Source organism: Prionailurus viverrinus, chromosome X (genome assembly GCF_022837055.1).
Source record: "Prionailurus viverrinus isolate Anna chromosome X, UM_Priviv_1.0, whole genome shotgun sequence".
Taxonomy (NCBI): Eukaryota; Metazoa; Chordata; class Mammalia; order Carnivora; family Felidae; genus Prionailurus; species Prionailurus viverrinus.
The window spans coordinates 103,059,961-103,132,049 of record NC_062579.1 but is presented as its reverse complement, the minus strand read 5'-3'; the positions used below and the strand labels follow the sequence as shown (position 1 = coordinate 103,132,049).

Here is a 72,089-nt window from a genome sequence, read left to right as displayed (position 1 = left end):
CTGCTTAACATCTCACAAGACTGTAATCATGTTGTTAGCTGGGACTTCTGTTTTACCTGAGGTTTTACTGAGAAAGGATTTACCTCTAAGCTCATGTGGTTGTTGACAGGATTCAGTTCCTTGTAGGCTGCCAGACTGAGGGCCTCAGTTTGTTGTTGGTTGTCAGCCAGAGGTGACCCTCGGCTCCTTCTCCATAGGGCAGCTAACAACACCACAGCTTTCTTCTTCAAAGCCAGCAAGGGAGAGCACCTCTTTTAAAAACATGGGCATTATGGGGCGCCTGGGTGGCTTGGTCAGTTAAGCGTCCGACTTCGGCTCAGGTCATGATCTCGCAGTCTGTGAGTTCGAGCCCCGCGTCGGGCTCTGTGCTGACGGCTCAGAGCCTGGAGCCTGTTTCAGATTCTGTGTCTCCCTCTCTCTCCGCCCCTCCCCTGTTCATGCTCTGTCTCTCTCTGTCTCAAAAATAAATAAACGTTAAAAAAAATAATAAAAAAAATAAAAAATAAAAAACAAAAACATGGGCATTAATTGCTTATATAATGTAATCCTGGGTACATAATCACACACATTGTGTCACCTTTGCTGTATTCTATTGGTTAGGAGTAGTCACAGGTCCTGGCAACACTTGAGAGGAGGAGATCACACAATGGTGACCAGGAAGGGGGGTAATAGGGAGCACACTATCTCACCATCTAGATTTTGGGCTACCATATTGCACAACTTCCCCGAGTTGTACACTAGGAAAACACTTTACTAATTGCTCGGTTTATTATTTGCTGGCTGAAGGGACAAAAAAATGAGAGCTAGACCAATTGAGGTAGAGCATGATAGAAAGAGTTTTAACATGGGAATCCAGAGTTTCATTTGCCTGGGTCTCAGTTTCTGTATCTGTAAAATGAGGGCATGAGCCAGCTGATCTCTAAGGTCCTTTTCATCTTTACAAGTCTGAAATTCTAGATCATCCTATTTTTTCCAGCTTTATCATCCCAAATTTCTTCATGACATAGTAAAGCGAATGCCTGCATAGTATTTACTTGTGCCAGATATGGTTCTAAATGATTTACACGTTTTAGATTCTCACAACAACATTATGGGGTGGGTCCTGTTATTTTCTCCATTATATGGATGAGGCAGCTGTTAACCTTAGAAATAAAATGTACAGTTATTTCACCAGCAAAAATGGGTGTGTTTGGGAATAGCAGAGAATTGCAATTTGGGACAAGCAAGTTATTGCAAAAGCACAGGTAAGACTGGAGAACAAAGTACAGAGGAAGGCTTCTTTATAGAGGAAAGGTGGGAGGTGGGAGGGCTGTTGTAAGCAAGAAGTCCATTCGCGTAAACTGGAAGCTGGAAGTATAAACTGGCTTTTCATCAGCTGAGTTGTGATTGTCTCTCATTGGCTGGACTGTTGCCAGGGAAGGAGGAAAATCTTTCTTCTTCTAGCTGTGGTAGCAAAGCAGTAGCTAAGTGGTAAGACTTGCGGGGTACCTCTCTTCCTGTTGGGTCTGCAATTGATGACAAGTGGTAGGGTGTGAGAGTTCCCCCTTCTGGTCTCCAGACTTTATTTTAATGTTTATTTATTTTTGAGAGACAGAGACAGAGACAGAGACAGAAAGAGAGAGAGAGAGAGCACGCGAGTGAGTGAGCAGGGGAGGGACAGAGAGAGAGGGAGACACAGAATCCGAAGCAGGCTCCAGGCTCTGAGCTGTCAGCACTGAGCCCGTTGCAGGGCTTGAACTCACAAACCGTGAGATCATGACCTGAGGCGAGGTCAGACGCTTAACTGCGCCGCCCAGGCGCCCCTCCAGACTCCATTTTTAAATGGGGTTTCCTTCTGTCAATTTTCACACAGTACTGTGTTTCTAAAAGGCACAGGCAGATGAGGGAGTGAAGGAGAGGAAGCATTTTCAAGGCATGGCAGGTCGTATTTAGAATTTCCTTTTCTCTCAAGGTTCCCATTTGAGGTTTAAGCAATAAAGGAGGGAAAGGGAGAGACCAGACAATAATTGCAGCTCTTTCTCAAACCCGCCATCTCCCCAGAGCATGAAAGGCACATTGACAGAACCAAAGCTCCGCATAGCCAGCAAGGAGCATTGGGAGAGAGAATACTGAAAAGTTGTAACAGGGAATTAGAAGACTCAACGTGGAATCCCTCCTCCCTCCCTGCCCCACGCAGTGACAGGCAGGCACCCGTCTCCCTTAGGTCCTTTCTTTATCCGCCTTGGCTGAACAATGCCCCTTCCATGTTTGGAATTCCCAAGTAGAAAGACAAGTAGGTAGGGGTCATGCTGGTGTGGATGGTGGGAGGGAGTTGGGTGAAAAAGGCAGTGGAGCTGAACATACCCAAGAGTGACAGTTTCTTATTCATTAAATTATCAACTCCCTGACAGAACAGACCGAGTCGAAGTAAATCCTTATTAGGCCTGAGCTGGACTGGCTTAGTCCTGCCACTTTGCTCTATAAGTCATTCCTTTATTTCTCTACCAGGTATAATCCTATATCAAAGAGCAAGGTATATTCTGATTTTTTGTTGCTTTCCTGTGAAGTGGTGGTTTCTGGTGCAGGGAAAGATACAGGGCTAAATCACGCATTGTGATCTCTCAACCCCTTTCCATCTAAATTAAATGGAAAGTCAGAATCATGGCAAGCTGCCTACTTTGTTCCACACTTGGAGACTACATTTTAGCTTTTATGGAACAGAGTCAACAATTTAATGGGGAGAAATAAAAATTTATGTCCTTAATGATCACCTTGGAGAGAATGAAAACTCTGTCAACCTCCTTGACCCAGCCTGCAGACACAAAAAAGGACGTGTAGGCTGACGGTGCTTTCAGACCACACTCTGGGGTGTGGTGTGGGGGAGCAGAAAGTGGGCTCTGGGGCCCCATTTCCACTGAATTAGCGATGGTGCCTGGGCAAATTTTTCCTGGGAGTCCATGTAACTTGGTGCAGGGTCTACAAGCATGCCGTCTGCATTTTCTTTTCGCATCAAAATAACTTGCAAAGGTTTAAAATAAAGTGCAATGGAAAGTCCTTCTTTTCAGATGAATCAGAAGATTTTAATGATAGACAATTCAGAAATTCCAACCTAGCAGGGTGGTTAAGTAACATAACGTTTAGGAATGTGGACTGCCAAGCTAGACTATCTGGGTTCAAGTCTGGATGCTCACATTTACTGGCTGTGTGACCATGGGCAAGTTACTCAACCTCTCTGTGCCTCAGTTTTCTCATCTGTACCGCAAAGGCAATTATAATGTCTATACCCATGGGATTGTTATGAGGATTGAGTGAGTTAATATTTGTAAAGTGTTTAGAATAGTACCTGCATAGTAAGCATTATGTAAGTATAAAATGAATAAACTAATAATTATCTATTCACTGCCTGCTAGGTCTTATGACGTAGATTTTTCTCTTTTGTTTTACTTGACTACACTGAAACATAAGCATCGTTAATCTTCATTTATTGATATGGAAATTGAGCCTCAGACAGGTTACGGGATTTCACACAGGTCGTATGTTTCAGACCAAGGTTCAAAATCAAATGTGCCTCCTTGAAAAGTGAAGGCTCCTATCACACACGGATAACTTTCACTTTGTAGCTCCATGAGGTTTTGCTGCCCACCTTCTTGAAAGATGTGGACCTTGAACGAACTTCTGATACCAGCTTTTCTAGCTCCTCTGGAGCAGTGGCCACAGGGGCCTCTGGCTGCCACATAGCTAAGTATGGGTTTTCTCTGGTTTTGTTACTTCTCATTTTAGGAGCATGCTTCTGGAAAGCTCTGAGTTCTCAGAGTAGGCACACATGAATGAATTGACTGTATCTTCTTTCATTCCCTAAAAGAATTTGGATAGTTGTGTCTGGCCTGACTTCTCAGAGAAACCACGCTGTCCTCCTCAATCAGGTTACATTTCATTATCAGCTCATTATAGCTTTTCCGAATTTTGCCCGTCGGCTTTGCGTTCCGCAACCTATATAATCCCAGCTGCTATTCCTCCCTTTCCTTGTAGACCTCTGAATCCATACTTCCCTTCCATATCTTAGCAACTAAGACCCCTACTCTAGGCCTCGCACTTCAGGGAACCCCCTCCCTGACCACCCTCAGGTGCCATCTCTCCTAATGGGATAAAGGTTCTGCGGGGCCACTCTTTGCATAGCAAGAGTATAGTGGACATAGGGATTTTGGAGTCGGACATACCTGAACTTTAAGCCCCTGTCCACTGACTGAATAGCTGTGATCATTGGGCACATTCACCTAATCTTTCTGGACCTATATTTCTCCAACTGAGGAATGAAGACAATAAGACAGACCTCAGAGTGTTGTGAAAATTAAAGAAGCTAATGAATGGAAAATATTCAGAATGGTACCTGGTACTGAGACACTTCAGAAAACTTGAACTCCTTTTTGCATAATAACCTTCCAGAATCACAGACTATGCATTGTGACAAACATCACTCCAATTTCTCTCTTGATTTCCTTAAAATCCTCAGATGGCTATTGCCTGGTCCCGTTCCCCTTGATTGAACTACACTGGCATAGTTCATAAATTAAGATCAGAACATCCTGTGTATTTAGCACAGTCTAGTCTGGTACATCTATGTGATCCGATTCAAAATCCAGTATGTGAGGAAAACGAGAAGGAAAGCAGCAAAAGGGGGGAAAATGATACATTTCTTGACTGTGGTAGAATATGTTTCCAAAGCTGGCTGTAACATCATTTCCCATCCCACGTGCCCATTTGCACCGTGGTCTTACCATTCCTCCTCTTTTTTTTTTTTAAGTTTATTTATTTTTGAGAGAGAGACACACACACACACACACAGACAGACAGGGAGAGAGGGAGAGAGAGAGAGACAGAATGTGAGCAAGGGAGGGGCAGAGAGAGAGAGGGAGACACAGAATCGAAAGCAGTCTCCAGGCTTCGAAGTGTCAGCAAGCAGCCCAAGGCAGGACTTGAACCCATGAACTGTGAGATCATGACCTGAGCTGAAGTTGGACGCTTAAGTGACTGAGCCACCCAGGTGCCCCACCGTTCCTCCTCTTAACAGACAAATTTGGACAAGCCCCGTGACCTGTTTTGACCAACCGAATGTGGCAAGGGTAACAACTGAAACTTAAGAGATCTTTAGCTTCTGCCTTCTTTTAGCTTCTGGATTCTTCTTGTTGGAACCCAGCCATCATATTGTGAGATAGCCCAAGAAGGCTCACAGGGAGGCTCGCACAGAGGAACATCGGTCCCCAACCGATAGCTTCAGCTGAGCTCTTAGCTGGGATCCAGCACCAATTGTCAGCTTTGTGAATAAGGCCATTTTGGACCTTCCAGCCATCCCAGAGACCCAGCAAACACCCCCCAGGAAGTAGCAGAACCATCCAAACCATCCACATAAGAAATAATAAATTGATGTTGTTTTAAGCCATGAAATTTGTTGTTTGTTATACAGCAATAAGTAACTGAGGCTAGAACATTTTGTAATGATGGTGTATACTATTTACCTGAAAGCATCTTTCAGTGATTAAAACCACAGGGAGAAGGAAACATATCATATTACCTTGTAACAGATTTGAGAAGAGAGCCTCCTAGAAAAATTAATAGCACTTCTGTATTAGGAGTGCATAGACCTGTTCTTCACATCTATAGAAATGATTTTTTTTTTTACTATTTTACTGTAATGTTTTAAACAGATATGCATAGTGGTCAGTGTGAAGGACATATATCTGGTTCCTAATTGTGTTTCAAATTGTCAACCATCAAGAAAAAAGCCTGTTGCTGATATGAAGTGGCAATGATTGAGTTCCCATGTGACATTCATCTAGAGGCACAGAGACCTGCTGGGGGACAAGGTATGTTTTTTGCAATGACTTTGGATGCCATGATTTATTTTCTTTATTTTTGCATCACAATGTTATTTCCTGTTTATGTATCGCCTTCAACTGGTGCCAGGCATTGCCTGCTAATGCCAGACAGGTTCTTCTTCTCTCAGGGCTCAACTACTTTTTTAGTGCAAAAACCCTGAAACTTTAATATACTGCAGTAAGACCAAATATTTCTTGCTTCCACCATTATGGAGCCATTAATGGCTCCACCATTATGGGAGTCCTCAGTCCAAGGTCTTATTGTCTTGAATCTACAATTGTGCAAATGCAAGCCAGTATCTTGAACAATTAAGGTAAAGATGTTCCACAGTATGTTGAAGCTGAGATCATCATTTGGCACTGAACTCCGTGATGACCTAGGTAAGGGGGCTTCTCCTTAGCTATAGCATCTAGCCACCTAAACCTCTAATTCTGCATCCAGCAACTAAGATGCACAAAAGGAAATGGAAATAGTATGTTGTAGATCTACCCTAAATAAGAACCTTCTCTTGGAAAACACAATCCTAATCATGCCTTATTGTTCAGTTCATTATATTTGTATTGGGAAGGTACCTGATCAGAGGTAGCCAGAGTTTTCAATTGCTGTTAACAAATTCTGAATAAGAGTAAATTTGTTTTCAAGGCAAAGGAGCAAATGCTCACTTGATTCAATGTTGCAAATAAATAGAGTATTATACTGGAAAGTAAAGGATTCACAGTGAAAAGGCATTTAAATACTGACCGTGCTTGGTACAAGCCCTAGGCTGGACTCTTTCTTCACTTTGGCTTGTCTCTCTGGGCTACTTCTTTCTCTCTAAAGGACATTTTCCCCAAATGACAGTTCTCAAAGTGTAGATAAAGCAGGTCTGTGATGCAGGCCGTTGCATCCCAATTTCATTTAAACTACAATCCATTATTTTCTTCCTACACTTATTCAAGAACTCATTGTTCATTATTTTTCCACCACTGTGTGATTAGAACAATTTGTATGTGTCTCTTGTACATTGGCCAGATAATGAAATAATCATTTGTGCATCTACGCGGTATTTTATACTTATTGTTCAGTCTAATTCACTCTATAAAGCCATTTTATCATTCTCTAACAAGGATGGGAATCTCTGAGGCATCTGGTCAATGGGGACTGTTCATTTATTCATTCAACAAATACTTATTGGGTAGCTATTATGTGCTAGGCACCCTCTTCTTAGCACTGGAAAAAACAGACCAGAATCCTTGTCTTCATGGAACTCACATGCTAAAGAGGAGAGGCAGGCAATAAACAAATAAAGAAGTAAAGTACATGGTGTGTAGGAGGGTAAAATGTGCTATATAAAGATAAACGAAAAAGGAGGAAAGGCGTATGGCCACAGATGTGCGTAAGTTTCAACAGGGTTGTTGAGGAATGCCTAATAATAAGATGGCGTTTGAACAAAGACCTGAAGGATGTGAGGGAGCCAGTAAGCTTTGTGGCTACCCGGAAAGGAGCTCTCCTGGGAGGGAGAATAACAAATGTAAAGGCCCTCAGGCAGGAATATGCTTGGGTGTGTTTGAGGACGTCCTCTGTCTGTAATGGAGTGAGAGAAGGGAAGAATAGGAGGCAAGTTACAAAGATAATGGGCAAGGGTGCAGGCCTTTGTTTTTTAGATGAGTGAGGGAAAACCTTTAGATGATGAAAGCCTAGGGGTGATAGAATCTGACAATTTAGCTGTTTGCCTGTTGAGAATTGACTACAAGGTGGTAAAATCAGTAGCAGGGAGACTAATAAAGAAGTGACTGCAATAATCTAGGGACCAGTTGATGGTGTTTTGGACCAAGGTGGTGGCAGTGGGTGAGATGAGAAGGGATGGCATTCTGCATGTATTTTGTACGTAGGAACCACACGGTTTGCCAACAAATTGGCTGGAGGGCGTGAGAGAAAGAGCATTCGGGGATGACTCCAAAGTTTTGGTCTGAGCAACTGTAAGTATTGGGTGTACTAAGATGGGCAGACTGGTGAAGGAGTCAGTTTTGGTAAAAAGAGGAGGAGTTTCTTTTGGGACATATCAAGTATGAGGCACCTATCAGACTTTCAAGAAGAGATGTCTAGTAGGCGGTTGGGTATCTCTGACGCAGAGAGATCTGGCCTGGGGAGATCTATTATGGAGTCGTCATTGCACAGATGGCTTTTAAACTATGAAAACAGATGAGATCACTACAGGGGTAAAAGGCGGATGGAAAGACACAAGGTCTGAGCCCTGTGCCCTCCAAGCAAGAGAATCGGGAACCAGCAAGGAGTCCTAAAAAGTATAGCTAGTTGCAGCTGTTTGGATGTTAACACTTATGAATGGACAAAAGTATTTATGACTAGAATCTCTTGGTACATCTAACTGATGCTCTAGCAAAGACCCTCTAACATAAGGGAAATGAAAGAAAGGAAGCGACTGATTCTTTGTATTGAATGCTTCAACTCAAAGGAAGCTTAGAAATGATCTAGTTCAACTCTTTAAATGTGTACATGGGGAAACTGAGGTCAAAGTCATAGGGCTGACAGGTGCACAGCTGGAACGCAAACCAAAGGCTCATGGCATCCTTGCACACCCTCTTCAGTACATAGCTAGTCCTCTCCCCCCGCCCCCCAGAGCGAATGGGTGGGAATGTTCAAATAGATGCAAACTTGGGGGAAGCAACATATAAAAATTTCCTCTCAGTGTCAAGAGCTGAGGTAAATAAAAGAATGGTGACATCAGAGAGGAAGATTACCTGTTGGTGCTTCCGTTTCCTCTTTATAACAGAGGATTATAAAAGAGATTTCTAGTCAATTAATTAAAAAGACAAAAGTTTTGCTTTCCAGATACCACATATCAGTATGTAAAGGCCAGCTTAGTTCTTACTTAAAAAAAGGTCAGAGTCTGAATCTCAATGCTCTAGTCAGCTATGATTTCCCTCAGAAGCTTTGTAATCACTAATTCATTGAGATCTTATGATGTTAAGACGTTTCAAGGTCACAAGATGAGATGTCAGTGTCTGCTGAGAAATTGCCCACGAATGACAATCTCAATTTATACTTGTTCTTTTTTGAATTTAATTTTTGTTTTCTTTTTTCCTTCCTTCTTTCTTTTTGTTTGGTGTGAAAAATAAGATATGGATTTCATCCCTTTATTCAGCCAAATGGCTAGCCTGTCGTCCCAGGAAATCTGTTTAATCAACCAGCTTCCTTCCTCACATTTCAAACTATCTAACAGTACATTTTGTTCAATGTACATTTGGGCCTACTTGGAGAATTTTTATCATGTTCCATTAATTTGTTAGTATATTCTTGGTAAGTAACACATAGTTTTTATTGCTATATTCTTTTTTTCCCAGAACTAATCACATTTAATAAGATGAATGTAAGATAAATATAGCTGTTGAGAATGCTCAAGTATTTCAGCATGCAAAACCTAAGATAATTTCTTCCGTACCTCATCTTTTAAAAAATGGGTACTAAACACAGTAGTTCTCATTATATGTGGTAGTTACATTCTCCAAGGTCACCATAAACACTGAATTGGTGAATACTGGAATCCTTGCTTCGTTTTTTTTTTTCTGCCCTCTTGAATTTCGCACTTTGCTTATTTGCACAGCTATTTGTAATGTCTTTTTTTAAAATTTAGGGGCGCCTGGGTGGTTCAGTCGGTTGGGCGTCCGACTTTGGCTCAGGTCATGATCTCACAGTTCGTGAGTTCGAGCCCCACGTCGGGCTCTGTGCTGACAGCTCAGAGCCTGGAGCCTGCTTCAGATTCTGTGTCTCCCTCTCTCTCTGCTCCTCTTCTGCACTCTCTCTCTCTCTCAAAAGTAAATAAACATTAAAAAATATTTAAAAAATAATAAATCAAATTTCAAGTTAGCATACAGTGTAGTATTGCTATATTCTTCTGATGCCTTTTAGTATCCAAAGGTGCTAGGACACTCTCATTTTTTTTTTCAAAATTGTTCTGGCAGTTTCCTCATGCTTATTTTCCAGGTAAATTTTGGAATAATATATTCAGGTTCCAAAGTGAAATATTATGTTAATATTTGTTGAGATTACATTGAATATTCTGATTAATATAATTGATTTTGTAAAACCATTTATATCTTCTCATAAAGAATAAAGTATGCCTTTTCACTTATTAGAATCCTCTTTTATGAATATCGGTAGAGTTTTACAATTTTGTTTCATTCATAAGGTCTTGTCCATATCTTGTTATTTCTAGGAAATTAATTTTTATTATTACTTTTACAAATGAGATATGTTTTTCCATTTAACTTATATTAATCACTACGTGGCAATAAGAAAGAATGAAATATGGCCTTTTGTAGCAACGTGGATGGAACTGGAGAGTGTTATGCTAAGTGAAATAAGTCATACAGAGAAAGACAGATAGCATATGTTTTCACTCTTATGTGGATCCTGAGAAACTTAACAGAAGACCATGGGGGATGCGAAGAAAAAAAAAGAGAGGTTAGAGAGGGAGAGAGCCAAAGCATAAGAGACTTAAAAACTGAGAACAAAACTGAGGGTTGATGGGGGGTGGGAGGGAGGGGAGGGTGGGTGATGGGTATTGAGGAGGGCACCTTTTGGGATGAGCACTGGGTGTTGTATGGAAACCAATTTGACAATAAATTTCATATTAAAAATAAATAAATAAAATAAATAAATAAACATATTAATGTAGTATGAGTGTTATTGAATTTTTATTAACAATTCTAACCAATTACTTTATAAATTATCTTCTAACTTAAGTCACTTCTCTGAGATTTAATGGTATATAGCTATTTTCTGTGTTGATAATAAGTTTTCTTCTTTTCTCTTTTATATATCTTATTTTCTTCTCTCCTCTAAATGCTCATACTTCCAGAACAACATGAAATAATAGTCAACACACTGTTTGCCTTGTTCTTGATTTCAGTGGAAATCTATTGTTTCAAAATTAGAAATGTTCTGTTTGACACGGGGTTAAGAAAGTATCCACCTCTTGGGGCACCTGGGTGGCTCAGTCGGTTAAGCTTCTGTCTTCGGCTCAGGTCATGATCTCGCGGTTCGTGGGAGCCCTGCATGGGGCTCTGTGCTGACAGCTCAGAGCCTGGAGCCTTCTTTGGATTCTGTGTCTCCCTCTCTCTCTGCCTCTCCCCCACTTTCTCTGTCTCTCTCTCACTCTCTGTCTCTCTTAAAAAATAAACATTAAAAAAAGAAAGTATTAATCTCTTTCATATTTTAAATATTCATGTTTTACTTTCAAAGAAATCAGTATAGATAAACTTATTCATTCACCTGTTTATTGAAATAACCACATGCTGAGTCTTTATTCTTTTGATTTATTAAGATATCAAACATTAATATAATATAAATTAACATAATATAATACAAACTAGCCAATACAATACAAATATTAATATAATATAAATATTAATTTAATATTGAATATTGAATAGTGTTTTACTTCCTAGGGAAAATTCCACTTGGTTACATTATGTCAATGTATTAATTCATGTGAAGACAGATTCTATTTGCTACAGATTTAGGGTTTTTAAATCAATATTCAGAGATCGGCTGTATCTTCAGTTTTCTATTTTGTCCTTATTGTTTGGTTTGGGGAACAATATTGTCTTTTTCCAGTCACCTCCCCCACCTTCACTCAACACACACAAACACACATACACTTTTTTTTGAGTAGCTACTTAGTGGATAGTCTAACTAACCCCCCCCCCCCGCCCCGCCAAACAACTACCTTTCCCTTTTTATCACTATAAAAATATTTGCTTCATCAACAAACAAATAGGAAAATTTATTTTTGCCCACTTGAGAAGCTCTGCGATGCATTGCTGGAGATCTTCACGTATGAGAAATTGGTGTTCTTTTTTTTCCTCTTTACTTGTTGACCCCCTTCACCCACTTCTCCCATGCCCCACCCAATGTACACTTGTTTTGACAGTTGTTGAGGGAGATGGTTCAGGCCTTCTGCCTCCCAAGAAAATGGAACTTCTCTTGACAAGTCCAAGCTGGCGTCTTCTGGAACACACAGTGAAGTAAGCGGGGTGGAGCTCCCCCTGCCCACCTCCTCCTCCAGAGTAGCACGTGGTTTTAAATTGGGAAGAGAGCTTCGATGTTCAGAAATAGAGACAGCATAGATGGGTCCCAGTGTTCAGGTCTAGAAATGAACTGAGCTAAGAAAGGCAAACATATGTGGCCTGGGGGTTCCATATGATTTTTGCTTTCTTTCCACGTAGTGCTGACGTAGCCATGAGTAGTCCTGAACAATTCTGAAACAGACGTTTTGAAGTCACCGAATTTTCTCTTTTGGAGATATCAGATGGAGCTGGCCATGGCCTCTTCAGCCCTATCTCCCAGAGAAAGGGATGCGTTAGCCCGAATTCCCTGGGGAGTTATTGCTGTGAACTCCTTGTCAGAACTAGGTCAGAGCTGAGTCTCTGCTGACCAGTGGTCATCTGTCAACTGTAACAGACACTGGAATAGGCCAGGTGAGGGCAGCAAAGGGCTGATCACGGACCATGATTTGTGCCCAGTGTCAAATAATTAACCCAGAAGTCTGATGCAGAGAAGCGCATGCTTGATCAAGTGTATTTATTAGGAAGGCCAAGGTTGCAAGGATTAGATGAGAGTGAGAGGGAACAGAGGTGTTCCAGAGAAAAAGAAATTCGGGGGTACACGCTGGTAGAAGGAAACTATAAGTGCATGGGAACCAAATTAAGACCAGGAAAGGAGGGAAGGAACTTTCTGGCACCTGTTTTGAGCCAGATGCTTTATCTGTAATTATAACTATCATTTAGTTAAGAATGGATACAGGGGCACCTGGGTGGCTCAGTCAGTTAAGCTTCGGACTTCGGCTCAGGTCATGATCTCACGGTTTGTGAATTTGAGCCCTGTGTTGGGCTCTGTGCTGACAGCTCAGAGCCTGGAGCCTGCTTCAGATTCTGTGTCTCCCTCTCTTTGTTCCTTCCCCACTCGTGCTCTGTCTCTGTCTCTCAAAAATAAATAAACATTAAAAAATTTTTTAAAAAGAATGGATACAATTTTCAACTAGTCACTATGTGTTAGGTACTATGTTAGGTTGTTAAGTGTTTATATGCATGTATATGAATATATGTACACATATACATACGCACATGTTATATATGTAAATATATTTTTATATATAGTATTGAAGCCGTGATATCAATACCTGGATAAGAGTAGATAGAGAAGAGTCACAAGGCTTGAGCCCTGGACAATACATTGTTTAGAAGTGAGAGAGAGAATGAGCAAGAAGCCCAAAAAAGCAATAACCACTTGCTGAAGTGTAAAAAAAAAAAAATATATATATATATATATAATGATATAATCTATATTATATTACATATAATATATAATGCTTCATTATATGTAATGTAATTTATAATTTAGCATTATACATAACATTTAATTTAACAGCTGAGGAAACTGAAATTCAGAGGCCATTTGCCCATGTTCACGGTATATAGTTCAGCTGACCCACCAACTCATAACTTACTGATACAAAACCAACGCTCTTTCTCTAATATTATACTGTCTCTTATGATGGATATAATGAACAGATGCAACAAAATGCAGTGAGGTGAGTATTAATAAATTTGCATTTACCAATGAAGAAACCAGAAGACCTCATCGGTAATATAGAAGTAATGATATCCAAATCATTGGGCTTTTGTGTAGATTAAGTTCTTTTATTTGATAGACGCTTATTGTGTTCTTTTTGTGTGTGTGTGTCCCAGGGACTGTACGGATCAGAGGTATAGACACAGTTAAAAAGGACACTTATATTCTTTTTAAAATCACTGAAGACACAGACTGCTCTGAATGTGTCTCTTCCCTTCTGCCTTCAAAGAGTTAATCAACCCAAAGACACTAAGCTGGTTAGCAATAGGCTATGGCTCGAAACCCTGTCGAGATAGTACAAGAGGACATAGGTCAAGGCCACTAGGTTGACAGCAAAAATTAATGAATGTTCAGAAAGCACAGAATTGGTGAAGCATGGCCACTGAGATACCTGCTTCTGGGTTGAGCCAGAACTTGCAGATCAACTCTTACCTGCCTTCTATTAAAAGACAAGAACAAATAGGGATCTCTCATCTTGAGATCACTAAGCTTATTCTCAGGAAAATAATGGAAAGTGTGTGTGTGTGTGTGTGTGTGTGTGTGTGTGTGTGTGTGTATTATATTTATTCACTTATTAGGGCAAACTTCACAAAACATAAAATTTACCAATTCAGCTCTGCCATTTTACATTCCCACCAGCAATGTATGAGGTTTCTAATTTCTCCACAACCTCACTGAACACTAGTTTCCATGTCTTTTTAAATTTTTTTTAAATTTTTATTTAAATCCAAGTTACTTAACATAAAGTATAATGATGGTTTAAGGAGTAGAATTTAGTGACTCATCACTTACATACAATACCCAGTGCTCATCCCAACAAATGCCCTCCTCAGTGCCCATCACCCATTTAGCCCATCCCCCTCACCCATCTCCCCTCCAGCAATCCTCAGTTTGTTCTCTGTTATTTAAGAGTCTCTTTTGGTTTGCCTCCCTCTCTGTTTTTATCTTAGTTTTGCTTTCCTTCCCCTATGTTCATCTGTTTTGTTTCTTAAATTCCATATATGAGTGAAATCACATGATACTTATCTTTCTCTGACTGAATTATTTCACTTAGCATAATAGACTCTAGTTCCATCCACATTGTTGCAAATGGCAAGATTTCATTCTTTTTGATTACCAAGTAATATTCCATTATATATATTATATAATATATATAATATATCATAATATAATATATGTTATGTTATGTATATTAATATGTTATATATAATATATACACCTTTTTGATTCTAGGTATCCTAGTGAGTACAAAATGGTACCTCATTGTGGTTTTGATTTACATCCTCCTAATGACTAATGGTGTTGAGCATCTGTTTATGTGCTTTTTGGCCATTTGTATATATCCTTTGAGGAAATGTCTCCCTTGCCCATTTTTATTTGGTTATTTCTCTTTTTATCATTGAGTTGCAAGAGTTGTTCATATATTCTGGATCAATTTGTTTATCAAAAATATGATATGCAATGTCATGTTATATGATTTGCAAATGCTTTCTCCCACTCTCTGGGATATCTTTCCATTTTCTTGATAGTGTCTTTTGAAACAGAAAAGTTTTTAATTTTGATAAAGTCCAGTTTATCTGGTTCATAGGCTTGTGCTTCAGGTTTCGTAACTCAGAAACCATTGTTAATCCAAGGTCATAAAGATTTACACCTATGTTTTCTTCTAAGAATTTTATCATTTTAGCTCTTACTTTCAGGTCATTGATCTATATTGATTTAATTTTTGTATATGATGTGAAATAAGAGTACAAATTTATTACTTTGAATGTGGGTATGCAGTTATTCCAGTATCATTTGTTGAAGAGACTACTCTTTCATCCTTGAATGGTCTTGGGTCTTTTACCAAAAATCAATTGACCATGGTTATACGGATTTATTTATGTACTCTCCATTCCATTCCATTACTCTATATGTCTATATTTATGTCAGTACCACATAGTCTAGGTTACTGTAGATTTTCATTAAGTTTTGAAATCAGGAAGTGTCAGTCCTCTAACTTTGCTGTTCTTTTTGAAGAATATATTGACTGTTTTGGGTGCCTTGCATTTGCATAGATATTTTGGAATCAGCTTGTCAATTTGTGAGGGAAAAAATAGCTTGGGAATTTGATAATAACTGGGAATTTGATAGTGATTGCATTGAATCTGTAGATCAATTTGGGGATTAAAAATATTAAGTTTTCCAATCCATGAACATGGAATGTGTTTCCATTTATTTAGACCATCTTTAATTTCCTTCAAAAATATATTACAGGGGCACCTGGCTGGCTCAGTCAGTAGAGCATATGACTTTTGACCTTAAGGTCATGAGTTTGAGCCCCATGTTGGGTATAGAGATTACTTCAAAAATGTACTACAGTTTTCACTATACAAGTATCTCACTTTTTGTTAAATTTGTTCCTAGGTATTTTATTCTTTTTTTAAATTTCTTAATGTTTATTTTTGAGAGAGAGAGACAGACAGACAGACAGAGTGAGGATGGGGCAGAGAGAGAGAGAGAGAGGGGGAGGGAGACACAGAATCCAAAGCAGGTTCCAGGCTCTGAGCTGTCAGCGCAGAGCCCAATGCGGGGCTTGAACTCATGAACCAAAAGATCTGACTGAGCCACCCAGGTGCCCCAGTATTTTATTCTTTTTAAATGCTACTTTCAATGGAATTTTCGTCTTTCATTTTTAGATTATTTTTTGCTAGCTTATAGAAATGCAGTTGATTTTTGTATCCTACAGACTTTTAAATTCATTTCTTGTAATAATTTTTTTCTTTTTCCTTTTTATTTTTAGAAGAACTCCTTATATTTTTTCTTTTTAAACATGCTTATTTATGAGAGACAAAGAGAGAGCGAGGGAGGGGCGGGGGAGGGGGGCAGAAGCTCTGAAGCGGGCTCAGTGCTGACAGTAGAAAGCCTATTGCAGGGCTTGAACTCACACACCGTGAGATCATGACCTAAGCCGAAGCTGGACGCTTAAGCAACTGAGCCACCCAGGCGCCCCTAGTCAGGTCATTTTAAAATCTGTTTTGCCCATATTTGCCTTTTTATTGCAATGTTTAATCCACTTACAAATAACTTAATTATTGTGAGTTAGGATATATATTTTTCATTTTGTATTTACTTTCTATATGCCTTTCTGCCTTTTTGTTCTTCTATTCCTCCATTGTGTTTTCTTTTGTATGAAATAGACATCTTCTAGTATACATCATTTAAATCTTTTTCACTTCTTTTACCACATATTTTTTAAGTTACTTTCTTAGTGGTTGCCCTGGAGATTACAATTAACCTCTTAACTTATAACAATATAGTTCTGATTAATACCAACTAAATTTCAGTAACATACAATGGGGAGTGATTGCTTAATAGGTACCGAGTTTTTGTGTGTGATGATAAAAAAAAAAAGTTTGGAACTCAATAGTGGTGATGGTTGCACAACATTATGAATGTACTTAATGCCACTGAATTGTATGCTTTTAAATGGCTAAAGTGTTAAATTTAAGTTATGCTTCCTCCACTACAACAAAGAAGAACAAAAAACGGAGGAGAAATTAAGACATTCCCAGATAAACAAAAACAAAGAATTTGTTGCTAGCAAACCTGCTCTACAAGAAATACAAAGGCAGTTCTTTGTGCTAAAATTAAAAGATATCAGGCAATAACTTGAATTCACATGAGAAATAAAAGCATCAGTAAAGAGATCAAAGAAAGTATACATGTACTCTTTTTGTTAGTAGCTTTATTTTTTTTCCTATCTGATTTAGAAGCATAAACCAATAATTAAGAGTATGTGCTAATGACTACAATGTAGATGAACTTCAAAAACAGTAAGCTAAGTCAAAGGAGCCAGACATAAAAGGTCACATGTTGTGTGATCTCATTTATACAAAATGTCTAGAACAGGCAAATCCATGCACACAGAAAGCAGATTGGTGGTTGCCAGGGGCTGGGGGGAGGGGAAATGGGGAGCCACTGCTTAATAGGTACTGGCTTTCCTTGGGGCTGATGAAGATGTTTTGGAACTACACAGAAATGGGGGTTGTGCAACATTGTGAGCGTACTAAATGCCACTGAACTGTTCACTTTAAAATGTCAATTTTATGTTACGTGAATCCCACTTCAATAACAACAAAAAAGCAGCTCCCCTACTGATACGGATTCTGGCAATTTAGGAACCACACTTTGGCCAACCACTTTTCATCACATAATTTGGGCCTCCAAGGGATGAGGATTTCACTTTTTCTAGGTTTTCTCCACTTGGAGGCCTCTGAAGACTCAGGTAGAAAGAACCAAAATTGCAAAGCATACCATCCCCTTCATACCCCCTAACCACAGGCGTGCACTTGCCTGGTTTCCTTATCTCACTCACTCCACCTTGCCAGTGTCCTGTCTTGGTAGTATTTTCCTGTTCAGCCTGAAATATGGTTACCATGTAGGTTGATTTCCTAGTTTTGACTAATCCCAGTAGCTGTTGCCTATTACTTTCTTCATCAAGTTTACTTTCAACTTGTAGTTTTCATTTAAACTGCTCTGTCCAATCAGGAGACAGCTATGGGTTGCTTTATTGTTTACCTTGAACTCTCCAGAATTTCTACAACCACAACACAAGTGCAGACTTCCAAGTACAAGCCTTGGGGCCGGCCCAGTGTTGACTGATTCCAGAGCCCCCAAAATTCCCCTGGACCCTGGCTCTGCAGTTTTCCCATATTCCCCACCCCACAAGAGCAGAAGAGAGCCTATTGCCTGTGGGAGTAGGATCAGGAAGGCTTCATGCAGGAGGCTGCATCTAAGCTGGCCCTGAGGGGTGGGCATTGGGGGGAAAGGACATTCCAGGAAGAGGCAACCGCACAAAAGGTGTGATTAGTCTCGTACAAGAGGCCTAAACTATGGACATTGGCGTTAGAGGGCTAGGAATTCAAAGTCTAGTCTGGCTATTTCCTAGTTCTTTTCATGATCCCATTCCTCAGGCCTCTCTCGCTCCTACACGCATCCTCCCTGTTCTGTGAATGCTCTCCTAACCGCCCATGCACAGTTACTGAGTTGCCTATTCTGTGTATCTGCTGTTCAATGACTCGACAACTCCCCACTTAATACCCCTGATGCGTATGTGCATTTGTGAGCTGGGCAGCTGTTTGGGCTCACTTTTTTTTTTTAATTTTTTTTTCAACATTTATTTTATTTTTTGGGACAGAGAGAGACAGAGCATGAACGGGGGAGGGGCAGAGAGAGAGGGAGACACAGAATCGGAAACAGGCTCCAGGCTCTGAGCCATCCGCCCAGAGCCTGACGCGGGGCTCGAACTCACGGACCGCGAGATCGTGACCTGGCTGAAGTCGGACGCTTAACCGACTGCGCCACCCAGGCGCCCCTGGGCTCACTTTTTACTCCACATAGATCCCTGGTATCACCCCTATGTCTCTTTCCCAATTTTAGTAAACGTGATATCCAAGTGAGCACTCCCAAATATACTTGCTGTAGGGGTTGAATTCCCTGCCACGGCCAATCAAGTATCTGGTTCGAGTTCGATCCCAAGACCAAAGATGGTGGAGAGAACTTTCCAGAAGGAAGCAGTGACACGAAAATCGGAAAAAAAAATGGTTGAGGCATTGTTTGAATTCACACTGGGACCAATCAGGGAGTCTGGTTTGAATTTGAAGTGGCTACTTCATTCCGTACTTGGAATTCTCGCAACCCCGACTCAAACACACACAATGCCAAGCGAGAACCCTTCCCACCAATAAGGAGCTGACATCTGGAACATAGAGGTTTTCCACAGAACGAGAAGAGTGAGTGGATAGCATCCCCGTCAATCATTCCCACACTAACCAATCAGGACCTTTGGGGGCGGAGCCATAGGCTGGCTATAAAAAGGGCCCAAGGGATTGCTACGGTCCCTATTTTGCCTCGGGTCGTGTGGTGCGGCTGGCGTTGGTCCTTCTCCTCAGGGGCGAGGGAACGTGGCGGCTGGTCCCACACAGAATCAGAAGAACGTAAGATTGATTTAATTCTGAATTGTCACGCTAGTGGCCTATTTGTAGTACACCTTTTATAGGTGGGGGTATGAAATGTACTATGTTTTGCTAATTAAGAATTTATTTTAATAGTCTAGCGGGCTTTATGCCTATGACAGGGTGGGTCCCGTAGGTGAATTTGGGCACAGTATTGTGCCCTGTGATGTTTTTACCCGTTTAAATACTGGTCTTGGTCCCCTCTTCTATGTGGCGTCAAGGTTCTCTATGGTGTTTGAAACTTAAAAATGAGGAGATGGCGCTGCCGCCTGAGCGGGCGCAGGACAGCTTCGTACGTCGCTGCCTGGGAGCTGGTTTTGCCTCCTGTTTTGCATTTTGGGGTGCTTATTGCCTGTGTGAATTTGATTCGTGGCCCTAGTCCCTTTGTCTCGGTTATTTTCCGCCTGACGAGAAATTTCACACGCTGAGGGATAGTGCGTGGGATTAGGGAAGTTGGGGGGGGGGCGGCGGCTTCCTTACAGGGTCATTTGGCGGGGGGGGGGTTCCCCCCCTTAAATATCATTCGTGTGGTGAAATTTCGGAATCGCTCGTGTCGTACGCTAACTTAATTTAAAAAGAAACAGAAAGTCCCGCCGTGTCGTCGACTTGAACGTGAGCAAATTGACGACCCGATTCACCTCAGGACTTGTGCTTTGACGGCCTTAATGGCCTTAAACGCCAAGAGCCTTCAGGAACCTTAAGGCCGGTTTGCATTTTGCTATCGTGATACTGAACCGAGAGCGGGCCTGGCCCTTCTCCCGCCGTACCTCGCTTTCCAAGTTTGGTCTTGTTTGCGCCGGCTGTTTTCCAAACGCTGTGGGTGCTCGTGAGCCTCCGGTCAGCCCATACTGGGTGTCCTTCCACGTTTAATTTTGGAGAACAGTTGCTCGTTCAGCCTCGTTGCGTCCTGTTAAATTTCGGTATCGGGGGCTCTGCGGGTCTCTTATGGGAAGTGGGGGAATTAAGGGTCAGATCGAGTGCCTTTTAGTTGGTAATATACTTGCGGATTTGGTATAGATTTATTTGGTTTGGATCCTGGTTTTGTTCTCACTTCATGAATTCTTAAAAAATATATATATAAATATATGTATGAATATATATAAAATATATATTAAATATATATAAAATAAAAAATATATAAAATATATACATTAAATATATAATAAAATATATATATATATATTTTTTTGAGGTGCTCCGAATTTACAAGTGCAGAATTTAACCCTCTGGCTCAGTCCTGTAAGTTTCACGACAGTGAATGCAGTGGAGGGTCTTGTCCGGGCGGTCATTTAACACAGTTTGGCACTTGGTTTTACAGAGAAATTGTAGGTCTAGTATCATTTTATTACATTAAAAGCAGCTCTTGGTCTTTTTAGTAAGCTTTGTGTAAAAGAGTTGGGTGTTATCTTTAATTCGCAAATAGGGTAAAGAGTTTTCTAAGGGAAGGAAGGTATTGTGGTATTTTCGGTGTGAAAATGCACACCACTTTCACAATCTGCGTGGCCGAGAGTGTATTTTAGGACAACGGATGCCCCAGAGTGCCAGTCACTGGCCACCACGAAATGCTGTTTGCGATTTTGTTTTCTGTAAAAATTGGATGTTTAATAGCACGTTATTGAATTCATTTCTGCTAGTCTTTTGCATGCATTTCCCTTGACAAATGTGAGATATTTCAGTGTATAAATTTGGAAAGGAACGTCGAGACTGCTGTGTTTCTGGAAGTGAGCAGCCATTGGAAATCATGTTGCGTAGTTCTGAATCTTACTTTACGGTAGAATTGTGTATTTAACATAATGGGAATGTACAATTTTACCCCTAGCTCCTCTTTCCCGAGTGTTTTTCCACAGAAAAGCCAGATTTCTATGGTCTCCAGTTACGAACAAACAACATTGTTTAGTAGCAAGTTAGCACCGAAACTGGCGGGAATACAAGGCTCCGCCTCCTGCTGGCACGTGCTGGCCCCGCCTCTAGCCCACGCGTGCCTAACTCTGCAGTAAGCTGGGTTAAACCTTTAAATGGCAAGTGCAGGCTTTTGAAATGGACAGAGATGGCTTATTTATATCCATGCTTCTGTTTTGTGAAATGTAATGTGTATTAACTAAATGAAAGGAAAACTCTGGCCTCTCTCAAAGATCTGAGAACCCTAACCGCCAAGAGGAACCTGATTCTTGCCTGAGGTAAAGTGGTGCTGGTTGAATTTGTCTGGTTCATCCTTAATTTTGACTTGAATTGTGCATATTGTTTACTATGTAAATGACTTATTGATACCTTTATTGGTGGAACGTTGTTATTCTCCAAATATTATCTTCCTGGACTATATTGAGAAACCAGAAAGATTGATTGTTGGTAGGATTGAAGGCTGCCTCTGCTTTTGTTGCCATGAGGAACCAAGGTTTGGGGAATGGGGACATTAACTAGCTTCACAAATACTACTGTTTGAAGCAGAGCCCTAACCCTTGAACAATTTCCAACTGTGGGATTTAGGTCCAGGTGTGGAGTTTGAAGGCATTTTATTGTATCCACCTTTCTCAAGAGAATCTCAGAGGGAGAGGGGACATTTTCTAAAGACCACGTCCACAAAAGCCAATATTAGTAACTGTCAGATTTCTTCCATTGTTACTTGCTGTGCTCAGTGTCAGACGGTAACACTGCTGCTTAATGGTTGAAATTATTCATGAAATTACTCTAAATGATACTAGCTTAATTCTGATGTCCATGATTCTCTAAGTTACTGCATTACCAACTACTGACACTAATACACCATGAAGTGCTGTTGTGTAACCTGGTGAACAGCCCTGCCAAGGGTTTTATTACCCAAGGTATTGAATAGAATAAACGGATTCATTTGAGACCCACCCCTAAAGGAATTAAGGGATGCTGTCTATCAGTCTAACATTTCATAATGCCCCCATGATGTTTGATTAAAGCAGAGTAACTGGATCATTTTGAAGGGACAATCGAAAATCTGAAGCAGTAGTCTTATCTTGTAACCACAGGATGAGTGTAGGTGCTGTTTTACATTGTCTTTCATTCTTTATGATTGGGTATCCTAACCTCACCAACCGTTTTCAGAAGTTCCTCTGGATAAGTGAAAGAGTATAGGTGTCCCAGCCACCCACCCGAGTTTCCAAGTTAAGTAACTCTCTGCCCACAGGCAGATCTCCTTGCAGATTCATCACCTCCTTCAGGACCTGTGACAGAAAAGTCCAGTATTGATCAGTCTGTGGGCCTGTAATGTGAAGAAAGTGGAAATAGAACCCATAGTCAGAACCAGCCAGATGAATAAGTGCATCTCTGTGTAGCATGAGCTGAGGGGTATTGGGCAGAGAGTGGCCCCCCTCAGCTGTCCTCGTGTCATCATTAAAGATGGTGTTGAAATGTTATCCCCAGGTCTTTAAAAGGTAGGCATGGTGGCAGGGTCACTCCTGGGCACTGCCGCCTAACTCCACGGTAGAGACCACGACCCTTTATTAGGCAGGACCATCTTTTCTCCCACACATATTTGTGTTCTTCTCTACACTGTGGTTGCTACTGTTAGAGTTTGGCATAATTAGACTGTTGTGATTTTAAAGAAACTTCACTTTGACTTTTTAACACCAGAGTTTTAATCTTTCTTTTTATTCTTTTTTCAGATCCAATAACACACCAGAACGAAGGAACGAACTAGATTGTAGAAAACAAACTTCGGAAGTCAAAGCCAAGTGGGGTGCTTAGCTTTGTTTCAACAGGTATGAGAACATGGATCTGAATATAATTTTAAAGCCAACCTCTGTCTATGAGAAAGAGGGAAAGATGAGACCTATGGACCAAGTCGGGGGCAGGGAATGGTAGTCGGCCAGCCAACCCTCCCTGTGAGGTTTATTTGGTACGGATCCTGAAGGCATAGGCCAGCAATTAAAGTAATAGAGGTCAATTCTCGTCTAAATTTTTACTCTTCGATACACTGTTGGCCATTTTATTGGTTTGCAGACGTTGATGGAACCACATGCCCCACATGGCGTGTTTCATACACAGTAAGCCTGTTGTCTCTGAGTCTGAGAGACACTCTGCTCATTGTCACTCTGAGGCAATAGTCTGTCAGCTCAGCTGACTTCTAACATATTATTTCAACACGTTGTGTCACTGTTAAAAATTTTTCAATGAATTCAGGTACTGGAAGCTGCGGACGGATGAGGTTTGAGATTTGCATGCTAAGGCTCCCTGACCCCTGTCTTTCCTGTCACATTACACAAAGATGTGCAGTGGGATGAATGGACTTGGGTGAACTGATCATGACAAAAAGTGCTAATGTTGATTGGGTTACATTTAATGCTCCTGTATAATCCTCTGTTTTGTTCCTGTCCAGGTCACAGTTTCTATCAATATAGTGGCCAAACCACAAGGCTTGATTGGTAAGTGTTCCCCTTATTTGGTGCTGTTTCCCCAAGATTGTTACCCACTGTGCTTCTTCAAAACATGTAGAGGTTCTGTGTCTGAACTTGATTTCACTTTTGCTAACTGTCAATTTTCTGGCAAGGTATGCAGTAAGTGGGTCAGGATTTTTTTTCTGGTGAGTGATGAGATTTCATATTCATTTGGGGTTGAAACTTCCAGAACGCGGGAACATCAAACCTCAGAGTGGGGACATCTTCTGACCACAGTTTACACTTTAAGAGGTGTTGCTCACTTTGGCATATGTTTTGGAATGTGACCTTCCCCTGCAGTCCTGGAACAGTAAGTCTTAGGAATGGTACTTATTCCTACCATCTGTAGAGTAAATGCCTGCATTATGCAGCTCTGAGGCTTGGTGCTTTCTAGCTTGCCTATTGGGGTCAGTCGGACCTCAGTTCAAACCTGCCTCCATCAATAACTATTCTTAGTCCTAGCTAACTCTTTGAGCCTCAGTTTCCTTATCTGCAAAACAGCAGTCATACTTTGCCATCAGGGATGTTGTGAGAATTAAGTGTGACACTTTTTGTAATGCACCAACCACACAGGAGGTACTCAATGAATTAGTCCCCCATTTCCTAAATGTATATATCTGAACAGGACATTGTACTGCTTGGGGTAGCCCCCTTTCTGCCCCCTTCCTTTAATTATCTTCTTTGCTTTCTCAGCCACAGCGCATTCTTCATAGGTTACACTGGCTTGTCTCTGGAAATTATACCTCTGTGATCTTGCTTTGAAGCAAGAGGTGGCCCAGGGACCTGAGATTTTCCTTGTGCTGAGCCGGGTTCTTTTCTGGCCAATTTGAACACCTTACACCGAGGCTGACCTGGCTCAGCACCCGGAATGACATCCTAGAATTTGTCAAGCTGTGCAGGCTGGAGGGTACCTGTTAACTGAAAGTCCTAGAAAGTTCTCCTCTCATTCCTCCCCCATAACAAGTGTCTCCTGGGCTGCGATTAGTTCATTTAAGATTAGGTGAAAATCTTGACAGTGTGAAGGATGGGACAAAATGCTCAATATAAATATGCACTATCCTAAGATGATCTCAAAGAGACTGTTAACTTTTAGTCTCAAAAGATATCTCTGGTTCCGCTACTTTTATATTAGCACAAGTTATATTTTGGTAAGATTATGGAACCTAGAGTTCACCCATTCAAGATAAAAATCCACATTTCTGGGGCACCTGGGTGGCTCAGTCAGTTAAGCATCCAAATTTGGCTCAGATCACAATCTTATGGCCCGTGAGTTCGAGCCCCACTTTGGGCTCGCTGCTATCAGCTCAGAGCACACTTTGGATCCTCTGTCCCTATCACCCCTCTCCCACTCATGCTCTCTTTCTCAAATATGAATAAACATTTTTTTAATCCACATTTCTTTTTGATTGGAAACTAAAGTGTCTAGCTGTTGCATAGCTCGTTGACATTTCAAAGCCTTTTGATTTATCCCTGTAATTGATGAAATATCTTTAAAGCCCTGGACCCTGGGGTCATTATTATTTCCCATTAAGTGAAAAACTAAGGCCTGAAGTATTTAGAAAAAGCTTTACCCAAAACCACTTAGTGGCGCAGCACCAACCAAGTTCCCTCACTAAGCAACATGATGGTGACCTTAGCTTACATGGTTGTCCAAAAAAGGTATGAAACTTTATTATAACTCTGCCACCTCATCGCCATTCCATACACATTTGTACCCACTGCAGATTTCAGTCATCTTGAGTCTTTTCATTGGGGGCGAGGAGGTGTGGAGAAGGCCTAAATGAATGGTTTAGTGGGTAATTTCACTAAGCTTTGGCATTTAAAAAGTGGTTACAAGGCAGAGAAATCCAAAAAGGTTAATGTCCATTTGGATGGATTATCCCCAGAATTCAGGAACCTAGGAGAAGTGAAAGGGACTCTATTCAAAACTTAAGGTGGAGCCTGGCTTCTTGAATCCTAACAAGTTCAGTCTTTTGCCCTTCTACTCATCTGGGGCCTACTTGTGAATGGTTGCTAATTATTTTGAATTTTAATGGGCTATAAATTCTTGGTTTGATTTTTCTGCCTCAAACTCATGCTTAGGTTAAACGTGTTTTCATACTTATATGTATATTGGAGACAGATTGGAAATTTAATGGCAAGTCTATGTGGATTATGGGTCTTTTATGTAGGAAAAATCAATTTTCTTAGCACTTGATGAAAAAGCACCATGTACACAAAGGTTAATATACTCACATTTTATTTCCTTTAAAAATAACTTCAAATTGTAATTATAATGCAGAGAAGGTCTAAAGACTACAAAAAGTGGTATGCTAGTAAATGTTTAACAACTGGCTCTCTAAAAGAAGAGAAAACACTCTGATATATAGCACTTTCCAATTTCGGAGGTGAAAAATATCCCATCATGGCCAATTTTAAGCTACAAATATGACATCACAGAATGCAGATTTAGGAAGAACTGTACACTCTCCACTCCTATGAGGCAGATCTTACACAGAACTGAAAGAACTTAAAAATCACTGATGATCCAATTACGTAGAGTTACAAGCACTGCCAACATTTTGGTGTTTGTGCCAACCAGTCTTTCTGTGAAAATACCCATACTGGTTATGATGGAGTGTCTTGTCATTGGATTTTGGTAAGAAATCTGTGTTTTCTCATTCAGATATTTGACTCCCATTTTGTTTCCAAATATTATGTACACACTTAAGAAGCGTGTGTACATGATTCAGTGAATTTTTTTTTATTCTAGTTTTTGTTAAGCCTAATGTCCCACAAAGCATTGTACAGTGTGACATTTAAAAAGTTGTATGATTGCTGCAGGTGTATTGCTTGTCTACTTCAATAACAGCATATGTAGGGATGGTGAGAAGACCATGATCCTCATAGGGAGAGTTGTAGTTCATTTGCATGGCTTGATGTGGACTGATTATAGGTCCGGCCCATGGGACTATAAACACAAGTGAGCAAGAGGCTTTCTCTGTGTTGCTGATATTTACATTCTCAGTGGCTAGAATTGGTTCTAGGAACAAACTGCCTCCTAGTTAAGGACCTTAGGTCTTAGGGAAAGTGTCAAGAGGGACAGGAGGCATTGCTACATGTCTATGTGTAGGTACACAATTTAAGCAATCCTGTCCAAGGTCCAGAAGGAGCTGATGAGGTTACCACACTGTAGCTGGACCAAGCAGAATCTCCAGGTCAGTCTGGTAGAATACAGTAAAAGGACTCTGGATAATCATGGGTGCCTCGGGAGAGCCTCGTGACTGCTAGATCCCCAGAGAGCAGACCTGTGAGCTTCTGCCAGAGTTCAGAGTAGAGGTTCTGCCCTTCTTGCTCGCATCTTTGTTTAGCTGATGATGCAGTGATTAATGTCTGGGGAAGGACGTCACTAGAGGCAAGAGAGGCCAGCTGGAAGTGTGGTGGGAAGAGAACGAAGAAAAAAAAAGGATTGTCCATGGTGTACAAAGAGGCATGTGCAGCCTGCTGCTCAGAGAGTAATTTCTCTAAATTTGATCTCAACAGATCTGGTTTCACGGTTTCCACCTGGGCTGATAAGTGCTTATATCTCTGTCCGGATCCTTGTGGAAGTGAGAATATATAGGAGTCACAGAAGAGGAGCATTTTTAATAATATATTGTTTTGATTCACAAAACAAACAAAATGGCTGCAGGCGAAGATTTTCACAGCTGGCATTAAGTGTTAATTAGAACCAGTTAGAAGCCTTGGCTGTGAGAGGGCTTGTTTAATTTAAATATCTATGCAGAGAACTGGTTATCAGTGAAAGGCATGGCTGGCACCCAGCCATCAGGAAACCCCCAAACCTATCTGTTTCCTTGGACTTTTGACCAAAACAAAGTCACCCTCCCCCCTCCCCCCCCACACTGAGTACTTCAACCAGTGAAAATTTTCATTCTTTTATTAAGCAAAAACACTCTCCAGTTGCCTATTGTCAGCCTTTCTAATTTTTGGCTATTCTATAAATATGCCCTCCACTTGCACATGTAGTTAGGTTGAAATGTCAAGGGACCACAGGGGGATGTTTATGAAATTCCATAAAAAAAAGTTTTCACAAAACTGAGGTTTATTGGTATTCCAGAGGAGCTAGTAATGACTTCTTTTCCATTTGAGTCTGCTCCTTGCCTTCTCCCCTTCACCTTGAACTTTTGCTTGAGTCTAGGAATCAATTTTGCCTAATTTCCAAATGCTGCTTGTCAGTGTTTTGCCTGGATTCATTATATATATACCCAGAGTGGAAGGTAACTTGGTGCATCTTAATAACATAAAGACTACCCTTCTCCTGAAAAGCATCTCTTCTCTTCCTGCTATTTTGTTCTGTCATTTCTTGGCAGAATTGAGAGATATAATGTTTCATTAAAATGAGGGGTTTTCTTAACAGTACATTGACTCTTCTATCTCATTTCATGATAAACTCTACTCCTCACATGCAGGAATTTGCAGGAATTCATATTTTTCATGGTGTTCTCATGAATCAGAAAGGACTGTTCCTTGGTCACTGTCCAACTGTGGGGCCGACATGCATTCCTTACAGTGTCTCTGTGCAGGGCTTCTCCAAGTAGAGTTTAGCTAGCTACTCACTAAGTGCACAGACCAGTCAGGAAATAGAAGTTTGTGTTTTGTTTTTATTTCTATCAAACTTATACAAGTATGACATCTTGTAGGATAAAATAACTCCATGAGGTTTACTCACAAAATCAGTAGTTCCCCCAACCTACCACCATTCCATTTCCTGTTCACCGTGTTTATCCCGAAGCAGCACCATGTGATCGTGCAATGGTAGAAATAACTGGTGCTAACAACTGCTCAGAAAAACATAAGAGCTCTAAAAAAAATTGAAGATGGGGTGCAGTGGCCACTTTGTGGATGTCTTTGTGCTTGTCTATCTAAAGGGAGGAGAATTACAGAGGATAAATCCTCAGAAGGGGGACCAGGAGAGGGGATTAACAAATAGGAAATGGTCTCTCACCTTCCAGGAGCCTACAGCATGGGCATCTGGGAGGGCTAGGAACAACAGCACCCGATAGAGCTGCTCCCGAGGATGAGGACAAAGCAGCAAGTTAGAAGGACAAGGGCTTTTGGTGTGAAAGGTATCACGGGAATTGTGTGTTCAGGGGAGTGTCTACTGCTCCCTTCCCCCCCCCCCCCATGCTTTAATATCTCCTCACTGGACAAGCAGCCAAAGGGATATCACAGAACTGGGAGTTACATTAGCATGGCCCAAGATGTAGCCAGCAAGTATGGAAGGAGATAGACACGTACCCTGAGGGAAAACCACTACGGTCTGCAAACACCACTTATCCCTATAGGTTTCCATTTCAGAATATGGACATTCAAAAGAAATGCATAGCACTGTTGTCATCTGATGTTTTAAAAAACTTCCATGTGTCTTCCCACCTTTTGCCTTGTGGCTTGCTTCAATTGATAATGAGTAATACCCGAAGATGATTTTTATTGGGCAAAGATATTTGTAAGAGACACTTTAAATTTTAGTATCCTTGAAGGTGCTGAGTTTGAGAGGCATCAGTTGCTTTACGTGCTTCATTTAAATACATAGTGCATCTATGGTCCCTTTTTAAAATATGTGGGCAATTAGCTGGTGGCTCCATGCTCTTAATATTATCCCCTTTCTTGGTCTGTTATTAAAGTGACAGAAAGACTGATTGCCCTTGATACATGAGGTAAGGATGGTAAGTAGTGTTCATCATCTCTTTATCATCTAGAGTCTGAGACTGATTCCTTTTAGTCCTGAAAATCTATTGTATTCACCAAAATGCTGACTGATATTTGGGCTCCGCTGTAGGTATTCTAAATACTAATTTCTTGGTGGTAGTTTCTCAACCTGGAAAAATGATAGCTGAAAGTCTTAGGTATATAAATATACTTCAGGAGTGCACTGAAGGCTGGAAGAAAACCGGCCACACGAGGCAGTGTGGAAAGGAGTGAGGGGAAAGTGTGTGAGCTGGGAAGTACTCAACAATTCACAATCAGCCCATTTGTCAGGAGACCATTATCTAAGAACCTTTCAATTTTCAGAATTAGTTTATATATTTGATTCATTTCTTTCCAAGCACCTTAAGCTCATTGGAAAATGAGTAGTTTGGAATTGGATTGTCTACTCAAATCTGCAGTAATGTGGGAAGAGTATCTAAGAATTATAGAGATTTAAGGGTCCTCAAGACAGTGCTCCAAATATGTGTAAAGAAGAAGCAGATACCAACGCACATTTTGAGTACAGGCAAGAGTACTGCCCTTTGGCAAAGCTGAGAAATTGGTGAAATTTATTTACCATTTTCCATGTGAATTCTGTACTTCTAAGTTGCTGTAGGCTTCGTGGTCTCTGCCTCTTGTGGATTTTTCTTGGGCCTGTGAAAAATGGCTCTGGGATGAAAAATGGCTCTGGGGATAGGTGGCCTCTCAACTTCTCATTTGTTTAGAGAGTTGGGTTATCTGGGACAGGCTTTTGCACATGAGCCACTTTTTGAGGGTGAGGTTGCTCCAATTTGTTTTCCTTCAGCTTTTCTATATTACACATCTTTCCTGCTGTACTTCAAAGTGCAGTTGTGGTTGCTGCCTGCAGCAGTTCATTCCTCACTTGGGGTCCCACGTTGTGATTTTCAGGAGGGTTCAGCTAAATTTATAAGTTTTAACTCCTTACATTGGTCCATTTCTTTTTCTTTCTTATTTTGGGCAATTCTGTGTGCTGGGTTTCAGTGCCTCTTTTTTTTCCCTCCGACTCTCCTTGTTTTTTGGCTCAGACCTTTGTTTTCTTAACACATTCTCACTGTAATGACACTTCTGAAACTGATGTGTTTTGTGTCTGTCAAAAAGCATCCATTCTTCAACTAAATCCTGTCTCTTTTCCATGAACGCCATCAGGCTATCTGAAATCCACTCCAAGGTTTGGTTTTCTCAGTCCTTGTCTTGCTTGGCTATACTCTATCATGTTTCATCTTTGGTGTGCCTTTCCTAATTCCATAAATTTCTCTGCCATGTGCCTTTAGGGAAACTTGCAGTTCCTATATGCCAACTCACTTACAGTAACTGTCACTGGAAAATCATGCAGTAAGTCTGTTAGTATTTTATATTGATATTGCTGGATTTTTCTTCTAATCCATCCAGATTTTTTTTGTCTTGATCTTTAAGAGATAGTTTCCTAATTGCTATTATTACACACTTTGTGCTGCTTAATCATTTTCTGTCTCTTGGGTCCACTCTGACTACTGAGTTCTTGTCTTTCATCAGTTCTCAGGTTCTTGGATCCTGGTCACTCATGTGATCTTTTACAACTTAAACATCTTTCCTAATATAGAATACACTCTTGAAGAGAATGTAGACCTGGATGTATGTCCTTTTCTCATTTTGTTTGTCCTTCCTGGTCTTCAAGATCTAATATTCCCCTGTCTGCACAAGCTGACTTCTAAGATCTCGTACTTAATACTAAGATCTCTTACATTGAACTTACTCTGGTGTTTTAATTCTACTGCTCATGTTCTTTGATTTGGCAGATTAGTTAACTTCTCTGAACTTAAATTTCCCTAAGTAAGTATAAGATGCAGATGATAAGATTTGCCCCAGCTTCTTAAAGGGGTTGTTAATGAGGGCAGAAGTTAAAAGCATTCTTGAAAGTTGGGTCCTCAGAAATACCACCAAGATAACTTGTTGCTAAGGCAAAGCTGAGTCTGTCCTTACTCTGGTAAGGAAGAGCGCTACCTTGGTAGAGCCTTAGTAGCATGTCAAGGGGGAAAGGCAAAATGGGGATAATTGTGAAGTTTGGGAATCTGAATGAAGGTGGCTGTTTGAGTATGAAAACTTGGTTAGGATTGGTTAAGTATCATGATATAATAGTGTAGGATTGGTGGGCCCAACAAGGGGAAGCTTTTGAGACAAGGGCTTTGGTTTTAATCCTATCTGCTTGAAAACCTGTTTGCTGTTCATCTGAATTTTTTTCTGGGAGCTTCTGGAATAAGCAACAGAGTTATTTGCTATGTTTTTCTTCATGAGCGAGAGTTACCTGGAATAGTAAAGTCATGTTGATGAATACAGAATAGTGAAACGATGTTTGATAAGACAGAGTGAAAAAAATCATGTTAATGTAGGCAGTTCAATGTGAGGGGGTAGATGCTTTTAGTTCTCAGTATACAAAAGCACTTTTTAAATGATAAGTACTACATAAACGATGGTGGTGGTATTGATAAAGTGAGTTTAACTTGCTTTTGATTCTTATACTTTTTAACCTAAATGCAATATTTTTTCTTTTTAAACTTGGTAGGAAAGGGAATCTTTATTCAAAATACTAAGCTTCTGAAATGCCATTTAGTTCTACTTCCATGCCTGTCCCCAGCCTCACTTGAAAAAGTCAAGTGTGTAACCACTATACGATTTTCATCTATTCTTCTAGAAAACAACCAAATATGAATGATAATGAAGGGCAAATTTAGGAGGTTTTAATTCAGGTTAATCCTTCAAAACTAGATAAAATTATTGAAGGCAGATATACGCCAGCATGCCGGGTGAAACAAAAACTCTCCTGGCAAACTCAAGGCAGCCTTCTGCCTTCTCTATCTGAAAGCGAAATCTATCTTGGTAGGTCTTTTCTTTCTAGCTTCCATTATGGCCTTAACACTGGCTCACGAGTTAACTCCAGTTACATGGTATACATAAACTGTTTTTTAAAAACTCATTGGCCATAAACTGGAGAATAGGTTGCTTTACACATATACTGATATAGGTTCAATATCATAAAAAGATTATGTTAACATTGGACCAAAAGGTAAAATTTGGAGGGCACCTGGGTGGCTCAGTTGGTTAAGTGTTTGACTTTGGCTCAGGTCATGATCTTATGGTTCGTGAGTTTGAGCCCCGCATCTGCCTCTCTGCACAGAGCCTGCTTCAGATCCTCTGTGTCCCTCTCTCTCTGCCCCTCCCCTGTTTGCACACATGCTCCCCCGCCCTCTCTCTCAAAAATAGATAAACATTAAAAAAAAGTTAGAATTTGGTTCTCCCAAGATAGTTACTACAGAGTTTATTATCTTTAGGCTACATAAACATCAAATCAGTATTATTGGATTAATCTTTTAATTGTGTGATTTCTTACTAATAGTTCTGACAGGGACAGGTCTGACATTGTAGAAAATAAATGGACATAGAGGAAAGAGCTTTGTCCTTTGGCATATATTATAGCTTCTTAGTAACCTAGAGCTTGTATATTAGTTTATTAACTTTGACAAGTTCTTGAGTGTTTGGAGTGGAGGGGGAAATGACTACAGGAAGCTGTTCCCAGTGTTTAGTATTGATTATTGTTCCAAATGGATGCCTGTCTATAGTAAATCTCTGTCTCTATCAATCTATCTATCTGGAGAGGGATGAATAAGAAATCATTTCAAACTCTAGTGGCTTAAAACAAAATGTTATTTAAAGTTTCTGTGGGTGAGCAGTATAGGTAAGGTTTATCTGGATGGATCTGGGTCAGGGTCTTTCACAAAGCTGTTATCAAGTTGTTGGCTAGAACTGTTTCGTCTCCAAGGCTCAACTGGAGGAAGATCCGTTTTCAGGATTACTCATGTTGTTGTTGGCTGGCTTCAGATCCTCAAAAACTGCTGGCTGGAGATGTCAGTTTCTTGCCACTTGGGTCTATCCATAGGGCAGCTCACAAAATGGCAGCTGGTTTTCCTCAGAGTGAGTGACAGCCAAAGAACATGCCAAAGATGGAAGCCATGGTCTTTTGGTAATCCAGTGTCAGAAGTGGCATCCCATTACTTCTGCTGTGTCCTCCTTGCTAAAAGCTAGTCACTAAGTGACCACTCTCAAGCGGAGGGGATTACACAAGGTTGTGAATACCAGGCAGTGAGGATCCTTGAGGGCCATCTTTGAAACTGCTTACTATGAAGCCTGACTTAGTCCTGCAGTTACTTCAAAAACCCAGCAGTCATGAATACTGTCTTCATTATGAAACCTTGTGAACTTGAGGAGGTAGCCTTTGTATGAGACTGTCACCATTGTGTAAGAAGGAAATGAGTAGAATTATAAATTCACCCTATTTTCCTGCTAGAAGGACTACAAGTATCATCTTGTTTAATGCTCTCTTATATATAGAGCACCAAAACACTGATTTTTGGAGGTTGTATGAACCAAATAAACTGTATTTAATAATATAGTAACACAAATAGTGTTAATTTGGTTCCTCAATGCATGGACATTTTTGGCATTGGAAAGATTTTAAGCTAGTTTACTACTTTATTGTATATGAAAGGATAGAACTCAGGAACAGCCAGGTGGAAGCAATGCATAGGCCAAGGGTATACGGAAGGGTTAAAGAGTTTCCATGTTCTCTGAGTGCCCCACTCTCCTTGAATCTCCACCTAGAAGTTACTAATTAGGGCTTCTGATAGCCTATGTTAATCCGCTGAGTTGATAAATTCCTGCCTTTCTGCCTTTCTGCCTTTCTGTGTGGCTATATTTATGTTCTTGCACATGTTTATCTGAAACTCTCAGACCTGGGCAATGTAAATAGTCCTTGACTTAGTCTACCTTGGTTCTGATTTCACAGATAATTCAATAGATTAACACAACTCAAAAGAAAGGAATAATGTAAGTAAAGGTACTCAAATAGTCTTGATTGCCTATTATGATTTTTAAAAAAATTCCCTTCCACTATGGGATTTTCTCATTTCTCTCTCTCCTGTAGGTGTGAGGTGGTGGATAGAACAACTGTGCTTGAAAGGTAACAACTGTTCATTGCAGGGCTGTTTTGTGCTGGTGAACTGTGACAACCTTTTGATATAATTTCTTTTCTGATTCCTACCCTTTCCCATGACTCTGGGCCTCTTTTTTTTTGGTTTCATACACAAGACAAATGCTTTATTGTCTCATGGTTTTTGCTCTTGCTATCTCGTCTGAGTGGAATGCTGGTCTTAGCCATCCTGGTCTGCGATCCCTGAGTCTCTCTAGTATCACTGCAGCGTGTAATTTGACCATTGGACTACCAGTGTGGACTATTATGAAATAGGAGAACTGGAAGGGTCCTCAGAGGCTTCATAGTAATTTTCCTATTTCATTTGGGAGATAAAAACAGTGAAGAAAATAGATTTGCTGAAGATTCAAAGAATACATCACATACTTGAAATAAACTCAGGACCAAGCTAGACATTGAAGGGGATATAAAAACTCATGGCAATAAAAATGATCCTTTGCCTAGTTAGAGAGGCAAAACTAAATTAAATTCACTTAATCCATGTCGTAATTGAGGGGAAAGAAACATTGCACTTTAGATAGAGAAGTGTTAGAAAATATTTTTTTTAAACTTTTTTTGTTTATTTGTTTGTTTTATTTTGAGAGAGAGAGGAGAGAGAGAATCCCAAGCAGGTTCCACACCATCAGCATGGAGCCTGACATGGAGCTTGAACCCATGAACCATGAGATCATGACCTGAGCTGAAGTCAAGAGTCAGACACTCAACCAACTGAGCCACCCAGGCTCCCCGAGAAGTCTTAGAAAATCTTAATGGTGGGATGCAACTTGTTTTAGCTTTTCAATGATAGAACAAAAGTAAGAATCCACAGAGGAGAAGGAAAGAGTACTCAAAACAAGAGAAGAAATGTGTGAAGTAAGGGGATAAAAGTAGGAGGGCACAGGTAGACCTTTGATCTTTAAAGCTGAATTGCTAATTGAAATCTGCTTCTGCCACCAGACTTACCTTTTCCCAGCGTTGGTGTTACTTGGCCCTGAGTACACAGGCTTTATTGGATTATTACATCTGTGACACTACAGCTGTTAGTCACACTCAGCTATAGGACCTGACAATATAATGATGTTCTGTTTTTATTTCTGTTCTGATAGTGTCCCAGAAGTACTGAAATTATGACCAGAAAATTAATTTCTTTGCATTTGGACAAGTAAAAGAAGAGGGAATAGTTCTGTATTCAGCCTATAAATCTCCAGAGTTGTTTAGAAACAACTCTTTGTGTTAAGAGTTAGGGCTGAATTTTGCATTAAACTTTGCACTCTTCCCCGGAGGAATTGGTCAGAAAGATGCCTGATCAGAGCATTTTAATGTTGCTCAAGTCTATCAAACAGATGCTTGTGCATATATGCACACATAGTTGTAACATTGATTATTTTGCAAGGTCAGAAATGGAAAGGCTGTGGAGCCCCTGGCCATCTCGGTCAGTGGAGCATGCAATCTTGATCTCAGGGTTGTGAGTTTGAGCCCTGCATTGGGTGTAGAGATTACTTTAAAAAATCTTCAAGAAAAAAGAAATGGAAAGGGTGTTCTATGCCACATATTAGTTACTTTCTTGAGTACGAAATCAGCTACTTTAAACAAGCTTCTTTCTCAAAGGAGATTTTCTCAGAGAGGTGTGTGTGTGTGTGCATGATCAATCCCTCAACAGAGTGTTCAATCAACTTTTCCAGTGCACTCTAGAAATGAAAAAGGTACAGGGTGCCTAAAAGTTAAGGAGGTGTATTCATGTAAAGAAGAGGCATTGCATCCAATACTGGAAAGTGAACACACAGGACCATTTATGTTCTTATTCATATTGAACTCCTCCTAAGATCAGGTAGGGATCTTAGGGTCTATGCAATACTCTTCCCTAATGTTTAGTCCTTATTCTCACACTGTCAGAGACAGGTGGGCCCGTGGAGCTTACTCTCTACTGTATAAGTGAAGAAATGGCAACTTAGCCAGACAGTGACAACACAGATTGTAACTGAACTGACACTGCAGTCCTATCCCATGTTTTGTGTTATTTCCTTTTTCCTGTGTGCCTTATCTCTCTGAAGACCTCAAAACTCATGTTTCCAAGGGGTTTATAGTTAAAGGCAGTAGATTATCCTCTTTTACACATGGAGGGATGGAATCGTAGTGAACTTAAATGATTTATCTGCAGTCACAAGAACAGAGAGAGGACAAGAATCTGTGTCACTATGCTTTGGCCACACCCTTGTTTGATAACTGCATCCGTATTTAGGAAGAAATGTCATGTAATTAGGTGGTTAGTTTTTTATTGTTTAGACCAACTGGTATGTAGTGCATGTGACATTCAGCCATTAGGAAGGCTTTGCCATCCTTCCAGAATCCAAAGTTTTATAGTGATTCCTTATATGCCTGTGTCTACAGTTAGATTAGGCTTAGGTTTGAGGTATTAAGGATGGAAAGGGCATAGTGATGTAGTGTATATAGTTGAATCCCATAGGAATTTAGCCTTCCAGGAGTTCCTTAGCATGTAATAAGCATCCTTTATAATTTACATGCTTCTAATTCCTTCATAAGCATGTAATTAGAAGGTAGAAAGTAGTAAATGCTATGATTGAGGTCTGGATCTGGATCTAATGCTTTAAATCAGCACTCAAAATTGTTACTAGAAGGCATAGACACAAGGGAGTATCTTTCTTAGGCACATGTATTCTGTGAAGTTGGGGAAATCACTGGGCAAGATAGGAAATAAATAAATAGAACCATTAGATGCCCTGGGAGAAAAGTGTATTATTTATTTTTTTTAGATCCCACAAAACAAGATGGGACGGCCATCATTCCTTCCTTCATTAACTTGCAAACAAGTATTGAATTCTATTATATTAATAAACTGGGGACATTTAATAATTCACTATTTAGAGTATGTATTCAAATGAGCAATGATAGTGAAGTACAACGCCAGTGTTAACTTTGTGGCTGGACTACCAGTTTGCTATTTAGAAACCGTTTCCCATCTCAGCTTTCCCACTAAAACCTACAATTAGTTTGAATGTTGTTGTACACTGATTACCATACTGCTTACAGTAAAATACCACCCTCCCTTAACTGCACTTTCTTTGACAGTCTTTGCATTTGAATTACTCAGCCTGGTTTCAAAAGAATCCTATGCAAATCAACAATATAAGTGCTCGTAGTACATTTTTCAGAAAACTATATTCTGAATCATTTCATAAGATGGTGTGAAAACAGTCGCGACCAAGTTCACTGTTTGTCATTCGGACTGATTTTCTAGTTCAAGCCAATCTGTGTTCACAGGCTGTCAAGAATGGTGTGAAACGGTCTTCTGAAGAGGGTGGGAGGTTAGCCCAGATGACCTATAAGGTCGCTCCCAGCTTATGAGTATATTATTCGGTGAAAGGCTAAATTGGTGGTAGATTGGATAGAAGCCGTCTGCAAATGACACTTAAAGGGTTTTGGATTTTTCTTAGAGCCAGTAAGGACCAAAATTCTTCTTGCCAAAAAGGAAAGCTTACATTCCTGTTTATGGTAGTCATTATTCATTTGTCACACGATTTGAAATAATAGAGTATTATGTTCAACTTCATGATGCTATTGCTTTAAATTGTAATAAGTTTTTCTTCATGTGCCATTTACACAATGCACTGTCATACCTAACCCTGTGATATGGAAGGACAGAAGTAGACAAGGACTTCACAGAGGTTCTATATATGTGAAAGTATGTGTTTGTAATGGCTGTGTATGGGGGTACAATTTGCCACCCCAAAATGTGTCTCTTTGGCATGTGGATTACTTTAGGCTGATTATTTTTAAGAAACAGAAGGCTCAAGAAGAACCTTTGCCTTTCCCCTTAACTGCATAAAAGAATTTAGTTAAAGGACCTGCTCCAGGAAGAGAGCTATCACCCTAGATAACTACAGTATAATATGAACTAGCCGTGTAGACAGAGGAGAACTTAGCAAAGTCTGTTTGTTAACATTCCTCTATGAGTCCCATGGTTTTGGGATGGCCCAGAAAACATTTGTTTACCATTTACTCTTTTTCATCTTCTTGTGAATTATCCTTCCCTTCAAGACCCCTGTGCTCTTTTTTTAAATCTTTTTAAATGTTTATTTATTCTTGAGAGAGACAGAGACAGAGTGTGAGCAGGGGAGGGGCAGAGAGAGAGGGAGACACAGAATCCAAAGCAGGATCCAGGCTCTGAGCTGTCAGCACAGAGCCAGATGTGAGGCTCTAACCCACAAACTGTGAGATCATGACCTGAGATGAAGTCGGATGCCCAACCGACTGAGCCACCCAGGCACCCCTCCTGTGCTCTTTTTCTTAGCTCTGGATGGCATATAAGCCTCAGTTTCCTGACTGCCTACCTATGGGCTTCATATTCTTATGGAGACCTGTAGGTGTGTAATTAAATATGATTTTTTCCTCTTAATCTGTTTCATGTCAATTAATTCTTAGATCAGCCAAAAGAATCTTAAAAGGTACCGAGAAATGTTTCCTCCTCTTTAGCTGCATGGCAAGTTAAAGGAGCTGTGATAGTGTGCTTGTTTGTGGAGAATGCTAATCCCCATCCAGTGTCTGAGAACCTGTGTGCATGCACATAGACAGCAGGGTGACCACGTGGTAGCCCATACCATCTGTAAGGCCAAGAATTCTATTTGTAGGAATGCCTTTATTTCTTCAAAATAGTGGTTCTTAATTTTTTTGGTCACTGATCAGTTTGATAACCTGTTGATATATCATCTCTTCAAAGAAATAGGCTTTTTCACATGTCCACAGACTTTTATAATTTTTTTAGGGGTTCAAGGACTACCTCAGGAGTCCAACATATTACCCAGACTAAGAATTTCTGTTATTTTTATCTAAGCAATTATTTCCTTATTTGATTATAAGATATCCGGTTGCCTACCATGTACTCTGGGCCTTGCTGGATGCAAGAACGTATCTGGTATCAATTCCCTCCTGACCAGCCACATGACCTTTGGACCATCCCTTTATCTCCCCAAGTCCAAGTTTTTTATTAAATAAAACTAGAACGTTCTAAGGGGTGATTCCTGAAGCCCCTTGTAGTGCCTTATTTACTCAGCCTTGCTCTACGCACATAAGGCAATGTGCAGTCCAGGCATCCAACAAAGTAAGCCAGTAACCAGAACCAGGCAAAAGCAAAAAACAAAGGTAACAAAGGCTCCTGTTAGGCCGTTTGAAGTCCAGACAGTTAGGTAAGGAAATTGTCTCACTTATATGAGGGACAACAGCACCATCTGTGTCTGCATATGTGGCATTTGATATTCGAATAAATAATTCTCATGTCATTAATCTTTTTCGGCAACTGCATGGTTGTTTTATTGTTGGGTTGCTTTTAAACTTTTTTTTTTAAATTGAATCCTTTTCAGCTAAGTATTTAATGGGCAAGGTTACTGCTTTGGACTTGGAGGAGGTTGGGGAGATGATACCTCATGTGAGGAAGCAATGAGTGGTTTCACACAAACCTTTTCAAGTAAATTATACTTAAAATGTTTATGTTATTACAGACCGTACTGAAAAACCTTTCAAAAGCTCTTAGTAAACTTGTCTCTAGGCTGCTTGTGTCTGTATTTATTCAGCCTTCAAATATTCATTTGAAGCCTTCAAATATTCATGTTGGGATGGGTGTTTGTTTTAGTTTTTATCCAATATGATTTAATTTTACATTCAAGGTTTGTATAACTGAGGTTTCAAGCATGTATCAGGGTGTCCAAATAGGTTCATTAATTCTGGGAGATTTTTTCCAAACAAGTCGAAATTCATCAACATGGAAAAATGACATAGTCAACTTATTAAATTGAAAATATCTTTATACTCACCCTGGAGCTTCAGTTTGTCAGCTAATAATCATCAAATGACACCCAAACACTCATAATTTTCTGAGAAGAGAAAATTAGCTGGTTTTAATATGTCTGGAAGATAAATCAGACTATCCACATTGTACCATTCATAAGAGAAATTTATATAACTCACATTAAACACATAAAATCAAGTGGAAAATTAGAGTAATTAAATGTTATAAGGGGAAGAATTTTATTAGAAGAGCAACAGACACTCTTGACACACTGAGTGCTGCCAACCCCATGTCCTAAAGACCTTTGAGAAAGGCCAGCAGGTGTGATGAGTAAGATTCCTGGAGTCCTTAGGCATAAAGAGGGACAGCCCACGGTGTCCAGATTCATAACAAGTAGGTGGCTAGGCATAGCACACTGGAGAAGAGGACAGCTACCAGAAAAGTTGACCTTACTCCTTTTTATTTGAATTAAAAACAGTTTGGGGAGTAAAATATAGAAATGCTTTCAGACATAGGGATGGGTTTGTGATGTAGATCTAGAGCCTTCAGTTCCATGTTTCTCTACCTGCCCTCCCTGTTTTTAGTTGTTTTTAGTCTGTTTTTAGTTGTTCTATTTCCCTATCTACATACACTATACTTAATAGCCATTATTTAGAATTCAATCTTAGGAAATTGTCTACTGTCTTCTGTTCTAATAGCTCAGTTGTCCTACCCTCATCTTCTTTCTTGTCTTGTTCCCTGGAATTTACAAGACTATTCATTTCTCTACTAGTTACCTCTGCAACTTTGGCCACTGTACTTCAGTGTCCATCTTTTGTTGCTTCAGGACTCCATAGTTGACTGGGACATTTATTTTGCACTTCTGTCCCTCCTTTCATTCCCCTCCCTTTTACATTCTGCATTTTGTCAGACATACTTTTGTTTTCCATTGTCAAGGTTGTTGAAAGCACTCTTTTATATAATAACTTTATTTTGTTGGAGTGAATTATTAAGTAAGCTCCCAAGAAAGGTATGCATAAGGCAGAGTTTCTGAACTGTTAATTACTTGAAAATCTTTTGATTGATACTTGGTATACAATTCTAGGCTCAAAAGCATGGGCCCAGAATTGGTTATTTTCCATTTCTTCCACCTGTTTGGATCTTCCATTAGGTTGATATTGGGTCTTCTGGACCAGTCTTCTGTGGCATTTATATTTCTTTTTATATCTGTCTCTTTGACTTTTTGCTGTATGTTCTGGGAATGCATTCTCAATATTGTGAAAATCATGATTCATTGGACACCCTTTGTGAGGCCACAGTAGACCTTGTACTGCTCATTCCCTTGGTTCTTTCCTGGGTCCTGTTCTTACTTATGTATGTATGTATATATGTACGTATGTACGTATGTACGTATGTATGTATTTTTAGTTAAGTAGGCTCCACACCCAATGCGGGGCTTGAACTCATGACCTTGACATCAAGAACCACATACTCTACTGACTGAGCCAGCCAGGTACCCCTTGTGTCCTTTTCTTGATGGACCCTGTTAACCTTCTTACTTATAATGGTGACTGCAACTCTGGTGATAGTAGACATAGATGTCATTATTTTTAATCTTCAGAAGTGTTCTCTAATAAGTAAAAAAAACAATCTTCGTTTCCTTCCTGTCATCCCCCTTAATTTCTCATGGAAATTTACACTCTCCTTCCTTTGGAATGTCATTATGCAACATAAGTCATCAATTAAAAACTTCCCTATTTAACAAAACATCAAGAAAGTTGCCTTTCACAATGCCATACCTTTTACTTTTGAATCTGGGTAAACAAAAATAGTATAAGGTCATGCATTAAATGAGCCATTTAAAAACTTCTCAAGTAACAAGTGAAAGAAGGAGGGAGGTTACTTGTGTAGGAGTCTCCATATCCAGAAAAATGTAAATTTAAAAATCTATAGTAAGTACTACATTCACATGAGTTGCTAATTAGTTCATTCTTAATTGTCAGAATACCCTCAAAATACCGCCTTGATATTCCAAATAGTTTTGCTTTAATATATATGTCAACAAGTCACTTAATTTAAGCTCTGAACTTAACTTTACTCCTTGAAATATATAGCATTACTTATGTCACAGAAATTCTTGATGATAATTTTCCTACAATAATATGTTTTGTGCTAAGTGGAAACTTTCCAGATGATGGGCTCATCCAGCCTCCCACTTGCTGCAAGATTGTTGGCCCACTTAGCCCTACCAGTTCCTACTGCCTGGTAATTAACCAAATTTTTCCGCTTTCAAGCAGAGGGTCCATATTGTCAGTGGGTACAGGCAGTCCGTAAATGAAGAAAGGTTTATCTTTTTTCTTTTTTTAACCCTTAAAGTATCTTGAGATGCCAAAGCAAGACTGTAAGATTAAAGGTGAGGCTTTTGATCTTAGACTTTGGAGCTAGAGGGCACTGTTTCTTTGAAGAAGTGTTTCCGTTATCTTCTTTTCCATTCATTGTTCATTTAAACTGCTTTTATTAGGGCAAAAGTTTCACATGCCATTCTTCACTTCACAACCTGTGAAAGCATACACAGATTGTAATTTTGGAAGTGACGATTGGGGTTGTGTCTTTCATACTTACAAGTGACTGAAGGAAATAAGACCCTCAACACACATTACTTGTTCATTCTGTCTCATTGGAGCATTCATGAAAGACTCTCAAAGAATGTGCCTCTGTATATCTGGATTTAAGAAGCAAAGAAGGCATTCCAGAACAATATCTTAAGAACTGAACAACTGTCAACTCCAATTAGTTCACAGATTCATTCTATAGTTTCCTTTTAACACATGTCAAAGTTAATAAGAGAGCAAACTTTTTGTTGTACTTCATATTTAGAAAACCTCCATAATTGTGTATTTTTACTGTTTTGAAGCTGGATGTTAAACCATCCTAGCAATGGTAAGATAAACTTTCTTGTATACGGTTGGACATGGTTTGTCTTTAAGATTACCCCAGTAAATTTATTAGTGTGTTTTCCATGAATTGATGCAACTTTACAAAAAAATCACTAATTTTTACTCTAACCACAAGGGCAGTGTGATAAGCACTCAAAGCAACTATAAGAAGATTCTTATAATCCATGAAGAAAAAAGTAAATTATTAGATCGTTAGCATTAGGAAAACAACATTTAAGTACAATCTTCATGTTATAGTGAATAATTTTTTTTTTAATTTTTGACTGATTTTAAGGCAAGACCAATATCTGGACTCCTGTCATATTTTTGTGCTTTTATGCTAATCTGCTGAACAGACTGCATTTCAACACAGAGCAGAACAATAGAATGTTAGGCATTATTAGGGCTTCTGTGGGTCATACTGTCTCTTGCCACAGCAGCAGAGTGATTCAAGCTCTTAGAGAAATGCTTGCATAAAACCTCAAACCTCTCATGCACTAAATCTCCATTTCACTGCAAGATTGAATTCCATTTTGATTGATACCCCTTTCTGTCATTACGACAGTCAACATCTCGGAACTGGGAAATGCTGGGTCACAAGGAAGGAATTGGCCATGGCCTGTTGTCATTCTTGTGTGTTCTTACACTAATCAGCTCAACAGGATGCATTTTCACAGAGCAGAATGGTGGAGTTTTAGGAATTATTAGGACTTGTGTACTTCTAAAGGCCTCTTTCTTGTATCTCCTGTCTTGTATCATCATTCTTTGCTTTTTCACGATCTCTTGGAGATTGTCATCAGTGCTTATAAGGAAGAGGAGGAGTGGGGGTCAAGCAAGCAAATGTGCCATGTGCTTCTGTTGAGAGAAGTCCTTAGCTAGGTCCTGGACTCTTTTGTGGAGCAATCTTGGCTCTTGCGGCTTGATGGCACTCAAACGAGTGGCAGTTCCAGGTCCTTGCTTTAATGGGAGAGAAGTTACAGGAACTTAGTGGACTGTTTCTGTACTGCAACCTTCCTGGTTGCAGAACGTCCAAATCTGTTTGGATGCTTGGAATGTAATTTTTTTTCATTGTCACCTTTGTCCCCAGATCTTGGTTCTGTGAATAGTGGCACCCAAAACATTAACAATTGGTATTTGTTGAGTACTTACTATGGTCCAGCCAAAGTGTACATAGCATTAAATTCAGACAGCTCTCTGGGAGAAGAGCAGTGATTCTCACTGCATAAATGTGAGATAAAGATAGTGAGTCTTAAAGCAGTTCAGTTCTTGATTACCAGTGGAGCTTGGATTAAAGCCAGAGCACTTTGGATTCTGGAGCAGATGCTCTTTTTTAATTTTTTTTATTTTTTCTTTGAATTCTAGTTAGTTAACATACAGTGTCATATTAGTTTCAGGTGTACAATTTAGTGATTCAACACTTACATACTAGAGCAGATGCCCTTAACTCCTAGATGTGTTATGGTATCTCCTGCCACAGTGCAATGCTTGAGAGAGACTCAACTTGTAGAAGTCTGAGGAGTTTCTGAAGTTTTTAGTCTCATATTGCTAGTTGGCCTACCCCACAAGGAATATTAAAAGAAAGTCTTCAGGGAGAATGAAAATGATTTAAGTAGAAAATCAGATCTACGTTAAAAGGGAAGAGTATTGGAGCAGGAATAAATGAAGATAAAATCTTTTAACTTAAATATTATTAATTAATAAGTAACTGTTCTGATAATAGTAATGGAATAATGGGTGATTACAGAATTTGGATAAATGAGCTATTGACAGCAATACTGTAAAAGATGAGAGTTTGGAATTAGGAATATCTGTTATAAAGTGTCAGCACTACCCGTGAAGAAGTATGGTGTCATTAGAAGATGAAATTAGATTTTTTAAATGTTTATTTTATTTTTGAGAAAGAGAAACAAAGCGCGAACAGGAGAGAAACAAGGGGAGGAAGACACAGAATCCAGAGCAGGATCCAGGCTCTGAACTGACAGGTCAGAGCCTGACACAAGGCTCGAACTCACAAAGCACGAGATCATGACCTGAGCCGAAGTCGGACGCTTAACCAACTGAGCCACCCAGGTGCCCTGAAGATGAAATTAGATTGAATATATATTGTAAACTCTGGGGGAATCAGTAAATTTGCTTTTAAATTATTGTTGATATGCTAAAAGAAGAGATTAAATGGAATTGTATAAAATGCTCAGTTAAAATCAGAGAAGGCACAAAGAGAGGGGAAGGAAAAAATAAGAGCAGGGGATAAAAATCATTACTAACATAGTAGATTTTAATCCACTTATATCAGTAACTGCTTTAAGTGTAAATGGTGTAAATACATCAATTAAAAAGCAGATCTTTGGGTTGGATGGAAAAGTAAGACCCAACTATATGTTGTCTATGAAAAGCCCACTTTAAATATAAATATTCAGGTAGTTCCTAAGCAAAGGGATGGAGAAAGATGCTATTACTAAATAAAAACAAGCTGGAGTAGCTGTGTTATTTTCAGACAAAGTAGACTTAAGAACAAGGAAAATTACCAGAGATAAAAGGGAATCTTATATAATGATAAAAAGGAGTCAATTCTCCAAGAAGACATAACAATCCTTAACGTGCTTGCACCTAACAACAGTTTGTCAAAATATGTAAGGCAAAGCTGATAGAACTTCAGGGAGAAGTAGACAAATCCACTATTAGAGTTGGCGGCTTCAGTGCCCGTCTTCCATTAATTGATAGATCAAGCAGGCAGAAAATCAGTAAAGGTATAGTTGACCTGAAAAATACCATCAGTCAATTTGATCTAATTGACATTTATAGATTAAACAACAGCAGAGTACATATTCTTAAACTCACATAGAACATTCGCCAACATAGTTCATGTTCTGGACCATGAAAAACACCACCTAAACAAATTTAAAAGAATAGAAATCATAAAGTATGTGCTTGGATCACAGTAAGATTAAACTAAAAATCAGTAACAGAAAAATAGCTAGAAAAGCCCCAAATATTTCAAAATGAATCAACATGTTTCTAAATAACACATAGATCAAAGAAGTCTCAGAAGAAATTTAAAAAAATATCTGGAGCTAAACAAAAAAGGAAATACAGTTTATCAAAATTTGTGGGGATGCAGCAAAAGCGGTGCTTGAAGGAAAATTTAGAGCATTCGATGCATATATTAGAAAGATTTAAAGGCAATTAATTCAAGCTTAACCTTAGGAAACTAGAAAAAGAACAATTTGAGCCTCAAGCAAACATAAGAAAAGAAATAAACAGTAAAAATTAGAGGAGAAATAAGCGAAATTAAAAACAGGAAAATAATAGAAAAGATCAAGGAAACTCTTTGAAAAGAACAATAAAATTGATAAATCTCTAGCCAGGGTAATGAAAGTAAAGAGAAGACACAGGGGCGTCTGGCTGGCTCAGTCAGTGGAACAGGCGACTCTTGATCTTGGGCTTATGAGTTCAAGTCCCACGTTGGGCTTAGAGCTTACTTTTATAAAAGAGAGAGAAAACACAAATCACTGATTTCTGAAATGAAAGAAGAGTATCACTACTGATCCAATGACATGAAATCTAAAACTTTCTAAAATAAAGTCTATTCAAAATACAATTTAAAAATGAATAACGATTGGGAGTTTGCTGAAGGCTGTGGGTTCCTGTGCAGTTGATCAACTTACAAAAGTCCTGGGAGTTTAGGAGTCAGTTTCCAGTCTGCTGTGGCTGCAGTGGATAGTAGGACAAAGATGCCAGAGTGTGGCTTAGCCAAGCTTGTGGCTGCATTTGGGGGCCACATTTAATTGTCACTTACTCATCTCAGGAACACTGTTGATTTAATATGGGTGTTCACCTCAATTGAGGCAAAATTTTTCAAGGTTGAGACTGAATTGCTTTTTATTTTCTCTTAAGGCAATATAATAATGATTATTTATTATTAATAATAATAAATATTATTTATTAGTATTATTATTAGTGGTCAGTAAAAGGCAACAAGATTGAATATAACGATGACAGTCATATTAGCAGCTAATAATAACAGTGCATATCTACTGTTTTTAAGCTGCCTAAGCCAGGGTCCTGTCAGCACCTCCCAAGTGCAAAAAAGAAAATCACTTATGAATGGCTTTTTACATTTACCTTACAAATGGTTCACCTGAGGCAAACCTTATGATTATATGCAATTTCAGATGCTGCCGTTCCTGTCCCAAATCTCTGCCTCTGAGTCACTGGGTTGCTAGTCTAGCTCCTAACAAAGAGAAATTCCTTATTTGGCTCTTCTAGGAACCTCTAACTCTTGTTTTCGGAAAATAAATTCATAGGGGTCAGAAAGTAATAAAGGGGAAGGATGTGAAGAGGTTCAGGCAGGAGGGGGGAAAAGGCCCAAATCAACTGTCACCACACCTTCCCTATTGGCAGCAAGGGATTGTGACAGAGAAGAGGTAGAAAATAGGAGTGCTCAGATATTTGGGAAGGAGAGCTCATGTGTCCACATTTTGATGGCCCCTGAATGCTATTGCCAAGATTCATTCTAGGTACAATGTTTTCAAAGATTGCTACCAAATGCTGCTAAGTACTTACTCATTACTGTTGTGAATGGACAGTGTCTTTGATAGATATCTGCAGGATGCTGATTATACCTCCCTTTTGCTTAATTAGATGCTGTAGATTATTCCCATGTGGAGAGAACAGGTCTCCTTGGAAAAAAACAATCATACTTACAGACCCAAAGAGCGTTATCTCTGGTGTGGACTGAATTGTGTCTCCCCCAAATCCATGTTGAAGCCCTAACCCCCAATATGACCATTTGGAGATAGAGCTTTTTAGGAGATAACTAAGTTTAAATGAAGTCATAAGGGTAATAATCAGATAGAATTGATGGCCTTTTAAGAAGAGGGAGGCAGAGAGAGAGCTTTTTCCATGTGCATATACCAAGGAAAGGCCATATGAGAACATGGCGGGAAGGCAGCCATCTGCAATCCAGGAAGATTGCTCTCTCTAGAAGCCAAGCTCTGCTTCTAGAACTGTGAGGAAAGAAATTTTGGCTTTTTAATGTATCCAGTTGATGGTATTTGTTATGGCAGCTCTGGCTAAGACATCCTCTATCCTTCTCCCGATGGAGGATCAGTGGGGCAATAGCCAGAGTATTGCCTACATGTAAAGCACGGATAAAGAAATCTCTGTGTGGAAGTTTGCTGTTTACAGTTGTTTAAAAGGCAATTTGGCTTGTGTCTTTGTGTTTTAATAGCAGAAAGTCATTTCATGTAATAGTTCAATTCCTTGGCCGACTCTCATCTAGGTTTTTTGGGGGGGTTGTGTTCTTTGCCTGTGATTTACATTGCCTGACACCTGATGTAATGACTTCCACTACAAGGGCCATTGCTGTGTGTGCGGAGCTCCAATCTGTCACTGGCAATGTTCTGAGATCTGGGGTACCCCCATTCAATCAAGAAATTAGCTGTGTGTAATTAATTACATCCTTTTACCCCAACCTCGCCAACTGCTACACATCACTTCTCTTAAAAACTCAGTGAAAGCAATATTTTTCCTATACCACATGCAAACTTGGCTATGCAATCAGTCATTGAAACTTTTGGCTTTTTTTTTGTTGTTTTCATTTCAAGTATTCATGAGCATGTCTCTGTCATTCTTTTAAGGAGCTCCCTAACTAGCTACTGTACTTCGGGCAGATCTTTGAAACTGGAGTCTCAGCCATCTGTGTATAAGCAGCAGCCATCCTTGTGATTGTCTGCTAGGACTATAACAGATGATTTAGCTGATAAATAACACCTGTAATTTTATTGTCAACATTGCAGTTCAATGACAGTACCTAAGAACCAGTTATTCTGTGGGTTAGATTGGATGGGAGAGTGGTGGGCTAGGATTTCAAGGGTAAGGCTATTTAGGTTGTGTCATTAAGCATTATTACACCAAATAATTTATCTAAGTGGATGGTCTTCAATTTTCAAGTCACTCAGATTTTGAATGACTGATAAATTAAGAGAATGAGGTTCATTATGGGCAGTGAGAAGAAAAAAGTGCATCAGAAGCTTGGGAAGGAACAGAATCTGAAAACCAGCTAAGCCCATAATGCATTCCAGTGAATTGTTAAGATGCTATTATTATGTTAAGAAGTTCTCTGCTTTTCTATAAAGGTCTCTGAGAGAATTTTCTGTTGGCCATTAAGACAGAGCTAGGCAAACCAGACAGCAATTGTGACTTGAATGCCTAGTGCTGTAAAACTATTATGTGAATCCATTTCAGTTTAGGTATGGAAGATGATGGTGCCTTGGTGCTGTTTGCATCATTAAAACTCAGGAGGGAAAATGTAAAGTGAGTGGAAAGAGGGAGGTGGGAAAAAAATTAATTGGAGCTGTGTGACCAATGACACTCCCACCCGGTCGCCTCCATCCATAGCTTAAGAATTAAATGCTGTCTAGAGTACTCTGAATGAGTCACTTCTTTTGAATCTCTAGAAGGCTGTTAACCTCTTGCCTGCATGTAGGAAGTGTAACCCCTGGAACAGACTCTAACTCTGTGCACTAGAAAATAGAAATCAAGATAAGGCAGAAGTTCTTGGAGTGTATCTAGGAGAGTTTAGTTACCAAAATAATGAATATCCTTATTACCCCAACTCTCTCCTCCAACCTAACATGACTTGTGCTTTGACCCTTTGTGCTACTTCTCATCCCCAGAGTGCGCCCCCTCATTTCATTTAATGAAAAGACTGGAAAGGAAGACACTGTACTTAGGTAGGTACTTAGGTAGGATCTTTGGACTCTAGACTGGACTCAGACACTTAAAATCTCTACGACCTGAATGTCCTTCTCTGATCTTGGCTGTGAGGCTGAGGATCTTTTATGTCTCACAGCACCAAAAGTCCTTAAGTCTGTGTACTTACCAACCTCAGAGAGGTTCCTGCTGTGTGACCCATTGGCATGAGGAGTTGGGATTTACTTAAATCTAGGAAATAGCATTGACCGGCTTTTGAATTTGCATATTAAAAGATTAATCCCTGCTTACTTTTAGCTTGTCTCAAATATGAATCTGTTTTATATCAGCAGTAGAAAATACTAGCTTTCTACATTTTTTCTATGCATATTTTAAAGAAGACATGAGCTCAGATTATATTCGTGGTTAAATATCCTGTTTTAACATACCCCTGTCCTAGGCTTCGTATAATGACTATACATTCTGAACCAAATACTTTCTGAACGTGTCAGAAAGAAAAGCAATTCAAAGTAGCTTTTAAGCAAGAAAGGAAACTTATGGCATGTTCCCAAGAAATCCTGTGGTAGTCCTTAGTTTCACATCTAGTATTCTTCTTCATTCTACCTCTCAGCGTTGCCTTCTCTTGTTCACTGAGTCTTGGCTGTTTCCAGACACAGAAGGGCCTTCTCCATGTGGCAAGAGGAGACAGTTACCAGTGCTTCCCCCTTGTCTACAGTGCAACAACAAAAGCTTAGACTCAGGGGATCCAGTTGTCCCCACATGGCTTATGCACATCACCTTCACGGACCTTGGTGGAGAGAGGCAATGGGTTACCATGAATGACAGAGTCAGCAGTTGTCCATGGCACTCTCTTCCTAGTCTGCTCAGCACTCACACCATCACTGAAATGTGCACACCAGTCTCCCTCCTTTTCCTGGGAATCTTTGTGGAAACAAACCCCTGGCTGGAATCACAAACACACTGTCTTTCCAGCTGAAAATAACCAAAAGAAAATCAAGTTGATGTTTCCAGTGACATCTGTGGAGGGACTTCTTTCCCCAATTGTGAAATTCATTTTGTGAAGTCTTTAGCAAGAAAAAAAATCAAATTTTATATTTTTTCACCTTTTGTTAGTCACAGACACATTCACTCCCTTTTCTGCATTTTTAAGTCAGCTCTTCGAGTGGCTCTGAAACCCTATAAAAATTTGAACCCTCTACGTTCAGTTGGTCATACATATGGCATCAGATGCTACTTGCGATCTGAATGTCATCTGCATTCCCAGCTAGGTGTGCTTCTTGAGCTGCCTAAATGTATAACCAATTATCTACTTCAGTCTCGCTTGAACTCACTCTCTACCATCATAAAACACTTTTTCACCTTCCATCTCTGGGACCATAATTTGGACTCACTCAATTCCACATCCTAATGACTTGCAGCACCAAGCTATCCATCCAAAGGGGATATTAACTGCTCTTGCAACATGCTTTATGCTTCGCCACTGCCTTACCCTGGTTGATGCCAATCATTTGTTTCTACGATTTCATCTCTATATTTTTTATCACCCCACCACTGGTCAGAATCCCATGTATTTCATACTAAAAACAGACACGAATGTGAAATGCTTAAACAGATTATTAGGAAACCATTCACTGGAAGTGACTTTAGTGGCTTAAATAAGTAGGAATTTAATTATTTTAATTATTTTTTATGTAACAAGTATATCTTGAGCTGTCAAAATTTCTACTTAAGGCTTCTTCGAAACTTGAGTATGGAATTAATGATTGAAACTAAATATTAGCACCTGGGTGGCTCAGTTGGTTGAGTGTCCAGCTCTTGATTTTGGCTTAAGTCATGATCTCTCAGTTGGTGGGATCAAACCCCATATAGGACTCTGCACTGACAGCACGGAGCCTGTTTGGGATTCTCTCCCTCTCTATCTGCCCCTCCCCTGTGTGCGCACATGCTCTCTCTCTCTGAAAATAAATAAAAAAGCCAAAACCCAAAAAACTATCAGTCATGTTTTCATGTAACAAAAAGTTTTATTGCATGCAACCTCAACTACAGAGTCCCATCACAGCAAGCGTGTTGGTGGTAAATTCACTCCTTGTGTAGCAGCTCCAGATCATTAAGAATCGATGCTTTTAGGGTATTCCATTTTATTCTGCCATCCTGAACAGGTTAGCTTTCCAATTCCTAAAATTACTTTTCTTGGGGGCACCTGGTTGGCTCACTCAGGGTATGTGACTCTTGATCTCAGCGTTGTGAGTTCGAGCCCCACATAGGGCATAGAGCTTACTTAAAAAACTAAATACAAATAAAAATTAAAAAAATAAAATTACTTTTCTTTTCCCAGCCTTTGGACTTAAACCTCATGGTATTCCATAACCAGTATTCATGGGCTTTAAACTGCAAGTAACAAAACAACTACAGTTACTTAAAATAAATATGATAGTTATTGCAGTGGCTCAATGACATCTTCAAGGAACCATGTTTTTAAGAGATCTTTTCACTATTCAATTCTGGTTATATTTCATCTTCATACTTGTTGTTTACTGGAACTAGTAAGGCTTCTTTATTGCAGTGTTTATCTTCATACTGGTGTCCTATGAGATAGGAAGTCTTCCTTATTCTAGCTGTCATATTTGTATTCAGTTTGTGAAAAGGGAAGGAGTGAATGTTGAGTGGCAAAACTGGTCTTTCCAGCCATTCTCTTTTTTTATCAGGTACACAAACTCAGTAGACTCTTGCTGCTATCTGTTGACAGCTATGTAAAATGTCCTCAACACTCCGGGAGAGGGATTGGAAAGGGAAGTGTTGTGGATGAGGGTTGGGTCAGCCCACTTAGCAACATTTGCCATGTGGAAGTAATATATCACAGAATTCCCATAACTGGCAAGGTATTAAGCTATGTTTACAATGACCTGATTTTATAGATCTGTGTCCAGTATGGTAGCTAATTATAGCTATAGCCACTTTAGCTATTAAAATTAAATACAGTGAAAAATCCAAGACCTCAGTTTCATTAGCCACATTCAGGTATTTGATAGCTACATGTGGCTGGTGGCTACCATAGTAGACAGCACAGATACAGTACATTTCCATCTCCACAGAAAGCTCTATTTGCACAGTGCTGTGCTAGGTGAAATAGAGTCAGTGAAGGAACAGGGTTAGTTCCTGGTTTTCAGAGTTGGTCAGAGGTGAAGTAGGGACCAGGTACTTGGGTTTCTAATGTTCAGATTATTATTCTTTTAAGTAGAGAGCCTGGCTTTGTATACATTTGTATTTTTTCTTAATATTGCTTCTTGTTTTCAAACAATTATATCTACATTTTGTCATTCTTTTATGCTATAGTGTAAGTGAGACGCTGAAAATGCCAACGTGGATATCCTGTGGTGTTTCCCTTTGTAATGCATTTAGCCACTTAACATTACAATATAGCAAGGGCCTAAATGACCTTAAACAAGTCAGTTGAGGGTAGGTAAGAATTGTAAAAGATTTCATTCTGTTTTACTTTCTGTGGTAGCTACAAGGCATTGCCCCTTTAAGAAACCATATGGTAAAATCGGGAGTTTCTGAGGCTTAAATGAGTGAATGAAGAATAGCTAGAGTCGCAAAATGTTGCATATCCTTTACAAAGCTTTTTAGATCCTCAGCCTGGAGATGGGCTGGAGGAGAAAAGTCCAGAAGCCAAGATGCTGTAAGAGTAACAAAGAGGAGACAGGTTGGTATCACCTAGATTCTGTGTAATAGCTACAAAGAGAAGGAAACACCTGGTTTCAAGCATGTGTAAATAGTCTTGGGTGATAGAGGGGGACAAAAGAAAAGCCATTAGTTAGAAAAATAGGGAATATTAGAAGTAATTAAGAGTAGCCATACATTTGATTTTTTTTTGGTGGGGGGAGGTCATCATTTACTTGGCTATTCCAGAAATAGTACATGGAAACTATGCAACTGATAATAAGTATATAAGAGCACATTATCTGCTTTATTGCTTTCTTGATTTCTTAATGTAAATTAAGTTGGTTTGCCTGTACTGCCTCAATAAGCCATCATTAATCGCCTTGTGGCTGTAGCCAGAGTTGAAAGTTGGCATCTGAGAAAAGTACACATCTCTCTCTGGTAACAGACCTTCGTTTCGAACTCCCTTTTTGTAATCAGAAAACCACACGCTGAAAATCAGATACTTGGCAGCAGCCCACTCTGGTGCGTTAGCAAGGAAATACCTGGTGTTCTTGTGTGTTAGCCTAATTTTTTTTTTTTTTTCATACCGGAGAAATGCAGCTTTTCCCATAACTCATTTCCCTGGTCCCTTCAGTCTCTGTGCATGTTTTTCACACCTTCAGCCAGGAAGTAAGTAACCATCATAAGCATCTCTAGGTTGAGAAGATAGTGGTTCTCCTTCTAGATACGTGCTTTGTTTTTACATACCCAGAAGACATAAGTGGAAATCTCTTGTGTCTTGGAAAAATACCACACAGGTGATCAGTGGTGAATCTGGGTTTAGGTCTTAGTAAGGAGGATGTGTGTTTCAACAGCATATATTACTGATATTTTAAGAACATTAGGGAATTTGTGTTCTTCAGCAAGTTATTTATCTATATAGGTTTATTTTCCTCATTTGGAAATGAGCTTGGACACATTTTTTTGTGGGACAAATTTTCTGATTCTGTGTGGGAAATATCCCTTCCCCTCAGTGTTTGGAAATTGTTAAAGATGCTACCTCTCAGCACAGATTGAAAAAATACACTGGAAATTGCTGAAAACAACTGTAGTAGAAAACGCCCCATGCAACTCATGGTTTCTTTCAATGAGAAAATTTCAAGTTCTAGAGGAAAGTCTCATGAATGCTGACCTTCGTAAGGAAGCACTGAGCAAATCAATGTATTATTGATTGGTCTGCTGTCACAAATTTATTTTTCTTTCCTTCGTTTGGTCTTGGTACCTTGTGTGGCGAATGACACGTCTAGCAAACACCTGCACAGTTATGCAGCATCTCCTCAGAGAAATAAGCCTAGGTGGTTCCCCAAATTCCAGAGGTGTTTTCCTCATTGAGCTGAAGTAAGTATACTCTAAAGAAAAGAAAGCAACTGCTCTACTGAGGTATTAGCCACTGCACTAGGGTAGGTAGACTCTGTCACGTGTGCTCTCATGTATCTAGTCAAATGCATGCAATCAGATTCAGACCCCTTTCAGTGACTTCTAAGTCAGCCCCAAAATAAGAGCTCTTTTAACAATTGCCCTATGCCTGCCAAATCCAACCCATTGTTTCACCCCGTGAATTAATTGCTTGATTTAACATTTGTCAAATGGGCATGTTGAATACCTGCCCCCAGATATCACCAGAACAACTTGTCAAGAAAAAACCAGCTGAGTTTATTGCTCACCACTATAATGGAGAATTTCATGTTCACGGAGTTTAATTATGTTTTAGAAGAAGGGAAAGGCTGGGATATTGAGACTTTGAAGTCTGTCCTGATGGGAGTGGGGGACTTGAGGAGGGTTGGGTATAGGTGGGCATGGCAAAACAGATTTGGATGCAAGAGGTTCAGAAAGTCTTAGGGCATAAACTGTCAGTTGATGTTTTCTATTGAAGAGTTGCTGGAATGAACAGTGAAGCTATTTGCAACTTATATCTTCCTGCACAAGATTCTTTTAAAATAGTACAGTCTTATTGATGAAAATAGTGGAATAGTAGACCCTTGTTAATGTAGACAGTAATCTGTGTGGGGTACATGATTTTGGTTCTCAATGCCTACATACTGGGGGAATACACGTCTCCTGCGACACTCCAGGTGCTTATATATTTTAAAGTTCACAGAGATAAGAAGCAAGAATTGAGGGAAGAAGGATACTATTAGGTTGAGAGAATGTTGGACAAATTCATGGAGGGCGGTAACATTTGAGCTAAGCACTGATCATCGGTTATAAGTTCAGAGAGGTCTTTCACGCTAAAGGCTACTGCTGCTTGGCTACTCATGGCTTCTTTTCTTCTGTAAGAGTTCATTCAGAGCATGTATAGGTGTTGGCGAGGATGAGGAGAAAAAGGGACACTCATGCATTGTTGGTGGGAATGCAAACTGGTGCAGCCACTGGAATACAGTATGGAGGTTCCTCAAAAAGTTAAAAACAGAACTCCCCTATGATTCAGCAATTGCACTATTGGGTACTTACCTAAAGAATACAAGAACACTAATTCAAAGGGATACACGCACCCCTAAGTTTATAGCAGAATTATTTACATTATTTACAATAGCCAAATTATGGAAGTAACCCAAGTGTCTATCAGTAATCAATAGATGAATGGATAAAGAAGAGGTGATACATGTATATATAACGGAATACTATTCAGCCATAAAAAAGAATGAAATCTTGTCCTTTGCGGTGATGTGGATAGAGCTAGAGTCTAATGCTAAGCAAAATAAGTCAGCCAGAGAACGACAAATACCCTATGATTTCACTCATATGTGGAATTTAAGAGACAAAACAAATGAGCAAAGAGAAAAAGAGAGACAAACCAAGAAACAGACTCTTAACTGTAGAGAACAAACTGATGGTTACCAGAGGGGAAGGGGTCAGGGGGATGGGTTCAATAGGTGATGGGGAAGCAGGGAGTGCACTTGATGAGCACCAGCTGATGTACGGAAGTGTTAAATCACTATATCACACACCCGAAACTAATAAAACACTGTATGTTAAACTGGAATTAAAATAAAAACTGAAAAAAAAAAAACAGTTCATCCAGTGGAAGTAAAGACTTTCCCATTTTGCCATAGTTCTGTTGGGGAGTAAATGGAAGCATAGTCATTGGATGAGGTTCGGCACCCTATTTTTGAAGGTCCTGGGCGCTCTGAAGCTAGGTGGCGTGATTCCTTGTCTATGCTTTTTTTATAAATATAGCTCAGAACATGGAGCAAAGCTTCTTAGCTCTCTGCTTTCTTTACTTTGAGGATGGCCTCCATTAGCACCACATATACCTGACTCAAGTATCAGTAGGGAAATGAGGGAAGGGTGATGTGGTTTGTTGAATTCTTAGAGACTGTTCGAGGGTACAAGTCCAGAGCAGCTGCTCATTTTCTTATTTGTGCACTGTGAGCTCCTTTTCCTTCCAAGATGACCAAGCTGATTGCAGAGTCTGTTTTTGTCAGACAGTGGGGTAGGGGCCCCAGAAGCTGGAGCTGTGTGGCTCCAGATGACTGGAAGCACTACTTTTTTTTTTATTTTGGACAGCTCTCTCTTTATCAGTTTCTCTCTTTCTTTCCCTCTCTTCTCTCTCTCTCTCTTTCACACACACACACACACACACACACACACACACACTTTTTTTTAAGGCAACAAGGAGGAAACAATTCTGGTATACAGAATGAGGAAGAATTTAAGTAGGGGGATGAAGGAGAATCACTTTTTTAGGGGTTAGAGGTGTGACTTGGGTTTTGGGAATCCACTCTTAAGGATATATCAGAATAAGTTAAAAAAAATAAGGAATGAATTCAGTCCACTTTGTATTTCTCCTGTTGAGGGAACTAATCTTTCAGATAAGACAGATTGTGTTTTGAAGGCATTGTGAGGGATTTTCATTCCAGCACTTATGGCATCTAATGCATTTTCAAGTTCATTTTTCCTGCAGAAGTGGCTGTGTCAAATTCCCTCACAGCTCTTTCTAGGCTTTATTGTGTCACATGTATCCTTAAGTGAGCTGAAGATGCTTAGAATCACTGTCCTCCTTACCTTGGAATGGAAAATGCTGTAGCTCCCCCTTGTGTCATGTGAGGCCAGAAACATCTCTGATGAAGCCACAGCAGCAGAAGCCTCTTCATTAGTTTTAAAAGTATCTCCTCAAAGCTTTTGGGGGGATGGTAACATTGCTATACAGGAAAGTACCAGGGGATAGAGCTAATCTTTTTGTGATTCTCCCTTATTTCCTACCCTCCTACAGTGTATCCAGGAGCCTCTTTCTTGCAGGGTCACATTTTTCTGACAAACACTTCCTTTGGGATAATCTTCCTCATGAGGTTGTAGTGTTGTTGTATTCCACTTAGTACATCAAATCTTGTACCATTTCCTCTCCAAATAGAGGGAGTGGAACTTGATTCCACTGTTGCCTCCTCTTGCCCTGTCATGGGGGCCACTTCATCCTGTGTCATGTGATTTCAGTTTGAGTCAGGCACCGGTTTCTTTGGCCCCCACCACCTCCAGGGGAAACATGCCAAGTTTTCCCAGGTGTCTCACACCCTCATATGTGAGCCTGGACTTTAACATTTTGGTTTCTCAGTAAGAATGCAGCCAAGGGTGTGAGATGCAATCACATGTCTCTGTTGGAAACAACTCCCCAATCTTAGGCCCCACCACAAACTTGATTCGGATGCAAGGATAGGGGGAAATGCCACAGTGCTCCCTATTAATGCATTTCCTTAGTTCAAATCAGCTTTGATGATTATTGAAATTCTTCACATGCATAGAAATTCTTGTATAATGTGGTTCTTGGTACCGATTTTGCACCTTTGCCAATATAGCAAGACAAGAAGAAAAGGTTTCATTTTATAGATTGTTTTTAAACCTTTTTTTAATGTTTATTTTTGAGAGACAGAGAGAGCGAGCGGGTGGGGTAGGGGCAGAGAGCGAGGGAGACCCAGAATCCGAAGCAGGCTCCAGGCTCTGAGCTGTCAGCACAGAGCCCTATGTGGGGCTTGAACCTGTGAAATGCGAGATCATGACCTGAGCCCAAGTTGGATGCTTACAGACTGAGTCACCCAGGTGCCCCTTATAGATTGTTTTTAAAATTATATAAGTAAAAGGTCCTGATTGTTAAAAAGATTTCCACAGTTTTGCAGTTATATCTATAGGACAAAACTTTAATAGAATTGCTTCATTAAAGTGTGTGTGCATTTTATTTTTATCTTAAATTTTTATTTAAATTCCAGTTAGTTGGGGCGCCTGGGTGGCGCAGTCGGTTAAGCGTCCGACTTCAGCCAGGTCACGATCTCGCGGTCCGTGAGTTCGAGCCCCGCGTCGGGCTCTGGGCTGATGGCTCAGAGCCTGGAGCCTGTTTCCGATTCTGGGTCTCCCTCTCTCTCTGCCCCTCCCCCGTTCATGCTCTGTCTCTCTCTGTCCCAAAAATAAATAAACGTTGAAAAAAAAAATTAAAAAAAAATAAATTCCAGTTAGTTAACATACAGTGTAATATGAGTTTCAGCTGTATGATATAGTGATTCACCACTTCCATACATCACCTGGTGCTCATCACAACAAATGCACTCCTTTTTTTTTTTTTAAATTTTTTTTTTCAACGTTTATTTTTATTTTTGGGACAGAGAGAGACAGAGCATGAACGGGCGAGGGGCAGAGAGAGAGGGAGACACAGAATCGGAAACAGGCTCCAGGCTCTGAGCCATCAGCCCAGAGCCCGACGCGGGGCTCGAACTCACGGACCGCGAGATCGTGACCTGGCTGAAGTCGGACGCTTAACCGACTGCGCCACCCAGGCGCCCCAACAAGTGCACTCCTTAATGTGTGTATGCATTTTATTTTTTTATTCTTTTTTTCCCCTTTTTTAAAAAGTAATCTCTGTGTCCAATGTGGGGCTCAGATTTACGACCCTGAGATCAAGAGCCACATACTCCACCAACTGAGCCGACAGGTGCCCCTGTGTGTATGTATTTTAAACGTGATAGATAGATAGATAGATAGATAGTAGTCTTTACCTGTGCAGTATCCTGTCTGCCTTAACCTGCTCTTCATGTCCAGGTCAACTTGCTGTTCAGGTAACAGTTACATCTAATTTCATTTCACCCCTTCTTGCACAGTCAGTCCTTAGTTTAAAACTTTGGACACTGTTGTCTTGAGGAAAGTTAGAATTTTGGGGGCCCAATCCTTAAAGGACTCCTACTTGTCCAACTTTATGAGTCCCCTTGGCAAAGGAAAGTTTCACTCCACACAGATTGAGAACAAACTCACTGTTCCCTGCTGCCTGTTAACTTTGTGATCAGGTCACAGAAGCAGCAGCACAAGGTAGCACAGGCTAAGTGATGAGTCTTACAAAGAGTGAATGCTTTGTGAATTCTGAGGTAGGAAAAAGTCAGGCCTGGAAATCTTCTGAACGAAGTGAGACTCAGACAGGTCTTAAAAGGAAGGGTAGAACTGAGACAAAAAGGCAAGACAATTATGAGGGAATTCCAGGCAGAGAGAAAATGCTACAAGCCTCTGAGGTGGCAGAAAACACAAGGACCCTTCGGTAACACTGACTCTTCTTATCTTAATACGTTTCCCCTTGTGCTGCCATTTTTTATATATTTGTCTTCCAATGGATCTGAAGTCAAGGATATTTTATTGCTTCATCTTTGGATCTTGGCCATAGTTGACGAGGTATCAACAAATATTTTGGCTAATAAGTGAATAATCAAGTGAATGCAGTACTTCACAGAAAGGATACAAAATACTAGGAGGGTTGCAGTAGGAGAAAAGGAATTAATTTCCAGAAAGCCTCATTTATCATAATTTCAATGTAACAAGCATGCACTTTCTCATGAGAGACCACACTTTCTTAATGAAATCATATTTAACTTATGGAAAATAATCTGCATTCTGTTTTCCTAATCAACTATGTCTTATTAATAGCACTGACATAATCATTCTAAAAGAATGGAAAACAAACAAAAAAAAATGCTCTGCCAGAGCTGTCTCTCATTCAAAGCCTAAATAGTTCATGGGAACAATTTGCTAGTCTGGAGAATTCTTCCCATTTTGGTCAGGGCCTCCTATAGAGAGATTTATGTGCAGTATATGTCAAGAGGCAAAATAATGGCATTTCTCTGCTTTACAATGACTCGGACATTTGCTGAGTGCAGAAATGCACCTTTAAACGAGAGAAAGAAGCAGAGTCTGCCCTGATCCAATCATTTTGAAAAGCCATGTGCACTGAAGCTGGGACCAAACATAACGACAGGATTTAATTGCTAATTCTCTAGAGGCAACGCGCCTCTTGATGTGTTGACCTTTAACCCAGACTTGGGAGGGTGAAAAAGAGAGGGGATGGGTGCCCTTCTCCCTACCCCCTCCCCAGTCTGATTGTGCATGCCTCTAACCCTGTCCACATACCCCTAACACGCAGCTCCCCCCACTTACCCATCAGTTACTTCCCACTTTGGGGCCAGGTTAGGAATAAACAGAACAGAAAGGAAGGCAGGAGCAGAATAGAAGAAGGAAGTCTACAAGCAGTTGACAGCTGCTTAGAAGCAGGGGGCAGGATTACAGCTACTGAAATGAGAGCTGAACTCCTGGCCCCCTAATGCTTTTGCCCTACCCTGCAATATTTCATGATATTAGTCCTTTCTATTTTTCTGTTTTCTGGTCTCTATTTACGCTCTCTGGGCCATATTTGTAATTACTCCCTTCTCTACACCTTTGGCTCCCTTACTTCTTTTACGTGGTTATTTATGAATGGCAGAATCGCAAGGAAAGTTAAATATAAGGTTCTGCCTATTACACATCTGTACCATGGCAGCTGGGCTGCTAAATATAGCTGGAGAAAACCACAAATCTGCTGATCGGTCTCAGTGTAAATTTGTGACCACTAGCCGTAAGTTGGCCCTTTGTGCTGCTTTTGCGAGGGTTCTGGTCCATTCGCTCTCCTGCTCTTTTACAAAACTTGCACACCTTCTTTCTCTTCAAATCTCTTAACTGTTCTCCAACCACACTGGTCTGCTCTCTGTTTCTAACATGCCAAGGACACTCCCATGTGAGGGCCTTTTAACTTACTCTTCCTCCTGCCTGGAGCATCCTGCATCTATCTGTCTGCTCGCTCAATTCCTTCAAGACCCTGCTACATAATGTCATCGTCTTTAGTCAGGCCTTCCCAGGCCACTCTATAGAAGCCAGTAAGCACATCCCTATCACCACTGGCACACCCTGGTCCCCCTAACTTTATGTTTTCTTTACCAGTTACAACCATCTGCTAGAGTATGTATTTCTGGTGTGCACATTTTCTGTCTTCCTGCTAGAGGAAGTCTTTTATGAGACCATGGGTATTTTCCTCCTTTTCATTCTTCCATACCTAGAGCTTAACATAGTGCTTGCTAGTATGCCATACATATTTAAGGATTGAATGGATGGATGAATGCCAGTTGGGTTTTGAGAATCCCCTCTTCCCATTTGCCAAAACCAACATATTCACCTACTCCCCATACAGTATTTTTTGTATGGTGACCGTAGTTTCCAAGCCCAGATTTGATGCACATCATTCTTGGGAAATCCAATGTGATGATTAAGTATATCCTACTTAGAATCATAGTCTCAGAGAATGGAGTCCTCAAAGGAATCTTAGATGATCACTTTCCAGTTAGTTGAATGGGCCCTGATAGTGGAATTGGCTTATCCAAGGTCACTAAGCTATGTTGAGTTTAAAATAAATGTGAGTTGAAGTTGTTTGGCTTTTTAGAGCTCTTGCTTGGGATTATCAGAGATACCCAGAAATTATTGGAAACCTCCATGGTAATTATCTGGCCCTGTCTTTTCTATTTACTGCATACAGAGACTAGCACACTACCTCATGGGTCCTTCATTTCTTTCCAGTGAGGCTTGCTAGGGTAACTGAGCAGGATTTCTCACCATGTGCTAGGTATGTCTTTGTTCTTTCACTCCACATGTTTTCAGATGTAAGAAGTTGTGAAATGCAGTGCTATTTAAAACTTACCACCTGTGCCAAACCACCGTCTGCACCTTGACCTCCACCTATTCAGTGAAATAAACACATACTTGAGTTTACATAGATGATCACAAGTATAATAAGATGTCAGTGGAAAAGATCTGACAATAGAGATGTAACTTTCTTGCAGTCATGAGCCCAAAGGGCCTTCTAGGGTTTATTCTTCTGCCTCCAGGTTGTAATACCTCCAAATTTTCTCCGTTTGTAATGAATGCCTTGGGAATGAGAAATGCGTATTGATATTTGAAGGGTGTGTTCTCATTGGCTTTCAAGTTTTTCTTGCTCTTGAAATAATGAAAGTATGAATGGTAGGAAATACAAATACATGATATAGAGAATAAATACTCCAAAAGCCTCACAAGTCCTCATAAAGTTATCTTAATACAAAATTATTAACTGGGCTTCTGGGTTCCTTGGACTTGCAGGCATTTTTCCCAAGCGCCAATTTCTTTGAGGCGGGGCTTGGGAAATATCACTCCAGAAGATCTCTCTTACAAAACAATGCTCCCACCCTGACTTTGTGTCAAGCTCTAGAAAATGGCAGTGGAAGGATATTTTCCCAGATCCTTTTCCCCATTGGAAGCAAGGCCCTTTTCAACTGTGATGTTTACACAATGATGACATTTACAGTCCATATTGCTTAGGTACAGTGAATACTCACATTTTTTGTGTCCCTGAGAGCACTGGCCACAATACACAGCACTGGGAACACACTCAGTAAATCGCAATCTGCAGTGTAGAGCAGATGCTCAGCAAATACTCAGTGACCAAGAAGATCAATGTAAAGTGAATGTGAATTAACAAGGAAGCACACGTTTGTACCAGGAGTTTTTTAACCTTATGGTCAACTTCTTGACACCATAGGTCATGCCTCCAAATCTGACCAGAACAGTGCAGCTTTATGAGTTTTCTATCTGTGCTTTGAGATCAGCTAGTCTGGTGTGTTGTGCTAGTAGGTGACCAAACAAGTCGAATGGACTGAGTTTGTGGATAAAACAAGAGAATAACACTTCGGCTTCATAACTTTTGAATGCTGTTGGAGTATCAATACTGCTGAAGCCTAGTTTAGTCCACATAGAATAGTCACATAGTGCTCTTCAGTAGAGTCTTAGAAAATGGATACATTTTAGTGAAAATCTTCTAAAAATAAGCAATCAAAGAAGCCCTAAAAGCCTTTGACTGACAAGGCAGAATCAAGAAAAGGATTGAAACTTAAGATGCGCTAGCCAGGAAAATGAATGGTGGTTAGACTCTTTAGCTGCATGTCAGCAAGATGGCTCCTAATCTTTACTTTCCATGCTCAGGGGGCTCAACGAAGTCTCCTTTAGTCTCCTGGAATGAAACATAAGCACGTTGAACTAGGAAGAAGGAATGATGCAGGGACACATCAGTTTGGAAATACATGTCTCTTAACTGTGCTCTTGAGTTAGAAGGTTGAAATGCCATCAGGGTTTTATATTATTTCAGCTACCCTTAGAACAGACAACAGTTTTTGATAAATACAGATCAGCTGGGATTGCAAAACTTTTGAATGCAGCCTGGAAGTCGTTCTGGGATTGTAGGTTCTCTCAAGTGGTTGAACTAGGAACAATGAAAACTTTGTCTTTCTTTTTCTTTTTCTTTCTTTCTTTCTTTCTTTCTTTCTTTCTTTCTTTCTTTCTTTGGAGAGGAGATAGTTTAAACTCTTACTTAGCATCTACACTAGGATAGTGAACTATAAATAATCCAGACAACTTGAGTCTGCTGCTGTGCTTGAATGTTTTTATGGTCCCATTTCCACTGTGATAAATACGATCATTCTCTCACTTGGATGCGTATGCACTTTTGTGTATGGATAGGTGCAATCTCCACTGAACAGAGGTTGATAGATAAAGAATTGATAAAACAAGACTCTCACTAACTTATGCTCCACCAATTTTGAGTTTTTGATAATTTGGATAGGGACCAAGCAAAAGTTTCCTTTAGTATTATCCATAACGACAGTGTTTACTGAGCAAGTAAATAACATCGATAAGATTCAGGAAGAGTATTTAACTATGTAGGAGAAAACATAGCTTCCCATTAATTTTGGACACATGCTTTCTGATGCAAATATCTGTAGTGCTAAGTGCTAACCTAACCTATTCATTAATTTGGATTGGTCTCCTATAGAGTTATTCAGAAATTTTTAATTTTGAGTGATTAAGTACATCTGATCCTTCCTCACTGGTTTCGAGTTACAGGGACCTAGCTCAAATTATGTGGACCCCGTGGTCAAAGCTAGCTATAGGAACCTCTCTAGCCTACATACAATGGGCAGGAAATTTTTAGACTTAACTTTTGTCAGTGAGCCCAATACTGTAGAGTGTTGATTGTGGTGTTAGTCGAATGCTAGTTACTAATAGAACTTCTTTGGAGTCACTAGTGTGTATTGTGGAGGGCTAAGCATGGAAGAAGCAGGTGGGGGTGGGAGGAAAAGCACACTGATCTCTGATACCTCATAACCTAAGGTCTCGACTTGGCCTAAAGGAAAATATTTGTCAGGAGAATCACTAAACCTTGTATTTTTTTTAGCATATTTTATGCTGTGGTCAATACCAGTGGGCATATACTGATTAGGAGGATCCATTCAGTTTTAGAGAGCAGTGTTCATTACCAACAGATGATGTCTTGGTTGTTAGCAGCACATATCTGAAGTCCATTTTAATGCCATCTTAGAACATTTAGGGTTTGGGGGAATGGTTTCTTCACTTAGTACTCAAGAATTTGTCCTTGCCTTGAACACAAGCTCATAAGCTTAGTGAATGTTTACATAGGATGTTCGAGACATTTTTGGAAAGCTGGGACATTTGGCTGTATTTTTTGACCATTTGTAGTTGATACAGGATGACCAGCAGAATTATCCATAGTGGGGCTTTTTTAATTGACATTTTCCTGTCTTATTTTAGAGCACTTGGTGATAGGTTAAGTTTTCAGTTCTACTGTAACTTCTTCCATGGAGGTTGTGGAGATCTTTGTGCACCATCCTGGTGTTGTTCCTCACAACCCAATGGGAATGTCTCTTTCCTTACATCAGTGATTTGCTGTCCGACTGTCGCCTTTTACTTACCTTCTGCTAGGGTGATGTTAGGGACCCTACAGAGTACTGAGCAGAATCTCCAGGGATATTTGGCTTGTTGCAAAGCAGACAGTATGTGCTTAGAAGTGTTAATATGAAAAGAATTGGGGTTATAGATTTATAACTTTGTGAAACTAATTAAAAGGAGCTAAGATGCTTTCATCAGTGATGTGTTTGCAAAACCTCAGAATTTGTTTGGGGAGTTCTTGGACTGAAGTTCAAAATGGATGGCTGTGAAGTTCTCAAGCCAAAAATGACCTGAGTCAGGTAAACTTGGTACACCTAATTTGTTGAAATACCTATCTCATTTGTGGTTTAGTAGGCAAGGCACCTGGGGAGTAGAGAAATGGGATTATTTCAAAAATTAAACCAATTTAGCTTGTGTGAAATGCATGGCAGGCATTTCATGTCAGTTGCAAGAGGTGATTAATTGGAGGAGAGTGTGGAAGCAATTCTAGCCAATCAGAAGGACAGTGTTAGACTGTGATTATAAAAATGGTTACTTTACAGTCTTAATTTCCATGTAGTCTGGAACACAAACAGATCTCACAATCACTTGTCCAGGTCCAGGTCCTATATTTAACCCTGGATGAAAATGCCTTGTATCTGTCCATGGATGGCTAGATAAGTCCTAAAGGTGTCCAGATAGTATTTTGTGGAAAAGAGCATATAAGACCGAAAGCCTACTAGAAGTTGTTGCATGTGATTTTTCCATTGCCTGTATTGGCGACCCAGTTATACTGCAAGGTCTCATGACAGTTCTCCTCAGCGCAGCTGACCTAGAGAATCTACTCGTGATTCCACTTTAGACAGGGAATATGAACATAATTGCAGGTATGAGGAAAACAGGACTAATGACCCAGAAGATGGTGTTGTTTAGTGCATAATTCACCCATGTTGAGCATTACCACTTTTTCTCTAGGCCGTATGATGACGCATTAAGAAATAGAAGTAAAAAATGTTAATTGGGACTTAGTAAGAAATTTATGTGTGTTAATAACAGACCCTTAATGCTGACTTAGTTTTACCCTTGGTATAATGGCCAAAAGGGCACCAGACTATTGGTTTCTTAACTTTTTTAGCCTGGGGCATTCTTCACTCTGTGTGGATTATACCAACCTTGAAACTTTAGGCATACCTCCAAAATAACAGTGAAATCAACACTGGAGCCAATGGGAAACTTTCCATTCATCATATCCTGTTTCTTGTAAATTGTTTATACTACCTGCATTGGTTTGTTCAATAGTAAAGCATAGTAAACACAGTCTTGAACTTGGTCTCAGTCCTTGTTTTAACCACCTTTCAAAATTGTAATGAGTTTTTTATGTTCTTGTTCAGCATGGCTTTGAATTTTCAATTACCCCACACTTACCAGAAGAATCAGGATTGCTTAGAGTATACCAGGTCATCTTGGCTTGTTGGGGCTGGAGATATTTGCTTTAAGCAGTGATAGGTTAGACCCTCCCACATGGGATATAATGTGTGGACTTCACATTATGCCATGTGAAAGAAAGGAGCATAACTGGATTTGGAAAGAGGTAGATTGACTTACATTTAGTGGCCTGTGTATGAAGTCCTCTAGATTTCTGGACATTAAGAGCTATTCATCTATTATTGGTTTGAGGGCTGCCTAGTGCCTCCACTCTCTTATTCACTTATTATGGTTGCCCTGTGGGGTCATTCTATGACAGGAGGATTAGCACATTATATGCATACACTTGAGACACTGTTCATTATGCTCTTCAGCTATTTACTGAAAGTCTTCCAAGTGTTTAATGATTTCAGTTTAAGTGGGGGAAATTAATCAGAATGGAATCTAGTATTGTAGTGTAAAGATTTAGTGTATGGGAGTAGAATTTGAGTTCTATCCAAGCATTTTCTCGGATAGCTTAAATGATTTTTCTTGATTTTTTTTTTCCAGTAACTGCCTTGCCGTGGAAATCAAGATTCTTCCCTCATGGTAACCATGGACAGCTCTTAAAGGGTATTGGTTTTATTACTAAATAGCTGGACATCCAGAACCTGAAGAGGCTCTAGTATAAAACCAACACTAGAAATAAGGCCATCCTTATAGAGAACTAAAGAATCATTGCTTTGGTGTTGTCTTCAGAAGTGAGCTTGCAAAACAAATTGGAACTTCAAGATTGTCAATAATTAAAGATACCTGTACTTTATTTGTAAAGTATGGCTACTCTAATAGCACACGGTTTTGTCCATACATGGAGCAGGAATATGGGGATGTCTAAGCCCAAAGAAGCATACATTGGAAAAGTGGAAAGAAAGAAGAATATTAGACTGCTGGTCTATTTCAGCACTGGAGAATCAACAACTTTTCAACTAACTAATAATATTAAAAATGTGGTGCTTAGATCCTATGGAGGAAAACAAAATCACCTGCATTTAACTTTCCAAAATAATAGCTTCTTGTTTATTGAAGGATTATCTTCTGCAGATGCTGAAGAGTTGAAGATGTTCTTGGATGGATTCCCTCAAAATAATCAACCATCCATGAAACCTGTTAAGGATGGAGGGATCTTTGCCCGCACAACAACACAGAAGGAAATCAACAAAAGTTCATCTCACGAAATATGTAGTAAGTCAAGTAGTGGATCTTTAGAGGCAGGAGAAGGACATGGAACAGCCGACCTTCAGCAGAAGCCTTTGTGTGCATCAAGGTCATCAACACTTACTTGCAATGATTTACCAGAAAATGGACAGGAGAAGAGAAAAAGAATGTTATCATCTGGTTCAGGGATGGGTGGGAAATTCCTGCAAAAGAATAGCTCTGTAAGAGATAAGAAATCCGAGACAAATCTCTTGAGGTATGTAAGCCACAATAGGAAGAAAAAATTTAGGTTAAAAAATAAGAAGAAATTAGCATTTGAACACTTATTCAAGACCGATTCTACTGGAAACCCTTACCTTCAGGGTGTTAGTGTTCTTCAGGTGCTTTGTGAGAAAATATATTTGGCATTTCTGTTGGAAGCAAAGTATAGTGCAGATAAGCCAGAGTGGGACAGACTCAAGATGACCCTTGACTTGTACCCAGAGAAACTATTGCAAGGCCTCCCCAATTTGGGAAACACCTGTTACATGAATGCAGTTTTACAGTCCTTATTTTCGATTCCGTCTTTTGCTGATGATTTATTCAGTAAGGATTCCCCATGGGGTAAAATTCCCCTTGATGCTCTTAGCATATGTTTAGCACAGCTGTTTGTTTTGAAAGATATTTATAACATAAAAATCAAGGAGAGGTTACTTGTGAGCCTTAAAAAAACCATATCATCAGTTGCAGAGATTTTCTCTGACAACGTACAAAACGATGCTCATGAGTTTTTAGGTCACTGTTTAGATCAGATGAAAGAGAGCATGGGGAAATTAAACACCATATGGAAGGCTAAAATTGAATCTGAAGAGGAGAATCCAGCTCAACAGATCTTTCCTGGAAGTGCTGCCACTGAAGTGCTCGTTTGTCCCATCATCAATAATTTTGAGTTTGAGTTGCTGCGCTCTATTACTTGTCAAGCCTGTGGTCATGTTGTTCTCAAGACCGAAGTGAATAATTATCTCTCCATCAACCTTCCACAAGGAACGAAATCACTTCCTTTGTCTATTCAGTCTGCTTTTGATCTCTTCTTTGGAGCGGAAGAGCTTGAATATAAATGTGGGAAATGTAAGCATAAGAGTTCTGTTGCAGTGCACAAATTTAGTAGGCTACCCAGGGTTCTTATTGTTCATCTGAAACGTTATACCTTTGACGAGTTTTGGTCGCTAAGGAAGGATGACCAGGAAGTCGTTATTTCCACACATTTAAATATATCATCTCATTGCAATGAAACTACCAAGCCACCTCCTCCTGTGAGCAAGAATGTGCTTACTAGGGATTTCCAAATCCTAAAAGTCTTTCACAGCATAAAATTTGGAAACTTCTTTCTATCAACACCTTCAACAAAGCCAACCTTGGCATCCAATGATTCTCTGATTCCACACATTGGACCAGACAAAGAGTCTGAACCACAAAAATGCCAGATTCTTTGTGAAGGATCAAATGGAGAACAGAAAGAAAACCTGGGAAAATGTCCTAAACTGAATATAACTGAGTCTGAATTAGTAAACTTAGGAAATGGAGCAGTCATTGAAAAAGAGCTATTAGCTGCTGGCTTAATGATGGATCTTGAAGCAACGTCCCTTTCTCAGATCCAGAAAGATGAAGGTAAACCCACCAGTGGTCCAGACAGGTGTCTTGCCGAAGTTTATCTTCAAGAAATGTCTGAAAATCTAAAACAAAAGAAATATGAGACAACTAATACGCTTATAGATTTCAAGAGTGGCACTGAGACTATTGAAGATACTTACAAACGTGAAAAAAACGGAATTCCAAAAGAATTCCAAAAACCGACTAAACAGACCCAGCAGGATGAATGGATGAAAATCTATGAACAAGCCCTGCGGCAGGCACTGCTTGGAGCCCTCTTGAAGACACGTACCCGCTGGTATGCAAAGAACCTCAGAAAACCTGCAAAATTACGTCTCCAGGAGGCCAAAGCAAATTCCCTAGGGGCACCGGGTTCCAATAAAAACCCTGGAAACAAAGAATGTTTAAATAAGGAGAAGTCAGAAACTGAAGCCACAAAACCAAAAAGAAGTGGTAAGATGAGTGATCTCGATTCCTATCGGCTCATTGGTGTTGTCAGCCATCTTGGGAAGACCCCAAATTCAGGCCATTATATCAGCGATGCCTATGACTTTGAGAGGCAAGCGTGGTTCACTTACAATGATCTACAGGTATTGAGTATCGAAGAAGATATCATGCAGGAGGCTAGGCTTTGCACCGGGTACATCTTCTTTTACATGCACAATGATGTTTTTGAAGAGCTGTTGAAAAGGGAAGAGAACTTCCAGTCTCGTAACACAAAGGCAGGGAAGACCGCTCAGGAGAAGTAAGCGGAACAGGCTCCTGGTTGCACACATCTGCTTGACTACCTCATTGGTTACCACTTCCTCTATGAAAGGAAAACTCCACTCTAGCCAAAGATGAAGAGGCAGATGGCATCCAGGGTCAGAATTTAAACAGAAACACTTGGGGAAAATCTCTATTCTAACCCTAATACAGATAGGTCAGTCCCACAGTTCAGCTGATAAGTATTCCTTTCTATTAGACTAGAATTGTGTTCTCCATATTCTGGTGCAGTGGATTTTAAGTGCAGTCTTTAAATCAGCAGCATCAGGATCGTGGAGAAACTTCTGAGAAATGCAAATTCTTGGGTCCCACCACATAAATGCTAATTCAGCAACTCTGATGGGGGGTGTCAGGGTTGTTTGGGGGTAGGGAACAGCAATTTGATGGAGATTCCATCAGATGCTTGAGAAATTTAGAGAACTACAGTAGTGTGTTAGGTATCTTGGTGGATTTTGCTGTTGTATATTTAGTTACATTTCTAAAGGAGTTTGATTACAGTTTTTGTTTCTTATATTCACATATGCCTTTCCTTCAGAAACTTATTAAAAACAAAAAACACACAGAGAAATCACTCTTCTGCCGATCATACTTAGTGATTTGACTTAAAAAAAAAAGTTTCTGGAGTCCTGACCAAAAACAAAACAAAACAAACACACACACACACAAAAAAAAACACAAAACAAAAACAAACAAAACAAAAAAAAACAATTGCTGAGGTTTTGGCAATAAAAAAAAAATAGTTGCTATGGTCCTGTCAATAAATAGTAAACGAATCTGGTAATTTATGAATCATCTTGGGCATATGCAAATGAGACTATAACACCAGGTCAAGTCTCCAAATTGTTTGCTAGACTCCTTTTGCTCAGTATCAAAAGGGTTATATACTCTCAAGCTTAAGGATGGAGAATTTATTTGCCCTCAAGAAATTGACCCACTTTTCCTATTTGCTAGCCAGCTGTTCTTGGTGTCATTTTAGTCTTCTCCAAGAGGCACTTGATTTGCCTCAAAGGAACATTGATTTGCCAGACCTTTATCTGAAGCCTTGAACAGTCCTCTGCATTCAATATTATAAGACTAATTCCAGATTTCTTTTATTCCTCCATATCTTATAGCAGTGGTGACCTTATTCCTTCAAGGAATAAACACACAATGCACACTTTAGAGTGGACCTATAGGATTTGAAAGTGTTACTTGTCACCGATTTTGTATAATGTTATAAAACTTAAACCTATTTGAGGTGCCTTTGAGGCAGGTACAGTAACACCTTGTACCTTTGTTAGGAACAAATTACTTACA

The 72,089-nt window shown here is 39.8% G+C and overlaps 1 protein-coding gene across 2 annotated transcripts; it reads left to right on the top strand.

Annotated features, from left to right (window-relative positions):
• Positions 1–19,373: 19,373 nt before the first annotated feature.
• USP26 (ubiquitin specific peptidase 26) lies at positions 19,374–71,464 on the top strand. Of its 2 annotated transcripts, XM_047843109.1 has the most exons (5): positions 19,374–19,460; positions 23,111–23,206; positions 23,824–23,869; positions 34,584–34,619; positions 67,755–71,464. In XM_047843109.1, the coding sequence occupies exon 5, from the start codon at positions 68,018–68,020 to the stop codon at positions 70,775–70,777; it is 2,760 nt and encodes a 919-aa protein (XP_047699065.1). In that variant the 5' UTR covers positions 19,374–19,460; positions 23,111–23,206; positions 23,824–23,869; positions 34,584–34,619; positions 67,755–68,017; the 3' UTR covers positions 70,778–71,464. The 2 variants fall into 2 exon arrangements, with proteins under 2 accessions (XP_047699065.1, XP_047699066.1); XM_047843110.1 differs by lacking the exon at positions 34,584–34,619.
• Positions 71,465–72,089: the final 625 nt, after the last annotated feature.

Bases quoted from the DNA above. Each gene is read 5' to 3' on its own strand.
- USP26 (XM_047843110.1), top strand. From the start codon at position 68,018: ATGGCTACTCTAATAGCACACGGTTTTGTCCATACATGGAGCAGGAAT.